This window comes from Papaver somniferum, chromosome 10 (genome assembly GCF_003573695.1).
Source record: "Papaver somniferum cultivar HN1 chromosome 10, ASM357369v1, whole genome shotgun sequence".
Lineage (NCBI taxonomy): Eukaryota > Viridiplantae > Streptophyta > Magnoliopsida > Ranunculales > Papaveraceae > Papaver > Papaver somniferum.
In genome coordinates, this window is record NC_039367.1 from 71,640,305 (window position 1) to 71,712,393 (window position 72,089).

A 72,089-nucleotide genomic window follows, 5' to 3' on the forward strand; every position below is an offset into this window, starting at 1 on the left:
CACAGGTATCTACTCCCAGTTCAAAACCAATAAAGATCAACAAGAATGGTTGGGAAAAATCTTAAACAGATATTAAAAAAAAAAGACACCAACGAGTACAGATATGTAAAATTAAATTCCCAAATAAATCACACAATTGACGAGTTATTTGATCACCCCTTCTACATCTATGAGAGACTAAGAAAACCGAATAAACTTGCCTTATCTTTCCGCAAGCAATCTAATCGATCCTTTAGCCAGAAGTTTCCTCAATGATCAAGTCCTAGATGATAATACAACAACAAACAGAGTAATAATATACTACTGTAAGTGCAAGTCAAGAACATCACGAAAGGGATTATCAAAATTAAATTTAAATCCTTACCACTGGTATTCCTTTCTCTCTTCTTTTTTCCTCTAACTCTTCTCTGAGAATTTCGGCGCACTCTTAAGTAGTATATCCCTAATCCAGTATAAAGAATATATATATAAGTTCCAGTAACCCTACAGGTTAATACTAAGTCAAATATCTATGGTCGACTAAGCGAAATACAACTTATTGATACGGGGCACCTAAAATTTAAAGTGACAAACAAATCCGTTCACACAAAAAACAGATTTGATGAGTATTACTACACTCATTTTAGACCGATACCTTTACATCTCTTTATTTATGTTCTACACTCCCTACCACTATGTAACCACTATACAAATAGTGTAATAACTTAGGTTTATTACCTATAATAATGAGAACGCATTTTGTTACTTCTCAGATGTAAATAATATTTTATTAACGTGCTCTCTTATATTAACTTATAAACTGAGGCTCATTCCAGTTGTGAGTGTTAACATATTTTCCTCTATGGATACCATATGACTTGGTAACAAACATATGTTAATTTACATGAAGTGGGAAGATCTGGTAACATGGTTATTCTCAAATCATTTCACAATTCCGACGCAGTTTTTTTTTTTTACGAAACTCGAATAATATTGAATTTGAAGCTATTTTTTTGGTAATATGTTCCACTTATAATGATCTACATTCATATAAAAAAAATTATTTCGAAATAGCAAACGTCACCGTCTAAGAATTTTAATTCCAATCGTTGATTTCTCAACGAATGATTTTCAAAGTGGTTGATAGTGGTGTTATATGCCATGGATTGTGTTCATTTTTTGTAGCAATATATAGCACTAAAAGAAGAACGTATTACAAAAAAAATTAGCCTCTACTTCATTATCATTTGTGAATGACGAGGGTACCAAGTACACCAAAATCTTTTCGTATCAACCTACTACCGACACACCTTGTGTAATCTTACAGAACCAATAACTGCTAAAGATTACTTCAACATGATGTTAGCTTGGTATATGGTATATGTTAGAAAGCAAACCTACTATGGGATCGTATAGAAAGTGGATTAACGTATGAGTGTGTTTACTTTAATTATAAAAATAAACAATAATGCAGAAATAAATTAAATAACACGACACAAAATATTTTATTAATGAATAAAACTGCAAAGCAGAAAAGCCTCGAGACCATTTTGAATATTCTTATAATTAATGTGCTACACAAATTGACTACCGCAACTTCGTATAGTTGAGACCAATTAAACTACTCTTAATTAGTATATTTCTTATCCCTACGCTTACGTCCATTCTGGTCTATGCAGGTGAATCCCTAGATATATCCATTATCTCAAGTCGCTTCACTTGTTGCGAAGACTTATGGATCTCAACTCCTTTGGATCGTAACCTTAAACATTAAAGAACTAACATGTTCCAGTAACCACATCACTGTATACCTCCCAAACCTGACAATGGTCATAGATTAAGATGAGTATTAAGGATCTCCTCTTTATTCAATATAAAATTCCTAGGTCAAAGATCATACTAGGATAAGGATAACCAATCTGAGTTAGCAATATCTATTCAATCAATTATACGAGGAATATCAGTTAACCATTTTCCCTGATCTTTTCACAAGTCTAACATTTATAGAATAAACTTATTATTAGATTCCAGAGAATCTAATGTGCGCGAAGTATCACAAAAATCAGATTACCAAAAAAAAAAGTCTTATAGTCTTCAATCTTCTATTTTTAAAGTATTACCTGCACAAAAATTTGATTCCTATACTAATGATCGATCACACAAAAAAAATAAGTTTGTTAACATTGGATGGTCACTAGTTCTATCTTTAGATTTCAAATCACTGGATCTGAAATAGTTCATCCTCAAACAAACTTGTGTGGCCTTATATCAGAAGAGAAGGACCATTGAATAATCAAGTTTGATAGATCAAAGATTATTATATGTTAGTCAATCAACCGAAAATAAAATAACAATACGATTTAGTTTCCCACCAAAGGTAATATTAAAAGTTTCTTGATCCCAAAGAAGACTTTAAAGTAACAGAACGGATTTTACCTAATTAGATTACCCTCCTCTACAAGACGGTTTCCCATAAAAAAAGTTAGGAAGTGTGTCAACGGATGATTTTATAATAATACAAGTTTCACTACTTATAATGTAATGATTAACCTCCTCTACCAACTGTATTCCAACTCATAAAACGATGTCACTCTTAGTTGACAACTAATATTAGATAGCATACATACATATATGTATATGTATATATATACTTTACTAATACAATAATTAGAGATATGCAAACCTCTGGGATATGGTAAGCATATATTTTCGAATATCTAAAACATATTTGGATTTCAGTTTCAGTTTCAGGATCTCTCCTTGAGTTTCAAAACAAAATACTTGAACATTAAGGAATTAGAGTTTAACACATGTTTAAATCATTATGCCAACATTATGTAAACATTCCAAGTTCAACCTGTTACATCTTGATCGATGTTTATACAAAACCAAAGATTACCAAACATATCGAAAATACGATAACAAATTAAATTCTAATCAGGATCGGGCAGGGATTTGTCCTGCACCTGGGATCGATCCTTGCCACAAAGGACCGGTCCTATAATTGCGATCATTCCTATGATCGGTTTGAACTCTCTTTAGACTATGAAACGTAGTCTACTTCCTTAGATTATGTTTATGATATTCCTTAGTATATAATCACAGTGGTTGAATTCATTCCGGAAGTTCAAATATACTAAATAATAAAAAGTTACCAATTAGTAAAGCGTCGATTTACGAAGCCTGTAGATAAGCCATACATCGTAAATCCATATACCAAAGTTGTATAAAACACCTAGTATACCTTTCCTTGATACTTTGATCATAGTGTAATGACCAAGTCACTGATACTAGAGACAAGTAAACAAACTATACTGCATATCTTATGTTTTCAATAAATACTAACTTGAAAGAACACGATAGAAATGGAACAAGTCAAGTTTGTTGTTACCAACCTCGAACTGAAGGATGATGCTTTCGTCGATGCCGATACGTCTTCGGGTTCTTTATGAGTAACAATAGCGAGGCTCAATATTCCTATGTTCCCAGTCTAACCTAACGAAGTTGACTCTAGTAATCAAATCACGCAGCTTTGAGTTTTGGAATTAAAATGTGATAACCAACTTGGCATACCAATGCTTGGTGAGTTCGACTCTAACAATTTGATTTTTATATTAAAAAAAATTATGGTTGAATTATGAGATAATGTGACAATAATCATGCCAACAAAGTTTTACCTAGGTAAATATGGTTTCAATGAGAAACAATCTGATTTTGTGTACACTCTTCAAATATTGTTAATATAACATCTTCATTACGCCATTTGATTATATGTTGATGGTTATTTAACGAGAGATGAAGTTATTAGTACCCATGATGATGAGTCCAGTTAATACTTAACTAACTAAATAGGAATGTTAATTGATACTCCTTGAAGAATTGTACACGAAATCGAGTTCTTGGTATAAATGCTTTAGATATTTAATATACAACGTCCTAGAGGATTATAAATCTGCCTCAACAATTGTCAAACTGGAAGACAAGATCATAACATAAAGTTGCTTCTCATTTTTCTCAAAAAATCCATGAAGGAGGAGGATCTCCTCCAACCATGAAAGGATCGTAAAAATAATTACCTAGAAAAATTGTTTGTTTACCCCCTACCACGTTATCAGAGCTCTACAGAGAAAGTAAACCTTAAATTGATGGGCTCAAATGCGCTGCAAGTGCACATACCATGGCATTTGTCAAGTGGGGTTTTTGGACTTATCTTGTTTAAAGTTCAAACATCAATCCGAGAAGCAAATGGTGCATCAGATATATTATTAGTCAATGTAATATGTAGTTGTGCTGACTTATGCCGATATGGGTTTAGAGGTTTCACTCGTTTTGCTAAAGACATCAGAGATTGTAAGAAGTCTCTGGTAAAAAACTAAGTTTTACAGAGAGTCGCCAGCCCGTGCATTTATTAGTAAAATGCTAGAGTTATCGACAAAAAATTCCGTCATACTGCTAGGATCTTGCTAGTTAACCCTAACCTAAACTACCACTAAACTACAATCTAAATATACAACATCTTATTTCTTTATTAGTTTCATTACACAATGAGGAACTCGTTATATATAGGTCCCTGGTTACAATTGCAACCATCCAAGTTAATCTCTTGGACTGTTTTAATACAATAACTGATCAACTATATAATCGCATGATACTATTCACACGTACAATCTACTGTGGGTTTGTAACATTTTAGTCCCCTCCAGTTGCAACTGGTCCTCAAGGCGCTAATTCAAGAATATGGAGCCATGAAATCAACAAACAACTCCCAAGTAGCATGGTCGATGACTTCCTGTCCCACTGGATAAGAAGCTTAGTGACAGCTTGGTTGTTCTTCTCACAAAGTGTTAAAGTAGCTTGTCCTGTACTTGGTCGTGTGACTCCATTACTGCAGATTTTCTGAATTAGCTTCTCAATTTGATTCCTGTGATTAGGACGCACAATTATTGGTGCACTACTCGTTAAGATTGGTGGCATAGCTGTAGGAGGGTTGAGCACATCTGAATACTCCTCAAAAAGTGATGCTACAGATGGAACTATTTGAAATTTTTTATTCACATAAGTGTGGGATGGATACTTGTATAGCCTTTTACCTTTTGTCATGAATAGATGTTGAAAGTCACTCATATCTCGTACAGGAAAAATACAAGTGTTAGTTCTTTCCAAAACAATTGATTGTGCATCCACAATAGAGGCCATAGTTAAATTCTTAAAATCTCAATTAACGACTTCCAAGCTTTGAAGCTATTATGTTTCCAAAACTACTTCATACCCACAAAGAGGAAGAAAATAAAAGTTTAAAATAAAAGTATGACCTTGGATAGACAAGTGCACCTTAGAACAACGACCACGAGAGTGTAATTTGCTCCCATTTGCTAAGGGAACATTTATAGATTCAGAATCAGTGACAACCAACCCACATATCTCTTCGACTCGAGGATGAAGAAAATTATGAGTGGATCCAGAGTCCATTAATATTGTTACCGGATGGTTATAAACACTTCCAGAGAGTTTCATGATTCCAGATCGGTGGGTTCCCGTCATTGCATTAAATGTTATTTCGATTGGAGATTGATCATCAAACTCTTCTTCATTAGTTGTAATACAATTTCCAGCAGTTAATCTATCTCTAACATTAATAGTTGAGGTTTCTTTCATCGATGACCCGGTTAGATTTTTCATCACAATTGAAACATAAATTTTTCGCTCTTCTCTCAAGTTGCTCAGCCGAACTCAAGTGGCGGGTTCCCGAGGGTGGTGATTTAGGAATTTTCGAATGGTTAGGAGGTGATGCAGGCAATGCAAGGGTGGCCTGTGTAGGTAATGATGGGTTTGATTTGATAAGTGATGAAGGATTATTGCATTTTTTGGAAATTGCAGATATCAATGTTCCAAGAGCATCTTCTTGTCTCTCTGCCGTAACATATGTTTGATTTAGTGATCGACGAGTTAACAAATTTACACCTGCTTTGATATCTTCCTGTAGACCAAAAATAAAACAACGGATTAGAAATTTTTCTAGTAAGGTGCAGCAACGATTAACAAGTCGCTCAAATATGGTTTTATATTCGCGGACAGTTTCGGTTTGATATAACTTCACTAATTCACCCTCCAGATCATCATCTTCCTTGGAACCAAACCTAGATGAGTATGAATTACAAAATTCTTTCCAAGTTGGAAAGCCAATGATTTTGATTAACCATTAAACCATGGAACGACGTCCCCTAAGTGACCAGAAGTTAAGTGTACCATATTCTCATTTGGAATTTCATTCATAATTTTGTATTGATCAGCCTTAAACACCCAACCTCGAGGGTCGGTACCATCACAATCCGGAAAATTATGCCGAATTGAACGATCTCGAAAACTAGTAAAGTTGGGTTGATCAAATTGAAACTGTGCTGGTGGCAGTGGTTGATATGGTGCATATAATGGTTGTTGTGGTGGTAGATAATTATGTGGTTGATTTGGTGGATTAAGCGGCAGCTGTGGTGGTGGATTAATTGGTGGTTGTTGAGGAGAATAAAGGGGCAGTTTTGGTGATGAATTAATTGGCGATTGTTGCGGATGATAGAGCGGCAGTTGTGGTGATGAATTAGGAGGCAGTTGTTATGGAGAGTAATATTGCAGTTCTGGTTGATAAGGTGTTTGAGGTTGTGGTGAGGAATAAGGTGGTGCTTGGGGTTGTGGTGAAATATAAGGTGATGGTTGTGGGATAAGTAACTGATCCGATTTTGTCTGTATAGACTGAACAACCGCTTCCAGAGAAGCCATATGAGATTGAGGATGCTCTTCATCGTCATCTTGCTTGTTTTCTGTTGTGGACGTTGATGTCTCCAAAAAACCAAATTATACAGAGTTCATGGTTGTGCCAAGAAAGTGCTCCGCGATACCAAATGTTAGGATCTTACTAGTTAACCCTAAACTAAACTACCACTAAACTACAATCTAAATACACAACGTCTTATTTCTTCGTTAGTTTCATTACACAAGGAGGAACTCTTTATATATAGGTCCCTGGTTAGGGTTACAACCATCCAAGTTAATTTATTGGACAGTTTCAATATAATAACTGATCAACTATTAACTGATAATCGCATGATACTATTCACACGTACAATCTATTGTTTGTTCATAACACAAACATCCGATTGAAACAATGGGCAAAAGATTTTTTTGAAGAAAAAAAGTGAACTTTAGATTAATAATCTGTAAACAATTCGTACATCCAATTCAAACAAAAAATAGTACAAGTAATGATGAAAATTCCTATTAAGGAACTATAATACACCATACATACATGTTATTCCAAGAGGAAATCCATGCTTTACGACATATGTTTTTTGAAATTAAATTCAACCATTTTGATTTTGATTTGTGAGTCTTCAAACTCTGATTCTTCATTAAAAAGAAGAAAATCGTCCATGATTTGTGAGTCTTCAAACTCTGATTCTCCGTTAAGAAGAAGAAAACTGCCCATAAAATTGTAGTTACAACCAGCAACCACTGATCTTGTATAAAAGGATTCACACCATGTTTGAATGAAGTATCTCCTAGAATATACTCCCTTCGTTTATTATTTTGAAACGGAGGGAGTACTTGAATATATGACCACACTTGAACAAATTGTTGCAGAATATATCAAAGATCGTTGTTAATACAGATAGGAAAACAACTAAATGGCCAATATAAGCCATTAACAATGAGAAAACATCTAAATGGCAAGAACTATATGTCATCGATGATTGATTATTGAAACAAACTAAAACCTAAATAGCTTAAGAGAGCGATGATTTATTTATTTATTTATAATCTTACTATAATAAAGAAAATGGGTCTTTTTGTACCGTGGCCCCCCTCTTTTACTAAAATATCCTTAACTTCACAAGATATTTGCAAAACAACTTCGTATTGATCTTCGTTTTCTCTCTCGGTTCACTTCTTTCTTCTTTAATTCCTTTTAGTCCCTCTTTCTTCTTCGTACAGACAGATTTCCTATACTCCAAATCCGAACTCCCTCTTTTGATTTAGTCTTCTGCCATATTTAATTTGTTTCATTCCTCTTTTTCAAGTTACTTAACCTGAGTTTATGCTCCGATTTAGGTTTAAACAAGTTAATTCACCCGATTTATGGGTTGTTCTTCAAAATTCACTTGATTAAACCATTAAGTTTGTGGCAAAACCTTAATTCATCCATATTCATCTATAGCGGTCGTGAATGGGTACGTTTTCATCCTTTTTTACTTTTTATGCTATTTGTCGATGATCATCTCTTGATTGTCAGGTTTCGGATAATAGTGAGTTTGTTTGGTACATGATTACATCCATTGAACATGAAGGAATTTATTAGGGATATACCGATCAAAACTGGGGGGATTTCGTTTTGGATGTGTAAATTGTTAAGGTTTTTCTCAGAATTTATATGCTTTGAATTACTGGGTTTGTATGTTTTTCCATATGCTAAGTCAGTGGGAAAACAAGTATAAATGGTTGGCTTTTATACTCCTACAAAAATGAAGTGGGTGGGTTTATCTGATATACGTATTTTAGCTTCAACATATGGCAGCACAATGCAATATTGGCTATTTGTAGGTTTCGCCTTAGCATGGGCAAGTTATGCTTTAATTAATACAAAAATAGGATGGAACTTGCGTTTCCATAAATACAAAGTTGGGACAGATATCTTTGGTTTATAATGCGCACGTTGCTGAAACCGAAAGAATCATCTCATAAATTGGTCATATAATGTGCACAAAAGACACATAAAGCTAATTTAGAGAATGACGATGATGTAGAGGTAGTGTGAGCGTGGATGATGGTTAAATTTGAAATGATTGCCAAGATGGAGTAGTGTGAACGTTGAGAAGAGAATGAGAGTAGTTTGAACGTCGTGAAGAGAATGAGTCAACTTCTAAGTCGTGGCATACATGTGTTTGAGAATTATGCACTTGCAATCTGTTACTCCCAATCAATACCTTCATTTCTTTTTCAAAAAGCCAAAAATGATTGTGTTTCTTTCTTATATGAACATTACTGGCTATATTCGTATCAGGTAGAAACTAGAATCACTATTTAGCTTGATGCAATTTGATTTTCTGTGTGGTAATCTTATTATGTGCATCCTACTGGTGTAGGACATCTATTATCTTACACTTTTGTTATGTCAAGTAGAAATAATATATTCTTTAACAACAATGTCATATTGTTTCCTGTAGATGTTGAACTCTCTTACTGTGAGATGAAACTTATTTTTGCTTAACTGTGTTACAGGTTGAAATTGAGGAGAAAGCTGAAGTCATGTTTGGTGAACGAGGTCTAATGCTGGAAAATATAATATTTTCTAGCAAATGTTTCTTTTGAAGTAAACTGAAGAATGAATTTCATATGCTATGGTTGGTGCTATAAAGATGGATATTGTCAGTTAGAATCTACAAAATCAGTTTCTTGGGGAGTCAGAAGGCTTGATTTATTCCGGTAAATTCGGTTGAAGAGGTGATTTTGATTAACTGGGTGCTCGAGAAGAACTGTTAAATTGTTGCATAATAGCAAGATACTATATGATCCTTAATTTCAGTCATTTTTTCTGTCCATTTTTTGATAGGGGAAAACCGTTTATTAATTCCAGAAAGTTTTTGTGTTCTGATGTGATGGGTGATATTGTTGTTCAACATGTGTGTTTGAAAAAAAACCCAAATATTTCCGTCTTAGAAGTTATTTTGTCTTGGAAAAACTACAGTATGAAGTGCATCAAAAATAAATTGTGTGTAAATGGATGTCATAGACCGAAAATTATTGAACGAGGAATTTGATTTCTTTTAATCGGAACGGTAGGCGCATCGTGCTCGCTTCTATACTAGTTTCCATAAAATCAAGCCTGGCAGATCTGAAATATCAAATCAAGAAGAATCGTGAAGAAATTGGGGAATCAAGCACTGTTTTGGGCAAAAATGAGGCCATGCTATTTGTTTCTATCCAAAGATTCCAAACGCTGGAGGGCCACCTAGATACCGTCTGATCACCTCTCGGCAACTTTGACGGGATTATCTGCCGTAGGTGTAGCATTATGACAGTGTGTGACACTGTCCTATCTGTTAAAGATAAATGTCTCTTAATTATTTTCCCTCGAAAACTCAAACCAATAAATAGAAACAAACAAAATTATTTGTTTTGTTGGATGAATTTTTTGGGCTTCTCTTTCCCGAATTTCCTTCTTTCTCTCTTCTAGTTTCACACTAATTTTCGTGTCGACATTAGGGATTTCATTTTGGGGGAGAAAACACACTAAATTTTCTTCCATGGCGAGTCGTACATCTGATCTTTTAGTTCAATTTCAACCGGACGGCGAGTTGAATCTTAATTCTTTAGGTGAATACGCTAAAGAACATGTTCATGGATTTCCTTCTTCTCCAGTTAAAATCGGTCTAAAACAAGTCAGTAGTTCTCTAATTCTTGTTAATTTTTGATGATTAATTGATAGAATTTGATATAGAATTGGTTTTATTTTACTGAGTTAATGACTTTTGTTGTTGATTTTGTGGGTGAATTTGATTGATGAAGTTTGGATATGGTCAATCGAATCCAACTTATCTAATGGAAGTTAGTTCAACAGAAGGAGGAACAGAAGTTGTTAAAAAGAAATATGTTGTGCGAAAGAAACCTCCTGGGAAATTGCTTCAATCTGCTCATGCTGTAGAAAGAGAATTTCAGGTCATTTTTTTGTGATTTTTTATTTAATTTGAAGCAGATGATGAAATTAGGTAGTTAATAGTTAGTATTTCAGTCCCTTAGAGAAAATATTCATGTTATGGAGGACAATTCTGTTGTTTTCCCGCCTGTTTGCACGGACACACTCAGCAAATGAAGGAATCATGAGATCCCAAACACGCAGTTTGGACTATATCATCCGTATAGTAGCCACCGAAGGTTGATAATGATGGTTCATAGGGCTACAGATAGTGTGTGCTTTTATTTTTATTTACATTTTATGGAATCAATGAAGGTGAATGGTTTTGATTATTGGAATGACGATTGGGTTAGTGCGGAAGTGTTGTATCGAAGACAGGGAAAGGGAAATGGTACTTTGGTAAACTAAAATGTTCAAATTTTTTGAAGTGTCTCAGGTTCTGGAGGCATTAGGTGTTCATACACAAGTTCCTGTTCCGAAGGTGTTTTGTTTGTGTACAGATTCGAGTGTAATAGGAACTCCCTTCTATATTATGGAGTATTTGGAAGGACGGATTTACTTGAATCCCAAGCTACCAGTAAGTGAATTGTTGTTTACTTTAGACGTTTGAAAGTGTTGGGGGACGTTGGCCATGACTGATCTGTACGTTTTAACTGCTAACTTATTTTCGATCAGGGAGTAACCCCGGAGAAGAGAAATGCTATTTATCATGCAACTGCCAAAGCCTTAGCTTCTTTACACAGTGTTAATGTGGACTTGATTGGGTTAGGAAAGTTTGGCCGGAGGAATGACTATTGTAAGCGGCAGGTACGGCATTTATCCTAGCTACTAAAATAATCCTGAAAAGGTTTGTTACTTCTGCATATTATTGTATAGTTTCGTCTCAACATGAAGAACTTGAGGTCCATTTTGGTTTGGTTTTTGAAACCAAAGGAGCTAGAACATGGTAAATCATATATTTTCACATACTAAGGTCATATACCTATGAGTTGAAGTACCTAATGAATGTTTTTTATTCAGGTAGAGAGATGGGGAAAACAGTATATGATTTCAACTAGTGAAGGTAAACCTCCACGTGACCCAAAGATGCTAGAATTGGCTAGCTGGTTACAGCAACATATTCCTCTTGAAGACTCTACTGGAAGTCTAGTTCACGGTGACTTTCGTATTGATAATTTAGTGTTCCATCCTGTTGAGGTATGGCGTTACAGTTTTCTTTCTTTAACCATCTGCAAGATGAAAACTAATACATGCCAACCACTTGTCAATCAGGAGTAGACCCGACTCATGTTTTTGTTGTCCAACCGGAGCTTTAAGTTATTTTATATACATTGAGCTGTAGCAACTCTTAAGCTGCTTTGGATGGTATAAAAAATTTGAGACATGCTGCAGTGCCATATATTCATACAGTGACTATTTTTGTAAGCTTGTAATTGGAATACGTCAGGACTAGAAAGTTCTGTAAGAAAGACAGGAATCCAAATCACAAAAGTTTTAAGGTGTGCATCCTGGTGCAGGATAAAGTGATAGGCATACTTGATTGGGAGTTATCAACTCTTGGGAACCAAATGTGTGATGTTGCATACAGCACTATGGTATGTATTTGAAAACCTCAATTAAAAGACTGGTACAACTCTCACTATTTCTCAATTCGATCTCCTTGCAAGTGTGTTTCTTACTTCTACATTTGTCTGTCCATATTATTAGAGAACAAAATATGAACTGACTAGTGTTTTCCTTCCTGGCAGCCTTACGTTATGGATGTAACAGATGATAACTCAGAATCACCTGGTGGATTCGAGACCACTGGGATTCCTGATGGGATCCCTTCATTAGCAGAATTCCTGGCAGAGTACTGCTCTTTGACTGTAAGTGGCACTACCAACTTGATGTTTCTGAATGGATGGATAGTCACTATTTATTTGTTCAATGGTTTTCGTGTGAGTTGCTGAATTTTCCAAGCAAAATTAAGCACAGTCATTATGATTAATCAATATGGTGCACATGCAAGTAAAGATTAAGATAGCTATTATTTGAGGTTCCACCAAGGTAATGGCAACTCCGAAACATTCACCAATCATGATTGCTGCTTTTTGATACAAGTAAAATAGATTCTGGAGCTGGATCGTTGTGATTGTGAAGAAGTTACATTTTTCTGCTATTGGTTGTACATGAAATTGTTTGGTACCTTTCCCTGCATGCGCGCAATGGAACATACATTTGTTGTTGCTGGCATTCCTTATTGTTTATCGTCCACACTACTTCTTATTCATTTTTATTTCTCAACTCTAAGAGGATCTTAAATTTTTACTATAAATTTGAATTTAGGGAAAGCCATGGCCAGCTGTGGACTGGAAGTTTTATGTCGCCTTGTCCCTGTTCCGTGGTGCATCTATCTATGCTGGGGTGTACAACAGATGGATTCTGGTACTTGTTATCCTTTGCATTTTCAGTATTAGTGTATAACCATGTATGTGCAATTATCCTGAAGTTGTTATCTACTTAATTGTAGGGTAATGCTTCAGGAGGCAAGCGTGCCCAGGTTGCTGGGAAATTAGGAACTATTGTTATAGATTGTGCTTACACATATATCCGCCGAAAATCTGTGCTTCCAGATCACCCTCCTCCTGGTAATTTGATAATTAAATATCATATCTGGTATCTTACTGGTTTAGATACTTTGCTCAGTTAGTTAAAGCAGTGCCGTTAAAGAATATGCAAGTCATCACATTCTCAGTGTACTTTGCTCAGTTAGTTGATTACTTGATTTAAAATCTGAAATTGCACTGTCTTTAAAAATATATGTTCTCCTCTCTGCTTCCGTCCTATCCATTAATCCGGAAGAATGTACAGGTGTTATGGTTGTTTTTAGCACACATGAATTACCAACAGTGGTGTTAATTCTCTTTCCCACTATCCAGGTCGTTTATTTGCAGCAACTAATCCGAAACAATTTGCAACTGAGAGTGAAGGCCTTTCAAAAGACAGTGGGAAATTTGTTCCCAGCCGAAAGATTCTTGAATTGAGAAACAAATTACTGAAGTTCATGGAAAATCGCATATATCCCATGGAAAGTAAATTCAGTGAACTTGCTCAGTCGAACATGCGCTGGACTGTCCATCCAGAGGAGGAGAACTTGAAAGAGCTGGCGAAAAGAGAAGGTCTATGGAACTTGTGGATACCTGTATGTAACTTGGCAGTTAGTTCCTGTAAGATCTATGTTTTAATCCAATGATTATTAAGATGATCTTCAAATCATATTCTTTTGATTAATATGCAGTTGGACAGTGCCGCTAGAGCAAAAAAACTGCTTTTTGATAACGCAGAACGCACCCCTGGGAATGGAAACAATCTTTTTGGTGCCGGGCTTTCTAACCTCGAGTATGGTTACCTTTGTGAGATCATGGGACGTTCTGTTTGGGCCCCGCAGGTGTTTAACTGTGGTGCACCCGATACTGGAAACATGGAGGTAAATATTTCTACGAGGTTGTTAGGTCTTCGTGCTTTCTACTTTTTTTTTTTTTTTTGTAATAATTCATATGTATATACACAAGATGTTGTAGAAAACCTTAGCAGCAAAGGTATTAATAAGCTAAAGAACGTGGAATTGTCTTGGTGTATTTCTTTTGTCCATGGAGTGTTTTTTACTTTTTTGTATTGGTACTTCTTCTTGAGAATCTCTTGTCCTATCTGTCTTTATGATGATTTAGCTGGTAACTGTTTCCCCCCTCCTTCTAGGTATTGCTGCGTTATGGAACTAAAGAACAACAACAAGAGTGGCTTATTCCTTTGCTGGAGGGTAAAATCCGCTCCGCATTTGCGATGACGGAACCACAAGTAGCATCTTCTGATGCCACCAACATTGAGTGCTCAATTTCAAGGTAAGTCTATAAAGTACTTGGGTTCAGAAGAAGTTATCTTACTGCGTCTGAATTCATTTAAGTTAGGTTGTTGCAAATTTTCTGCAGAGTCAAGTTACTGCTGATTCCAAAATAACTTAGTTTATTTGGTTGTGGAGTTCTTGAATTTGAAATTATTCTGCAGGCAAGGAGACTCGTACATCATAAACGGTACCAAGTGGTGGACAAGTGGAGCAATGGATCCTAGGTGCAGATTACTAATAGTTATGGTCAGTCGTACTTCTGTGAAGATCCATTAATTTATAGTGACTCTGTCTCCATTTTGTTCCCCGTTTTTTAACTTGAAAAGCTTTGAACATGTGCAGGGAAAAACAGATTTCAATGCAGCTAAACATAAACAACAGTCCATGATCTTAGTAGATATGAAAACTCCAGGAGTTCATGTGAAGAGACCACTGATGGTATTTGGTTTTGATGATGCCCCTCACGGACATGCGGAGTTAGTATTTGAAAATGTCCGAGTTCCAGCCAACAATATTCTGCTAGGGGAAGGTCGTGGATTTGAAATTGCTCAGGTAAAGGCTAATAGATTCTACTTTGTGAAGATTTATTTTATTGCGTTGCAGCAACTAGATATGTACCACATTTTTCTGGATCTCATGTATGTAAGCATTACAGGGTAGGTTGGGACCAGGAAGGCTTCACCATTGTATGAGGCTGATAGGTGCCGCAGAACGAGGAATGCAGATAATGGCCCAAAGGGCTCTTCAAAGGAGAGTGTTCGGGAAATTGATTGCAGAACAAGGTTCCTTCTTGTCTGATATGGCTAAGGTAAAACTTGATAAGTTACTGATACAAAAAAGACAAATTCTGGATTAATTGCATATCAGCACATTCGACGTGCAGCTATGATGAAAAATGTTGTGATATGTAACAATTTAATTTTCTCTATTAAAATGGCTCTGCAGTGTCGAGTGGAGCTGGAGAAGACAAGATTATTAGTTTTGGAAGCAGCAGACCAGCTCGACCGGCTTGGAAATAAAAAAGCCCGTGGAATCCTTGCAATGGCCAAGGTAGTCTCTTTCTAAAAGTCACATTGTTGGAGACCTTTCATGTAGTTATTTTAGGTTGTCCATAAATTTTAAGCCACGGTTATCTTATTGTTGGAACCGAGTAGGTTGCAGCTCCCAATATGGCCCTCGAAGTACTTGATAGGGCAATACAAGTTCATGGTGGTGCTGGTGTATCATCTGACACTGTTCTTGCTCACCTTTGGGTAACAGCTAGGACGTTGAGAATTGCTGATGGACCAGATGAAGTTCACTTAGGCACCATCGCCAAGTTAGAACTCCAACGGGCTAAGCTATAGATAAGTAGTCTCAAAATTCTCGAAAATGTAATAAAACGCATGACGAAATAGAGAAATAACCCATGCAGAATAAAAAAATCATGTACACATTAAACCCCTAGTATGTATAAGAGACGCATGTGCAACTGCTCTCTGGTAAGGGGAATAAATATGAGCCGCAATTTCTTACTTAAAATAAGTTGGATAACAGTATTATGTCCCAGTTGATCATCATCAACGCTAGTTTTCTTTTCTTTTGGAAAACACTATTATTAGATGTCCAGCGTAGGTGCCTTTGAGTGGGTCTCTTTAAAGGGCAAAGTGCCATTTTTTACAATGGATAAGATTGTTCCCTTTAAACCCTTATAAGTAATAATGATCGAGAACTAGTTGGTGTTTTAAAAATTGGGAAAATGCAGTCTTTTTAACAACTTCTCTTCAAGTAAAGCACATCTTCATGAGTGATAAAACTCCTAGCCGTCATCAACATAAAAATATCTAGAAAGGTTCTACGAATGCATCTTATGGGGAACAATGCAATCCCAGGCAGCCGCACCACCGGCAGTATTCAAGCCTATCAAGAAACCAGGTACCCCATGTTCAAGCTAGCTCACGAGAACAAAGGTCCCTCAACCACCACCACTACCCGAGAATGAAAGATGTGAAATAAGAATGTCTTGTTGTCCCTAGAATTCCTTTGTCTTCCTTCCCATGTTATGCCTCTCCCTTTCTCTCTCAAAAATGACAATCAATCTTTTTCATTTCTGCTTCTTCTCAGTCTTTAGTTTACTTGCAACCAACTACCCTATCTACTACTTTATTATCTAGCTAGCTAGTTTTGTTTACTTAGGCTTTCTTTTTCTTACCGACTCTACATCCTGACACATCTCAGAGCTTTGACCCTAGCTCGCAAGCAAGCATGTCCTTCTCACTCCCCATGTGTTGCGTTCCCATCTCATTATCCATCCGTCAGAATATTAAACTCAAACAAGTTACCTACTTTAATTAGTACTTGCGTACTAGTTTTCACTAGTAACTAAAATTACTAAAAACAAAAACAATTGCTTTAATAACACTTTGTTTCGGGTGCCTTGGGCAGTGTTATTAAACCCTAGAATCTTACGACAAAACCCATTTTCTAATGGAAACGAGTAGATTCAGATTTGAACTACTCAAGCCAAAATCACAACTTCCAACACCTTCTAGTTCTACTGCTACAAGTGGACGCAAAGAAGAACACAATGCAATCATAATTTCATCGTTATATTAAATAACAAGACAAGAAGCTGCAAATTACACATGAAATCCATTCCCGGCAACGGCAAAGAGAAGTACATAAAGATTGTTTTCTAGAGCTATATAAACCTTGGGTTTTAGGCCCTTTAGGAAACCATTAAACAACACTATTTTTTGTCATAATAAAATAAAACTCCCTAATTAACAACCCATAATAACAGCTAGCTTAGTTTAATGATTTGACATTACTATTTTATAAGATTATAGTAACACTCATGAGGGTTTAGGGTAATTTCTTTTTGACCCTTTTTCTTCTACTGCTTCTGACTAGAGTTGACCAAAAGAGTGAGCCAGATAAGCTAAAGAACCAACCAAAGGAGCATTCATGTAAGTGGATGGTTCAGATTGTTCGTAATCAGTCCTAATATCTGGGAATTGATCGCGCAAATCAGGTCCACCAACAATAGCACCAACATGGACATTAGGGTTGGGCGAGTTTGTGTTTAAGAAACTGAATCCTGCTGAGCATTGGATCTTCTCTGGATGTGATGATTTAGACGGTATAGATGCCCCTCTGTGATGAATTCTTTGTGGGTATTTGTTTCCATATCCCACCATATACGACATCTTCAGTGGATTGTTTCCCAAAAGGTAGTCCACCTATACAAGCGCACAGTAGCAAAACATTATAATCCTACGCTAAAATACGCCGAAGAAAAGGATAAAAATCATACACAAGAAAGAATGAAAACAAAAGGATGGCAAACTGAAAACAACTGAAAACTTACTTGTTTCTTGGCAAGGGTTCTGATTTTCCTGGGTGAAAATGTGGTACCACCGCAGGTAACAACTTTGTGTGATTTTGTCAAGTACTTGGCGTATGTTAGCAGGAGGAATGAAGTAGATGTAACATACTGCATGTTGCTATCACTCAATTTGTATAGTAAACCACCTAAAAAAACATGAAAACTAGCCGTTAAAATCAAACCAAAAAAAAAAGAAAAACATAGATACCCCTGTAAAGGAAGAGAGATGGGAAAAATCCAGAGAGTGAGAGAGCATAGAGGGAGAGGGGGGACCTGGGGTGTATTTTGAGGAACCAGGCATGAGAGAACATATGAAACTATCTGCATGACCTTTGAAATCAGCTAGAGATTGAACTTTTGAAACCAGAAATGCCTGAAAATCAAAATTATTTGCATTTTGTTAACTAATTGGTGAAGAAATTAGTGAGGAAAAAAAAAGTCAAGATTGAGTTGAAAATAAGGACCTTGGAAAGAAGAATCCTAGCACCAACATGTTTATTATCCCAACCAAATACATTATCATAATCATCAGCACCAAGATTGACACCATTTGTGTGAATGTAATTCAAATATGTTGGTTTCTTTGTTGCTTTCTGTAACCAAGCTGCTCCCCACAACAATTCATCCTGATTAATTTACAAAACCAAAAATTAGATTCAAAACATCAACAGATTTTTAAGAACAAAAAAATTGCAAATGTTACTTACATGATAGCCAGAAAAGGAACAGTAAAAAGGGCAAACATCTTTATGAAGACCAGTACTGTAAGTTCCTCTGTATTTATCAGCAAATGCAAACACCATTTGAGCTCTTTTGAGAAGAACTTTTGAGTAATTAGGATCACATTTCCTAAACACTAGAGAAGCAGCAGCAAGAGCAGCAGCAGTTTCACCAGCAACATCAGAACCAGGGTTGTTTTTGTCAACTTTGTAAACAGATCTTGCTGTGTCCATATCTTCTGGTCTTTCCCAACAAGCATGATCTTTGTTTGCATCACCAACCTGCATTATTACATGGAACCGTTAATTAGAACCTAAAACACTTGCATATTTCAACTAATCAAATCATTTCAAAAGGGTTGTCAAGAAATGAAACCTGAACATAAATGGTGCCGGGATGAGCAGTAGCTTTAAGAAGATAATCAGAACCCCATTTAATGGCGTTTCTTGAATTTTGTAACTCACTCTTCATCAACCCACCAAATTCAAGAACACTCCATGAGAGCATAGTAGTTGTGAAAGCCATTGGTAAACCAAACTTCACATTGTCCCCTGCATCATAATATCCTCCAACTAAATCAACCTGCAACAAAAAGAAAAAGGAAGAAAAAAGTTAGTTCTTACTGAACCAAAATGTAGTGAGTAAATGATGAAAAGTTAAGGAGTTTCATGAGTTGTAGTTTACATTCAAGGCTGACCCATCAGAGAGACCAGAGTCTTTTCTCCATGGAACTCTGTGATTAGCAGGGAGCTTTCCTGATCTTTGTCCTTCAAAGAACAGGATTGATTTAGTGAGTGCATCTCTGTAGTTGTGAGAAGCAACACGTTTCTTGTGGTATGTAGCATCACAGAGTGAGAAACAGATGAAGAAACATAGCATGATCATAACACAAGAAGAAAAAACAGAGGAACCCATTTTCAGCTACTCTATTCTCTCCTCTCTCTCTCTCTCCTTGGGTGTGAACTGTGGAATCTGTGATAGAGAGAAGGTTCATTTATAAGCACTACTCCTCTCTTAAAAGATCCCTGCTTTGCTACTAATTAACCTCGAGTTTTTAGGGTCACTCGAAAGGATTTAGAGGCCAATAATAAAACAAAAAAGGTCATTCAAAGGGAAAATGTAGCCAGCCCTTATCTCGCGTAATTCGTAATGGCGAAATTACCCTTATATATTCGGAGGATATGATAACATTGTTATCCTCCGATTTCAATCGGAAGCCAAAATATTTCCCAGACTTCCGATTGTGGTCGGTGCAGTATTAGAATGATTTTTGTTTCATTTTTTCATTTCTTTTGCATTTGTGAGTTATTAGAGTTATAGAGAAGAGGTTGAAGGAAAAAAGGGAAAAACCATTTTTTTCACTATAAAAATGGATGGATATGAAGAAGAAGGTGAGAATCATGACGAAGAACAAAATGTTGAGGGTTCACGACCGTTTAGAGAAGACGATTTGGGGTATATGTTGAATGATCCAAACTTTTGTGGAGAGGAAAACCTAGACGACCCTTTCATGGAAGAAAATGGAGAATCGCATGATATTGAAGCTAACGATGCATGTAAAACACAGGTATTGTGTTAAGAAACTAAAATACTCGATTTGCATGGTTTGTGTGCTTTTGTAAACAAGAAAAACCGATTATTGCATGCATTGAATGCCATGAACTACCCAGATTCGGTAGATAATTTGTAGATTAAACTTACGAATATAACACACTGAGTACCAAATATGTATATTCGGTAGTTCCAAGATACTAGTTTACTGCCGAATATGAGAAAAACCCCAAACTGGTTTTCCAAAAATATCTACATTCGGTAGTTATGTAGAGTTATTTACCTCTGAATGGCCCCAAAAACGAATTCCTTGGAAAATTTCAAAACTCAGTATTCTTATCCTTTACAATCGGTAATAGTTTAACATTATTTGACTGCCGAATATAACAGTGGCCTCAAAATAAAATTTCCGAAAACTTGAAAATCGGATGTTTATCGATTAAAGTTATCTCCCGGTTATTTATATTCGGCTGGTTTACTATATATTTTAGCTTCCGATTATATCATTTTTTGCACTCAGTAAACTGTGTACATTCATTTGCATAAATCGGGTGTTTTGGGTAACCGATAGGATTCTGAATATAAAGTATTCGAAAGTTTGACTTATTTAATGACCTCCGATTATATCATTTTTTTCACTCAGTAAACTGTGTACATTCATTTGCATAGATCGGGTGTTTTGGGTAACCGATAGGATTCCGAATATAGAATATTCGGAAGTTTGACTTATTTAATAACCTCTGATTATTGTATAATAATTTGTTGCTTTCATATGCAGGCCGTTGAAGAGTTTGTTGATGACTTTTATTTGAGGCCCGACACTTCCCTATACTATGCAAACGATTTGGTATACTCATTACTACTTTTTTCTTTTTTTCAAAATTTATATGTTAAATGGTTATGCTTATTAGATTTGTTTTTTTTATGCACGTTTATACATTTGGAAGTAAGAAGGAGGCAAAGGAATGGCTTATGAACAAGGCAAAAGATAACATGTGCGTGGTATTTCAAAATAATCATGTTAGTGACACTCGATTTGAAATGATTTGTGAGCGAGGTGGGACGCGAAAGAGTCACGAGGGAAAGAATAGTAAGTACATACGGAAGACGAATAGGAAATACCGAAGCAATACCAAGAAGATAGAATGTATAAAGGTAAAGAGTATAAAATGTATAAAGTTGATAACGGTTGTCACAACCATGATGATCCGTTGGATTTAATTGGACATGTAATGGTTGCCAAGTTAAAACCACATCAAATGCAGACGGTGAGGTCTATGCGGATCCAAAAAGCGAGTGCGATCTTAAGTAAAATAAAGGCGGACGATCCCGACAACTTGTCTTCTTTGTCTACAATTAAGTCGGCCCTAGCTACGATCAAAAGGACTGATTGGGATGGTAGAACGGTCATGCAACAATCGGAGTGGTTAGCGGAGTTACACAGCTACACCTTGAGAAGGGAAGAAAATGATGGTATAGTGGTTCGTATTTTCTTGGCACATCCCGAAATGATCCAATTGGCTCAATGCTTTCATCAAATTTTGTTGATAGATGCTACTTATAAGACAAACAAGTATAATATGCCGTTGTTGAACATTGCTTGCCATACTTCGGACAAAAACACGTTTACGATTGCATGGGGTTTAATGGATCATGAGAACAATGTGAGTTTCATTTGGATGTTGGAGACGTTGAGGTCCATTTATAACGGTGATAATTTTCCAAGGGTTATTGTAACGGATAACGATCAAGGCTTAATGCATGCAATAGCGGTAGTGTTTCCGGAAGCCCAAAACTTGCAATGTACGTGGCACATTCAATGCAATCTCAAAACCAATTGCCATCATCATTTCCAAGCTAAAAGACCAAGGAAGGGTACCAAGAGGTCAAAGGAAGAGGATGAGCGCATTAGGAAATTAACCTTGGAAGAACGTAAGGAAGAGGATAGGCTATTTGAAGAAAAGTGGAAGGAGGATGGAATAATTTGGAAAATGTTCATGAAAGCATGGGACAAAATCGTTTGGTCGATGACCGAGGAAATTTACCAATGTAACTTGAAGAAATTTGAGGATGAATACGGCACGGATTACCCAAAACCGGTTGAGTATTGTAAAACACAATGGTTAACGATTAAGGAGAGGTTTGTGTTTGCATGGACATATGAATATCGTAACTTCAAGAACGAGGCGACAAGCATTGCGGAGGGGTCTCATGGTCGACTAAAGAAAATACTAATTGGTAGTCAAAATGGAGTTGTGTCGATCCAAGAAGCAATCCATGAATTCACCAATCGTGATCTCGTAAAGATTAGGAAATGTATGCAATTTAGTGTACACCAATTCCCGATGGAACATATTAAGGAAAAATTGCTTCTAAGGCGAGTTGTTCATAAAGTTTCAAGATGGGGAATAAATCGCATGATGAAACAATTGAAGTTATATAAAACTTATGATGACGAGAATACGGTTTGTGTTTGCAAGGATATGATAGGTATTGGACTCCCATGTCGTCATAAGTTGGGTAGGTATGTTGAAGTGATTGACATCGATGATATTCACCCATTTTGGAAGCAATTAAGTTTCACTCCGAACACCCCGGTAGTTGATGGTCCGTCTTTCTTCGAGTCGGAATTGTATGCACGAATAGCCGAGCGTTACGCTACATCAAACGGCACCAAAAAGCAATATTGATGCATAATTTGGAGGAAGCCCTTCACCCTTGTTTAAGGGAGGTTGATGAACCTATTAAGCAAAAGAACACTGGTAGGCCGAACACCGAAGTGTCGAGGACCATCCAAAGAAAAGAGTTGAAGGAGTATTTGTCTAATAAAAGAATATTGTCTAGGCACGAGTGTTCGGAAGCCGAATTTGAAGATGAGCCGGAACCTAAGAAAAGAGGTCGTCCAAGAAATGATCAAAGTGGACCAACCACCGGACAAGTAAGGCCAAAGATCTCTACAGATCCTTCTCAAGTAAGTCAACCCAATGTTGTCGAAGAAGTTGTTGAGCAAATGAACGCCTCGCAACAAACCCAACCAATGGAAATTCTTACTATAAAAGAGGACAAAGGTACTCTTCGTTGCCCTAGAGATCTTAATGGAAGACCAAATCGATCCACATATACAATATACAAAGAGTATTTGGAACAACTCCCTCCACTTATCATTCCATTTGTTTTGTCGACCGACGAGGTTGATGGGGATGGAAATTGTGGGTTTCACGTTGCTACGGAACAAATGGGTTACTTTAGAGAGGCGGATATCGAAGATGTCACCCAATGCCAATATTTAAGAAATAAGATGGCGGTACAACTAGTGAAGGACAAGGGTTTTTATATGGAGATGATGAGGCGAGGAGATAGATACGACAAAGAACAAGAGTTCAAAGACTTAGTTGCGCGTGTGAAGTGTCGAAAGGGATTGAAGACAATCGGATCCAAGTATTGGATGACAATGCCTAAATTTGGATATCTCCTAGCGGACGTTTTGAATTGCGTGGTACATTTCTTCGTTCCTCCTATGTATGGACTTAGCATGACGTTTGCACCCACAAGAACGGCTTGCGACGAGTCGGTTAAAGATAGAAGAATCGTAATGGCATTTGTGAATGAAATGCATTTTATCGGTTTAAGAGTAAAGAAAGATTGTCCGTTACCTCCGTTGAGTAAGTGGCACGATTACTTCCCGATGAACCATTGCAAGGATTGGGTGAAACAATATGAGTCCAACATGGTTGATTGGGATCGTGTTATGGACAACAACTTTCCCGCTGAGTTACTCGAATTGATCCCCTCGGATGATGACGATGTTTGATCGTTTTTTTTCGAGGCACGATTATAATTTTTTTTGAAACTATGTAATCGGAACAACAGTATTATAACACTTCAATACGATTAATCATATTCGGGAATTCCATATTTTATCAAACCGCCGATTAATATTAAAAATTTGAATTTACAGCACTCAAACATCACATGTTATTCTTTTTTCCCAGTCCGAGATGCAACAATCAACGCGGCTTCGAAATGTAGAAACGACTCTCCTCTCCACTTGGAATAAGCATCTTGTGCCGCAAACCTGTCGTCTCTGTGCCTAGCAAGAATACGGTTGTACTCGGTGCACAATTTTATAACATGGTGCACCCTTGAAGAAACATGGGATGGTTCATAATTGTGGCGTGGCTTCTTGTACTTACCAACAAAAGGACCCAATGAAACGTTAATCCAAAATATACGATCGTCCTGCTGTTCTTTGGGTAGATCTTTCACAATGTAATAATTTTTTATCCATTCGGTCTCTTCCTCAACTTGTTTTAATCTTTCTCTATGATGGAATTGTTCTTGACCTCGCTTCTTAGCCTTGATTTCCTCTTCCTCCTCCTCCGTTGCCACTAACGATGGTTTAATTTTTTTGGGTTGTTTGTTCCTTTTTTGTATTTCTTCTTCCCTTGCTGCAATTGATGTAGTTGTTCGCTTGCATCTTCGAAGTATGTTGTCGATTGATGATGGACTTGCCATTGAAAAGGTTTTTCATTCAGATTTGTTACTCAATAATAACTGAGAGGGGTTACCCTCCTTATATAGATTAGAGTTCCAACGGATCTAATTTTTGAAAATATGGCCGTTGAGGTGATATCGTTGAGGTTTCTGAAAATATGGCCGTTGAGGTTTCCTGAATATGGCCGTTGAGGTTTCGTATCATTGGTGCACTACAATCGGTTGTTAAGATACACGTATTCCCTCCGAATAAGACATTCGGTGGCAACTTAAATTCTTATCTACCGATTAAGTTGGTATTTCTAACACGACTATATTATTCGGAGGATAATTGTTTTGTAAAGTCCCGAATGTACGATGGCCCAAAAATCAGAATTTGGGAAAACTTATACTTTTCAAATTTTGAAATTGAAATAATCGGAAGTATAATTAGTTACCCAAACATCCGAATATGGGTGTCTAACATTCTATATTGGCCCTTGGAACCACCTAGAGCCAAGGCGTGGTTTGTTTTGAACTTGCTATATTAGGAGGATAATTGTTTTGTAAAGTCCCGAATGTACGATGACCCAAAAATCAGAATTTGGGAAAAACTTATACTTTTCAAATTTTGAAATTGAAATAATCGGAAGTATAATTAGTTACCCAAACTTCCGAATATGGGCTGTCTAACATTCTATATTGGCCCTTGGAACCACCTAGAGCCAAGGCGTGGTTTGTTTTTGAACTTGCTATATTCGGAGGATAATTGTTTTGTAAAGTCCCGAATGTACGATGGCCCAAAAATCAGAATTTGGAAAACTTATACTTTTCGAATTTTGAAATTGAAATAATCGGAAGTATAATTAGTTACCCAAACTTCCGAATATGGGCTGTCTAACATTCTATATTGGCCCTTGGAACCACCTAGATCCAAGGCGTGGTTTGTTTTGAACTTGCTATATTCGGAGGATAATTGTTTTGTAAAGTCCCGAATGTACGATGACCCAAAAATCAGAATTTGGAAAAACTTAACTTTTCAAATTTTGAAATTGAAATAATCGGAAGTATAATTAGTTACCCAAACTTCCGAATATGGGCTGTCTAACATTCTATATTGGCCCTTGGAACCACCTAGAGCCAAGGCGTGGTTTGTTTTGAACTTGCTATATTCGGAGGATAATTGTTTTGTAAAGTCCCGAATGTACGATGGCCCAAAAATCAGAATTTGGGAAAAACTTATACTTTTCAAATTTTGAAATTGAAATAATCGGAAGTATAATTAGTTACCCAAACTTCCGAATATGGGATGTCTAACATTCTATATTGGCCCTTGGAACCACCTAGAGCCAAGGCGTGGTTTGTTTTGAACTTGCTATATTCGGAGGATAAATGTTTTGTAAAGTCCCGAATGTACGATGGCCCAAAAATCAGAATTTGGGAAAAACTTATACTTTTCAAATTTTGAAATTGAAATAATCGGAAGTATAATTAGTTACCCAAACTTCCGAATATGGGTTGTCTAACATTCTATATTGGCCCTTGGAACCACCTAGAGCCAAGGCGTGGTTTGTTTTGAACTTGCTATATTCGGAGGATAATTGTTTTGTAAAGTCCCGAATGTACGATGTCCCAAAAATCAGAATTTGGGAAAAACTTATACTTTTCAAATTTTGAAATTGAAATAATCGGAAGTATATAACATTATATTGTCTTCCGAATAAATACTGGCCCAAAAATGGGATTTTTCCTATATCAGAAATTTTGAGATTTTTTCAATATATATATATATATATATTCGGTAGTGAGTGTACTTCCGAATACTGTGTGTCTACTTAAATATATTCGGGAGCCAAAAAATTCATTAAACTACCGATTATTACCAGTTTGTATCCAGGAAGATATGACCAACAATATTCGGCCGATAACCATCAAATATTTCTCCCGAATACTGTCGATGTTCTTGAGAAATGAAGAACACGACTACATTCGGAAGTAAAGGAGCATGAATATCCCCCGAATCTGGATAAATAACCGAAAACCCTAGAATTATTTTTTCTCGATTCGTCGAATTAAAGCGAAATAAACCCCAAATATGATAGATTCTTACCTAATTTGGGCCATTTGACTTTGGAGTGGAAATTTTTTTTTTCTTCCACAATCGGAAGATAATAGGAAACTGGAAGAAAAAGAGTTGAAATGAGTAGAATTGTTTTTGATTTGGTTTTTATACAGTTTTACCATAAGGGCATTTATGTAACTTCAATATCATATAGGGTACCCCTTAACTAGAGTCTTTGGCTGGGTATAAATTGATGGCCCCTAAATCCTTTGGGGTGGCCCCTAAAAACGCCATGCTAATTAACACCCCCTCAAAAGTCTCGAAAGCTCTAGTCAAGAGTCAAGACCGAAAGGGTCAAGGGGGTTTATGGATTAATTGTATTTATTGTATTTTTCCTTTGTGTACGAAATTTGTCAATCTAAGATCTAAGCATTTGTTGTTATCTAATAAGGTACCTATTAAAGACAAAGTAATAGCCCGTAATAAGAATATATTCACGTGTCAGGAAAGATGTTTAAATTTGGGATTAAGAGAAGATTAAGCAGTTTAGGATTTTGATTATGAGGGACAAATGCATGTTATAGTTTGATTAAGAGCATGTTAGAGGGTTTGATTGTGATAAAATGAAAGCATGTTAAGAATAATTGTGGTTGCATGATACCTTAAAAGCTTGTCATTGGCCAGCTCTAGATATGGGTAAGTGAGCAAATAGGTACCAAAAAAATATGCGAAACAACTTTAGTTACTGTGAGCTGTTTGAATAAAAGGTGATAGATTGAGAAAGAATTTCAAACAGACAAAAGTATGAGAATTATTGAGAATTATGAGACATTAACCATGTTGATGATGAGAGAAAAAGCCATTAGCGCTTAACTGGAGACTGATTATTGGGGTCTAAAGCAATACGACATAGTTAGGGCATGTGTATGAACCCTTTGTGGGGCCTTTAGCAATGGTAGGTTCCTACCTCATACATGAGCTTCTTGTCTGGTATTGATTGAGCTCCTTTTGATATTAATTTTGTTTCTGAGTTTCGGTTTCAAACTGATTGATTGGCAATGGCATTCAACTAGAGAAGAGAAGAACCAAGAAAGGGTTATCAAAGACCCATACAAGTTCTGGAATGAGCTCTTAAATCAAAGAGATAAGGAGGAAGAGAGGAATGAAATGGAAACTATGTACAAACCCCACTGCAGAAAGTACCAATTCATTGCCATACAAATATTTAAACTTTTATGGGTACATATCCATATGGGTCGTAAAATTATGGTGATGGCCTTAAAAAGCTACTATGCTGCACTTTGACTGTTATCTTCTCTCAACACTATGCAACAATCAAGCTTGTGACATTTTATGTCACTGGCGCCGCACAGACTCTATACTGTACACATTTATTTCACAACATTTTTGGCACAATCATTATCAGTAATCAGTCTATCTATCGCCCAATAAGAATAGTTGAGATTACAGGTATACGTGCTTTTTCTTTTTCTTTATAGTCAAAGCCTTTTTGGCCTATTCCTATGCACATGCCAAAATCTGATGTTTGGCATATATGCATTCATAATGGGTATGCCAAACTGCCAAACGTGTATGTCTATATGTCAGAAATAACATATAGGCATACACGATGGAGTTTCCAGCGAGTGATCGAGTTTCGACCGCTCGTTGGCACAACATCGCTCGCTAATTTGATTATCGCTCAGTAGTTCCTCATCCAACGGCTACTATTTTTCCCTACTATAAATACCAATTTCAAACCAATTTTAACTCACACCAGAATTTCTAAATCTCTCTAAAATTTCTCAATCAGTCTCTCAATCTTATTCAAATCTAAAACAATTCAGTCCTTCTTTACGATTATTTATTTCTTGTAATATGGATTCCCAATCTCAAAGTCAAGGCAAAGGTAAAAAAACCAGAGTTCGTGGTGCAAAATACAACATGATAGAAGATGAATGTATTTGTCGTAATTATGTTTTTTTTACCCAAGATTGTATTGATGGTGCACAACAACATGGTAACACCATGTGGGAAAATATATTTCGTAAATATGAAGAACAAACCATGAACATCAATTCTCGTGATCCAAAAGGATTGGCAGAACACTTCATTGTAATCAACAGGGAAGTAGCCGCTTATGTTGCATTGATAATGCAAGCCAATAGAGGAGGCAAGGAGAGTGGTCAGGTGGATGTTGATTTTGAAAGACAGGTTCGTACAGATTGGCAGCGAAAACATGGTAAACAGTTCTCTTACGAAAGTTGTTATCATATTTGAAGGTGTTGAACAAATATAATCCATATTTCTTAGCAAGTAATCAACAAGTACCTGAAAGGTCACCATATAATTATTCTCCCTCAACACCAAATTCTTCACCATTTTCACCAGGTCCATCAAATTCTTCACCATATACCCCAAGAAACCCAAATGCCAACTTAGTTTTCAATAATTATGATGATGGTAAGAGAAAACTTCCAGGGAGGAACAATGCAAGACTGGCTAGAAAATTAGCTCAAGAAGGAGAGAGTTCTAGTGGATTTAACATGGCAGAGTTTATGGAACATCAAAAGACCGTCGAGAAGCAAAGAGCAGGTGAGAGGAAATTTCAGAACAGGGAGAGTAAGAAGAGTCGTATTTTTCAAGAAAAATTTGGGTTTGACTATGACAAGCATAACATCCTTCAAGCTAACACTTCAATTATGAACGTCCAGCAAAAACATTTGTGGCAAATCGAATTTGACAGGATTCAAGCGCAGATTGAACAACAAGCTGGATTTACCAACAACCAACCCAATGGTGACGATGATGAGGATGAAACTCATGATGAGTTTGATGTAATAATTCCTCTAGATGATTGATGTATTAGTTTAATTTGAATTTTAATACTAGTTAATATTAATATGGGTGAATTTGATATGTTGTTATTGCATTCCACTTAATATTAGTTTGAAATAAAAAGTTGAAGTTGATTAATTTGAAATGTCTATTTTAATAAATTTTGCTCATTAACTTAAAATAAAATATATAACTTAAAAAAATAAATAACCTAAAGATAAAAATAAATAAAAATACATAACTTAAACATTGTCTTCCATGCTTTACCCAAAGATTCAATCTCGAATCATCTCTTAAACTGTCATACAAATTTCGGTTCTGAATGTAATTAGTCATTTGAGCATAAATCCTTGCAGGGACGCCTCTTTATGGGTGAATCTCCGGCCTCAAATGTTCATCTTTATAGTTAGTCCAATCCAAACCACGACGGGTTTCCTGAATTACCATGTTATGAAGAATTATGCAAGTGAGCATAGTCTTGTGCATTTCACGAGGACTCAACCCACGATATGGGCCACAAATGATAGCGAACTTCCTCTTCAAAATTCCAAAAGCGCATTCCACATCCTTCTTCAATGCCATTCGGGTATCGTTAAAATGTTGGTATGAACGGCCCAATGCACCGACAGGAGGCTGACGGCAGCATTGAACCAAGGTGGACCATTTTGGTTAGATACCATCCGCAAGATAATATCCATGAGTGTGCTGATGGTCGTTGATCGTGAAACAGACTTAGGGAGAAATTCCATACTTCAGATCTTCAAACATATGCGACTTGTGCAAAACATTAATATCATATTGTGAACCCGGAAGACCAAAAAAAGCGTGTTATATCCAACAATCATAAGAAGCAGCAGCTTCAAGGATAACTGTTGGTTTTGGATAATGATCCTTATATTACCGGCCCAATAAACAGGGCATCCTTTCCATTCCCAATACATACAATCGAGACTACCTAGCATTCCTGGGAATCCCTTTTCCTCATTCTCCCTCAATATTTGTCTAACATCTTCCTCGGTTAGTTTTCCTAAATATGTTGGACCAAAATGATTAATCATTACTTCACAAAACAATGAAAGGTAAGTGAATGAAGTTGTTTAGCCATACGAAAGTACTCATCGTTCACATCCGCCGGAATGCCATAACCTAGAATCCTTAAAGCCGAAGTAAATTTTTGTTCAGGTTTATGACTTCTAATATTCAGTGCATCAAACTGATAATTAAATTGAGGTTATACTCGACAAAGCTCTTCAATAATCTTTTTCACCAGATGACGAGGCATGCGGAATCGACCTTGGAAATTTTGATCAGAGACACAAAATTTGGAAGAAAATAATCGTGCTTCAGCTTTTGGTGGTAAAATTCCCTCCCTCGATACGTATATCTTCTTGATAATACTTCTTTGGGCTCTGGAAATATAGGTATTTGGCCCGTATGTACAAGTATCAAAGTGTCGATTAGTTTATTTATCTTCAGATTCCTCATCATCAAGTTCTTGCAACCTCCTACGATACATTTCTTGTTGTAATCTGAACCGGTTCATAATAACATTCCTCTCTTCATTGGATCTCGCCATTGATGATTATGAAATTTAAAATTGAGAATATAGAAAAATAAATTGGTGAAATATATGTAGAAGTATGTGTGAGTAACCTGGAGAAGTACAAGGGCGTATATATAGGAATCATAAGGGGGAAATAGTCGTTGCAGAATACTACTGGTCGATAATCTTAATAAAAACCAGCGATATTATTTATAACGCGTGTTGGGAAGTATGACGCCAACGATATTATGAATATCACTGGAGATATTATGAATAACGCTCGCTATGTCCGTCGCTCAGTGGTTTTCCCATAGTAGCGCAATTGGTTTGCCATGCCACCTGGTATGCCAAACCAGTTTTTTTTGGTATGTGCATAGGAATAGGCCTTTAGAAAGTCTAGGAGTTTTCTTCAACAATTCGTAGCCAAATAGGAGGTCTCGACCAAAATATAGAAATAAAGTTTATTTTGGCCCAATTTGCCAAAGTATGCGCGACATTATTACATATTCTAGGTTGAAAATAGAACATACATGCCACGAGGCTGGAACTAAAAAAAGAAATATCTTTAAAATAGCATTCTTGTGTTGATTGTATTCAAAAGAATTTGCCGAAAACTGATCAACCAACTCCTTAGCATCACTCTCCACAATGAAACGGGTGAGCTGCAACTCCACTGCCTTCTTCAGTAAACCCAAATTGCTTTAGTATCGGGTTCTTCAGGAGAGTATACTTCAAAAGTGATAGAAACACAAAAGGAAACTTTATTTCATGAGTCTTTCATTGCATAGCATGCACTATTAGCCAAAGATACCAAGTTGAAAGCTCCATCAGTGTTACATAATCCATCCGGGAGGGGGAGGTATAAATTTTACAAAGTTAGTGAATCAAAAAGACTATATCAGTATTTCCTAGCCGCAGTATCATTCTTTATTTTTGTTTCAGAAAAAAAAAAAAACTATATCAGGGTTTATGTTTCTAAGGAGAATGCTAAGCTCCTCATTAGCAGATTTCTTCCCTAATTCCCTCGCATTCCAACACAGTATATTAACATTATTGATGGGAAAATAGGTAATGGTGGTAACAGAAGTAGGAGCGATAGTTTCAGGCGGGGAGAATAAGTTGGAAGAAGCATTTACCTGATTAGCAGATCCAACATTGTTATTAACCTTAGAATTTGTCGATCCACCACTAGAGTGATTGCCTTGAGTAGCGCTGAGATCCAGAGAGGCAGCCTCATGAGGAGAATTATAGTAGACATCATGACTAACCGAAGGTTGATAAATGGTTCAGGATCTTGCTCATATGGATTAACACGACGATGTGAGGTTTTGGTTGTTGTTCAATATGGGAGGAAGGTTTCCCAAATGGGTGATTGGCTGGTAAATACTTATATAATCAGGTTCAAACCCATTCTCATTTGAAGTTTGGAACCACAATGACACTTGTTAAAGCATATTTAGCAACCCGTCTACGCTTCCTAGCATATGTTTTTGGATTAATTTTCCTCTTAAGATTATTAGTAAGAGCATCATGTTTAGCATCTAGGGATATGTCCTCTTCTCTAGGCACGGAAGCAGGATGAGTTGGGATAGCAGCTAGTTTGAATTTCTTCACAGAGACTTGTTGAGTACATTGAGTTTCACTTACCGATTCCAAATTAGAGTTAGGAGTTGGAATCAATTTAGATATAACAGGGAGGCCTTTCTTCAAAGCAAGGGACATCAAAAAAATTCATAGAAGGGGATCTACTGGTGAAAGGGCCCATGTTGATTTGTCTGCGTAGAGTATTAAAATCATAAGAAATAGTTGAATCTTCAATTGCTACAACTTTACCTTCGTCGCTATTAACAGATATTGGAGTATCATCCATGGTGTTCATAGTAGCATCTGGGTGCCCCTCGATAGGGTTAGCATATTCTTCAATAGATACCAAGCTTGAAGAAGCAATAAAAAGGTTGTGGAGGTATTCATCTAGCACAGTAGCACGAGGTTGGGGACTTCTTTGAGTAGATTAGTGACTAGAATCTCCCTTCTTGTTGATTTTTTATTATCTTAGCACGAGTGCACAAAGCATCCTTAAGATCACTGATATAACAAGAATGATATAAAGTATCTGCATCCAATGAGAAATGGTCCAATTGTATCCTTGGAAACAAGTGGGATTTCAGTTGGTAGAGGTTTCTGAATAGACATTTTCACACGGACTTTAACATTTTTATTTAGAGGGTGGTTACCAAAAGGATCCTTGGCTTAAACTAACTCTCCAAGTGTGAACTCTTCAAATTATGTACACTCTTTGGGAATATTGATAGTTTACGCCACATAAGTTCTTCAGTGAACACATTTGGGCAGTTGTTCGACTAACCAGAAGGTGGTATAACTATTAAAGCTACAACAAAACTACAAGTGTACCATTGTCTCTATTGATTTACTCTATTGAAATCAACCTCATCCAGAAAACGAATGAGAATCTTGTTTCTCAACCCACTAAAAGTTGTAATTGTTGGAGTTTGCAGTAAAAGCCACTGAGAGCAGATGTAGATTCTCAAAGATGTTGTTGGAACGAGTGTTCCACAACAGACATGACCGATCATACACCTTGTCTAATTGTTATTATTCTCAGCTAAGATAATAGTCTTATCAATTAAAACTAGTTTAGTGAGAGAGGATGGATTGGTAGGAAGAATGCGTTTCTCATCCATTTGAGATGGAAATTTTTGGATATCTTTTTCTGAGAAAATGGTAGATATATGAGTATTACTATGTTCTTATATACGGGAGTGAGTAAATAAATATATTTGAGCTGAGAGAAAGTGAAAGATGAACGAGTAGGAGTTCAGTTTGAATGAACGGTGAGGATGAGGTTATGTAAAATGATTTGGGAGTAACAGAGGTGGGATATGTTTTCACATGTGATACGAAAATTATGGAGCATCCAGTCATGAGGTTATATCTGAGTAGACCAAGTGATTTGTTGCTTAAAAATAGTATTTCCATAAGTGTAGCTTGGGTAAAAGAGTGGCTTGGGATGATGATATTGTGAGTACGACGAAGTTGGGATAAAGCGCGAGTACATACATGTTTGGTTGTTTGGAGAAATATGAAGAACGATATTCCTGAGAGAGACCAATATTTGATCCTATATGAAACCTCAGGTTGGTGAATAGAATGTCTTCATCCATAAATAGGCTTCCACCTCCCTTACCAAACAAGAAATTGTACTTGTATTTGGAAGCTTTACCAAATAGAAGTACAAGTCTTAAGCTCACTTGTAGTTGGTGAGCATTTAAGATAACTGTTTTTCTGCATGACCATAAAAGTATAACACTCTTAATTTGGCAAAACTCATAAATGTAGATGAGGTGTTCATGGGATGGGTTACGGGTGTTGGTCGTATTAATGGTGATTTTTTATGACACGTTTGAATAATGGGTATATGATATGTGAATGAATTTGGGTGTTATTGGAGAGTGGGTAGAGAAATGAGGCTTAATGGCATGATGCATGAACCCGTCATAGGATCTTCTGCTAGTCATAATGCCTCTCAACAGGTGTTGCATTCACATGATCTGCAAAAAATAAATTAAGATAATTAGTACTGCAATAATGACATTCATAGTAGGTGAAAGACACGCTATCCTCTTCATGGTAGTCTTAGGCGTGGTTAAGGGAGAATAAAAATCTGGAGACTTCATGTCAATGTAGAGGATTGAGGTGTAATGATGATTTTAGAGCATTGCTCGGTTGATCCCGCCAAGCATTGGTATATCAAGTTTTTTTTTATCATATTTCAGCTCCAAAACTTGAAGCAGCTTGATTAGATTACTAGAGTCAACTTTGTTAGGTTAGACTAAGAATATTAGAAATATTGAGACTTGATCGTGTTACTATGAAGAACCTGAAGACGTATCGGCATCAACGAACACATCATCCTTCTGTTCGAGGTTAGTAATACAGACTTGACTTGTTCCATTTTTATCTATATTTCTTTCAAGTCCTTTGGATTGAAAGAGTAGCATACGAAGTATATAAATATATCTTTAGTATTAGTGACTTGATCATTCCATTATGATCAAAGTGTCAAGAAAGTATATATTAGTTGTTTTATACAACTTTTGTACATTGGATTACGAAGTATAACGTTTATATTTTGAACTTTAGAATCGACATAACACTACTTTGTAATTCGTTACTAGTTAGTGTGTTGAACTTTCAGGTTGATTTCATACCTAGAAAACTATGTTTGATTACACGATTCCAAGGAAGTAGACTTTTAAAACTTATTTCATGGTTGAAAAGAATCAAATGATCTATTCTACAACCAATCCCTTGAGTAAATACCTACATTAAGACCGATCTCTTCACAAGGATCTCTATGTGGACCGATCCTTAATGATAACCAATAAAACGCTTTTCGGTTCGGCTATAAACTTAAAGTTTGGATAGCTATCAGAAATACAGTTTGGTTAATATGAAAAGTTTATAATATCGACATGATATTTTGAACATGTTTATTACTTAATGTTCAAGTGTTTTCCTTGATACTCAAGGTGACATCCCAAACCGAAAAATTCCAAAATATCTTTTTGATATTCGTAATCTATGTGCCATTCATATTCCAATGGATAAGCATATCTCTGGTCTCTATATTAGTAAAGTATATGCTTTATGCTAGCCAAAATTGATTTGTCATTCAAGAGAGATTTCGGTATATTAGTTGGACTACAGTTGGAATATTACAAAACTGAAAATAAACATTTATTGCATATCTTTTGTATTTTCGTATTTGATTTGATGTCCAAACTACCTTGGTCATTATAAATACTGAAGTTTGTCGTCCTTATAAACTTATCCCGTAACACACGGAATTTTACGTTTGTATGTGGAAGCCCACTAGCAGTATTCTCGTAATACTCACTGGAGAGGAGAGTATCCTAATTAAGTGAAATCTCTTATGTGCGCTTCGTTTAAAATACTTCTTTGGGATCAATAAGCTTCTATTAGTATCGTTGGTAGGAAACTAGATCGTATTGTTTATTTAGTTTTTCGATAATTCATCTGATTAGAGGTATAGTTGAACCTTGATAGGTATAGTATGTTTATTTTGTGATCATTTTCTTTTGATATAAGGTTACTCGAACTAGTTCAAGGATCAACTATTACAGATATGTTTTATTGCATCTAGATCTGAAGATAGGACTTTTGATCATCTAATGTTAACATACTCTGTTATGTGCGTGGCCGATTATTAGTGGAATCAAGTTGTTTGTGCAGGTACTTTGAAGACTAGGAAATTTCTTTTTGGTATTCTATGATTATCTGGGATCCGACAAGCTATTTTATCTCGATAGACCTTTTATAGCTTGTTGTATAGATCGACAATCTAACTTTAGGTATTTGTCTTTGAGATCTACTTTGATAGTTTGTGAACTAAGATTGATTATTTCAGTAACCTTGATCTTATTTTATCTAATTGATACAAAGGAGTTTATATTAATTAAAAAGAAGAGCCTTTGTAACTCAACATCTCTGATTAATTTCCTGAGATTGATAGAGCGGTTACTGAAACAGATTAGTCATTTACTGTTTCAAAATCCGATCCAAAAGTGTTGAGTGATAGAAGTCTTCAAAGCAGGTGAAGCAACTTAAGCGGGCTCTATCTTAGGGATACTGAAGGATTTGCGAACTTGGAGTTAGTTCACTTGGTCTCAACTATATGAAGTTGGTTATAGTCTTTGTATAGCGGCATAATTATGAGAGTATTCAAAACTGAACAAGGTCCCGCATTTTTTCTGCATTTGCGGTTTCCTCGTTAATAAAATCTTATGTTGTGTGATTTACTTTAATTCTGCATTATATTGCTTTGTCATTATAATTAAAGTAAATACACTTGTACATTAATAAAACACTTGGTTTGATCCCATAATTTGGTTCGGTTTCGAACTTACGTTATATACCAAGTGTATATATTGTGGTTGTCATCTTTTTGACGGATCCTGTCTATATTAGATCACCCAAGATGTGTCTTTAATAGGTTTATATCGAAAAGATTTTGGTGTACTTGGTACCCTCGTCATTTCAACCAATTATGGGAAAATCGTGTCCGAATATGAAGAGGCATGGTCTGCCAAGGAACAAGACGTTTAACCAAATGCTTTGAATGAACATTAATGTCTAATCAAACCACTCTATGAATGGAAGAGGAATTGATAATTATGCAATTACTCATAATTAGACCAAAAGAAGAAAGAAATTCTCTTAAATAAATAAAAATAGAAAATAGTTGAAACAGGCAGTGTTGCAAACCATGAGAATACTACAAACAGTCACGCGGATAATAAACTTTCCCCTAAATTTCAAGAAATTGAAGTGTTGCCAATCGTTTTTGGAGCAGGAGATAACCAAAAATAGAAGGCAAAAAAGAGTTGAAATACAGAGAATTGGGAATGAAGATAAGCTCCAATTATGTTATATTTTTTAGCGGATAACCATTATATGCTTCTTCTTTTTTCCCTGGAAATCCCTTACCAAAATTTGATGTCGCTTCACTTTGAAATCCTGCGAATAAGTGTCATTGGTCCAGTATTAACCAAATAACATATTTATACTTTAACCTCAATGATAAAAATCTTTAAAGTCTCTAAAATTATGAGGGAACCAAATGTACTGTAATCTTTCTGATATCAACCTATACAGACAAATTTATTATTATATTTGACAAGATTTTAAAGACACGACAATCAAGTGATATTGGTAATAGTCAAAGTTCAGTTCAAACTAATTATGTGAGCTTTACCAAGATGTGATTCACGTATAAGTATGATTACTTAATTATAATAATGACAATAATAATGGGGAAAGTAAAGCAGTAACACAACAGAGAGAATTTGTTAACGAGAAAAATTGCATAGCAGAAATACCTCGGGACCTAGTCAGTTTTGAATACTCTCAGAATTAAGTCGTTACATAAAAATACTACAAGAAACTTTGAGTACCTGAGACCAAGTAAACTATCCCTAGTTACTCAGTTTCCTCAATATCCCTGAACCTACAACTAATATGGTTCGTATGCGTCAATCCTTAGACAGAGTCCAATGTCTTGTATTGCTTCACCCGCTGTGAAGACTTTTGCACCTAACTCCTTTGGATCGTAATTCGAAACAACAAATGACTAAATCTCTTTCAGTAACCAACTCACTTATCAATCACATATATCATCTGTTTGATCAGTGATAAAACAACATTGTAAATAAAGCTCCCTTTATATCAAAAACTCATTTGGTCAAGAAGTTTAACCAATACAATTGTTATAGAATAATCAGTCTTGATGACCAAGATCTAACCGAACAGATGAATGTCGCCAGACAGTTTGTTTGATCTCAAAAGTCTAATGTTTATCGAAATAAATTCTTGTTAATCTCACGGATCAAGCACACATAAAGTCGCACAAAGATCATAACCTATAAGAAAAATATTCAGTTTTTGATTTAATCTTAAAAAGTATGTAACCGATGCAAACAACTTGATTCCACTATGGATAGGCAACATACGTATGTTAACATTGATTCGATCAATAGTTCTATCACATAGATCCAGAATCACTAAGATATGTGATAGTCAAATCTTCAAACAAACTCGAGTGACCTTATATCAGATGAGAAAGACCACGAAATAAACGAGCTTGATCAATCGAAGATAACTATAATATTAGTTCTTAAACATAAAACTATAAACAAAAAACAAAATTTCTCAAGCAATGTGATTCTTAGTTTCTCTATAATTGTACTTGCTAAAGCATCGCTCGGTTGAACCCACAAGTTTTGATATCTCAAGCTTGTTGTAATGTTAGTTGATCAAAACTATTTATTTATTTATAGTCTACTAAGTTAAGTCTCGGACTAAGTTAGAATTTGTAGTTGAGTATCAGAGATCACCCTTGAAGACTGAATATCGACGAAGACATTTGGAGAACTTCTGTATCAAATTTGTGAAGAAGATGTTTCGAGTCAAGTTTGTCTTGTGAAAACTCTCGAAATATGATTTAGAAAAGATGTTCAACGGTCCTTAACAATATTAGTTTAATGAATTAATTTGTGTTCAATTGAAAATTACCCATGTAAATAAATTTATCACGTAGTAATGTTTCAAACATCATAAGAAAGAAATATGAACTTATGATATTTCTGCTCAGGGATATCCGAGTTTCAGAAATACATAGAGGTTGGTGAACCAGTTCTTTACATCCTAAGAGTTGCTTCATCCTAAGAAGAGTCTTTTTGATATTCTGCTTTCACAAAACACCTGGTTGGTTTCCCTTTAGACTGAATCAAGTTTTGGAAATCTTGTGTTTATTTTGAATAATTACTAGGTAAAAAATAATATTAAAACAAACTTGTCGAATTAGGGTTTATAATCTTCAACACTTGTAGAGATACCTAATTTATTTCAAAACAATAACAAGTAAAATAAATCCAGATACATCTTGTAAAACTTCTGAAGGAATTTATGAGACATATGAAGTTTTCTTTCTAATCTAGATTTCGACCAACTAGTGTCGGTATACGATCTTAATTGAAATCTATCAAATCTAGAGTTTATGATCAGCAATCCTTGAATGACCTTATATCAGAAGAAAAAGATCTTATAAGGATTACCGAATTAACCCATATACAAATTTCATAATACCAACTTGTGCTTTGCGATCCCCAAGTAAAGTTTTATTGTCTCACTCTTGTTCTTGAAGAACATAAGTAGTGAAAAACAACCTTATGAAACACATATAAATTTTCCAATGGATGATTTGTGTAGCTTTCATGAACCCTTTATTTATGGGGAATGATAACTGGAATTCTAAGCTAGTTTGTGAGCTACTTCCTCCGTCCCTAATAAGATGACCTACTTGGTTTTAAACTTTGTCCCATAAATAGATGACCTATTTCACTAATCAAGGGATATTTCTAAAACTACCCTTTTAATCGATTATTTTTCTATAAGAAATATGTATAATTTGATAGTCATGTTTATATTCGTTGCGTAGGTGTTTTAAAATGTTTTTCAACGGTATAAATTTTATAAAAAACCGTGGTATAGTTTAAGAGATAAATCGTTTCTAAATTTTACTAATTATTGCCCATAAGGGTATAATTATAAAAAATAGTTAAATATACTCCACTTTCTTCCTTACTTTAAAATTTGTGCAAACTACAACTAGGTCATCTTATTAGGGACGGAGGGAGTATTTTATTTTTTCAAGACTCTCCTAATTTTGAGAGTCTTTCCTAAGTTACAACTCTAGCATAAATAAATAGGAAGGAGATTAAAACATCACACACACTTTAATATGGCAATAAGTTGTGTGTGGAAGAATAGTCATCTTTCCTAAAAGAGGAAATATCAAAAACTTGACTAAAAAAAACATCCAGTCATGTTTTTGCGATTTAGTACGTGAACCATTACATAAAGTTTGTGGATTGTTTCATATTCATGAAATGCATTAACAACACTTAATAAGTGTTACTTTAATAAATCACTCATAGTTTCTTTGTTATAATCCGGAACTGAGTAATTCTTGGCTCGTTGAATTCGTATTCTCATTTACTACAACATGAGTACCTTTCCAAGGATAAAGGTCATTCTCATTAAATTCTTGGGCTCATATCCTCAATGTATACATATATGTGTACTTACTGTTATAAGAATTGTTCCATAGAGTGAGCACTTCTTTCGATAGATTAGAAATGTATAATTAAACAAGAGTTCCCAACGAAATCAGTTACCAAATCCCTTTGTTGATGAAGTCCTCGTTGATGTCATCGTAGGAATGCAATAGCTGCGATAAATGGAAAGGCTTCAACTATGCCATCATTTTATATTGCATCAATTTACTTTGGAGAACTGAAATTCCATTTTTGTTCCAAGGGAAACAAACAATGTGCTGACTTTCTGGCTAAAGAAGTTTATAGTTATGCTTCTTGTTTATTTAGATTCGATAATTTTCATATAGGTTGCAAGGGTCAACAGAGGAAGACTATGTAAGTTAAGATTTTTGATCAATAAATTTTCTTTCCTAGTAAAATAAATAAATAAAAATAAAATATAAATCCGAACAATGTGGGTTGCAGTTTCTCGTTATGCAAACATTATAAAATGAAGTAATCTTCATTTTTTGATGTTGGCGATAAATTTTTTATTTATAAGAATTAAAAGTAATTTTTCACCATTTTTTTAATTATTATTAGTGGAAATAACCAATTACAGATGATAGTTCATTCTCAACCAAATCTTTGATATTATGATGTTGATTTTCGTAATACTCAAACCCATTCCTTGTTCTTTTGACTCTTTTGGTTAAAAATATGCCACTCAGTTTTCACTCCTATTGGCCTACTTACACGCATAAATATTGAAGTTTTTCTAAAATAAATTTTATATCAAGTAATCTTCATAGTTGGTCCAGGCATTCAACACAAACGTTGCTAGCTGTCACACCCGATAATGCACCTTGCAATTTTTGGCTCGACTGTGACCCGACAATATAGTGGTTTAGTGAAAATTATTCACCCACTCACACTTCATCCTTGTAAGTTTGTACCAATGCAAACAACAACATTCCTACATACGAGATATGCAACTGAAGACTTACTTGATTTTCACTTTACCTTCAATTGTAGCCCATACTACAAACATGGGTTAGTTCCTATGATTGTGCTTCACAGAAATAGGGGGAGTACTTATGAACCAACAAGAACACATAGACAATCTTAAGCTAACGAAATCATTTTCCTTAACTTAGGGGAAGATTACAAAAACTCTGTTCAACCAATGGACGTACAATCTTATCATGTAACGAAGCTTAAACTCACTCTCTACTGCAGTATGGTGCCTCTATATTCGAGGAATTACAATCACATAGGTTTTCTGCCTTATTCATAACACCAAAAACATAGCCAAACTGTGTGCAACCGTTTGCACAACCATCTCCGTAGGCAATTATCCTACCCGCCGCAGTGCTTTACAAATGCTAACTTTTGTGTTATCTTGCAGATTGATTTCGCACCTGTCCTCGGAGGTTGGGCATTGCAAAACACGGTTATAAACCGAGTTTATAACCGTTTTAAGCCAACTCCTTGCTCTGGAATGTGTGTGATGCGCATACAACTCATAACCGTCAGCATGAGCCAATGTGCGGCCATCATGGCGCTATAGTTATCTTGGACTAAGCCAATATACTGTCATCATAGAGCTACAATTATCATGGACATGCACTTAACTCATTCTGATGCCATCATATAAGTAAATTCATACCATTCATGCCTTGGTCTGCTGTCTAGCTCAGCTTTGTATGATAAGTGCATTTCTTGCATTCTTTTTGCCAAGTAATGGACACAATGTCGCGTTTGGCAATGCCTCTGTTGCATATGCATTGTCCTAGCCTTGGCCAATATTTGGGGCAGTGCCCAAACCATTACGTGACTTGCATTCCATCGATAATCCCTTCCTTGAGTTGGGCTAATTTAGGATTGCGGATATGCAACATTATCGCATAATGCTTCACATAGCCTCTATTTGTCTTAGCCATCATGTCACTTTATCCGCTAGGCCACTGAGTGCATGACTGCAATGTTGCGCCATCATGGCGCCTCACTTACCAGTCCAGTAATCCTAGCCCATTACGACTTCCATATTGGCTGGGGGCATATGGAAATGCGGACTCCATAACATATAAAAGATTGACTGATAAATGATAATGTACTGTATTCATTGATAGTTTTAGATTAAGTGTGATGACTTGGACCAATAAGATGGAGAAGATCTTAATAAGAAGATTGAAATTCGTGGTTTGGCGAGATGAAATAAAATACGGAAAATGGGTCATTTGTCCAAAAAAATTTAAAACATGGTTCAAATGGACGAGTAAAAATTAGTATGGGTGAAATGGACAAAAAAAAATAGTAAGAATGAAATTGGATTCATCCGGGCTTAAACTTAAAAAATAGCGAGGATGAAACTGGATGCATCCTGATGTAAATTAAAAATAAGAAAAAGTATTTGAAAATGGGTAGAATGAAACTGGTTACATCCTGGCTATTTTTATATTTTTGTCCATTTAAACAGTATTAAAATCGAGATGTCTTTTTTCATCCAGAAATTGCTAATTTTGATCTTTTTAACCAATTTTGTAAATAAAATACTGGTATATAAAGACCAAACAAGTTTTGCAGAGTGAAGATCCAGTAAGGAACTAGTGTTTTTAGCCTTAAAGAAAGAAAAATTTGGTCTTCTTATGCTGCCATACTACTGCATGCTCTGAGAGAGAGAAAGAAACAAGCAAAAGAAAGAATAAAAAGAGAAAGTTTTTGGGTCGTGTACTTCTGAAATATTGATACCTGAATTCATGAAAATGGGTTTTACAAAATTTTAATGAAATTTTATTTTATATTATAAATAAAGTTAAAAAGAAAAAGAAGTGTTGTTAGCTTAATGTGAAGAAGACTGAGTATGACAGAAAGGATAGGTCAGATTTGACTGCATGCTGTTGATCCTGTTTTTTCCCATGTGCTTTGTACTTGATCCCTCTCACATGGTGTCTTAAAAAGGAAAGCTAATACCAGAATTCCTTCACAAACACAAACAACAGAAAGATAGCTTACAGAGAGGGAAGAAAATACAACCACAAAATGAGAAGAAGTGGAGTATGAAAAGAAGAAGGGAAAGATGGCCTTAACGTACCCCCGCTGTAATAACTACTAACCTTGAATGATAATAACTTTGTGTTTTGCTTGTTCATCTCTCTCACGTGATAACTAGACATGTACTATTAAGACATTCATTTCAGACACGGGGTTTCCTATGACCGGAAGCCTTTAGGTCCGAAAGTATCAATTATAGGGGCAAAGTTTAGGCTACAGTAGTTGGTAAGGGGTTGAAACACCAACCAGAGTAACTCTACTTCCTGCTGCCTTCTTGGGTCAAGAGACATACGGTGGAGACACCTAATATTGTTAACACCAAACTACTTATCGTCTTGAGAATCACCCCAACCTATTTGTCTAGTTCTAACCTGCGCATGTGGTGCTAACCTTACACAGTCATCTTGTTAATTTTTTTTATTAGTATTCAATCTTTGAATATCCGGCCCATCATGACTGTTTCATTTCTCCGTAATTTTCGGTTACATTGAGTGTTTAATGGCGGGAAATCCTCACTCTTTTGCCGCCACATCAAAAGAGTGAATATAAGAGGGACAGTACTAATTTGATTTGAGATTATGTACTTCCAATGTAGACGAGACACCACCACATAAATCAAATGTGAGGTGATTCTTCATCAGGCAGTCCGATCTCTATCAAGCTGCCTGTTATAATAATACGGCCAACAATTATGTAAATCGTGCTTAACTATGCATTGAGTGGTATCACACGGCTTCCAATGGAACTGTTTTTAACGGTTTTGAAATTTTTCTGTCCATCCCTCGGCGTATGCCACGTATAAGTCCTGTCAAATCTTAGTGACATCAAGATTTGAATATTGAGGCTGATCTTTCTGTAGGGTATCAAGATTTGATTTTGCGATATCAAGAAATTAGGATTTTTCTTTATTTTCAGCCTTAACTATACTTTGTACTAGTGTTTTGGAAATGACAAATAGTTGAAGGTTCAACAAGTGACAAAATAAGAAGATTCGTGAAATGATTGTGAAGTAATAATGGGTGAAGATTCTTCTTAATGGTGGTGGGTCTTGGGCCAAAAATTAGGGCTTTAGTAATAGAGGAAAAGGAAAAAGGATCAAATCATGGGAACATATTTTATGCTTTATACTAGTTACAAATTATGCCACATTACTTCATTAATTAGAACAAAGTTTTCTGACACTATAGCTGAGAAAATTTGCAAAATAAATGTCTTCAGGAACTGTCACAAAGATCCTAAGACTGATAAAATTAAATGGTTGCTAGCATTCTCTAGAGAATTCAGAGTCATATTAGTCATATTAGAATTAAACCGGAAACAATTTGAATTTGCCAGATTAATTTTGGAAAGACTTCTGGAAACTGGACATCTCATAAAAAATTAAACTGTTTATCTGGATATGTTTATAAAATGCATCATCCACCGATTTCAAACTATTTGGTATAGTTAAAGATGTATCCCACAGATGCCCCTTTGGATGTGATGTTGATGAAGCAACATGGCATCACTGTCAATTTGCTAAATCGATTTGGGGCTTACCTCCTTATCGTGTGCAATTCCAATTTCATGGATTTATTTAAGTTTCTGAACATCTGAAGACCTGGATGGATAACCCTAGTAACACTATATCTTTAGAACTAGATACGACAAAATATGATGTATCCGAAAAGAAAAATGCATCCGAGTTTTTCAGGAAAAACAAAGAACACAATTACACGCAGCTTTAAAAATACAGAGACATCTACAATTCTGAAATAGGATTGAACACAGAAATCCAAAAAGAACAGAACAAAGTAGCAACATACAATGGAAAGTTGAAAATTGCCAGATAAAAGTCAACACAAAATTAATGTAGATGCAGGTTGGATATCCAAAGATGAACCTTCAGGTTTTGCACTAACTTTAAGAGATGTCACATGGGAGTTTGAAAGTGGAAGAGCTGGACCATCCTTATCAACAGATCCCGAAGAAGTAGAAGCAATAAGAATTATACATACATCACATTGAGATACATAGAAGGATCTCATAACTTTCAGTATTGATGGAGACTATAAGAAGCTTTTTGATAATTTGAAGGAGACTCCAACTCTCATGTCTAAGCAAAGTCAGGCTATTTTGGAGGAAGCAAAGAAGATACTTCATTCTTGTCAATCTTTTTGGGGTTTTTTATTTGTTCCTAGATCTGGCAACTCAATAGCAGATATTCTAGCAAAAAAAATTAAAATGTTTTAGATGTATTTAGGATGACATCCCACCAATTTGTATTCTTCATCAATTACTAATAGATAAATATAATACTAGGAATGGTATCACACCTTCCATATTAGAAGGATCTATTACAAATGTAATCCAGGTTCCGATCTCTTTAAGCTGGTTGTTTAATAAATCACGTATTTACAAAAAACAAAATAATTAATCCATGGTAAAGCTTGTACTCTTATCCTCATAATCAATGTTGATAGATACTAAGACAAGGAAGTGGTTGTAATAGAGTGGTGTGAATGTTAATTATCGTGCTTCATGCCCTTGTACTCTTTCTGCCCAGCATATATAGGCAAAGTTCTAGATTTGGTTGTCCATTTAAGGCTAAATTACAATCTAAGATGTCTATTATACATATATTCTCATTTATGATAGTATATATCACTAAAGTAAATGTAATGCTTCTAACTTGTATAGAAAAATTAAATGGTAGAATAGGGAAAAAGAAAATTATTATGAAACCTAAGTATTTTTTTTAATTTAATTGACTTTTCACCGTCCGCCGATATAACTTGGACTAAAGGAGTATGTAAAAAGAAGAGGGTACGAAATACACGACCAACTTTTTCGTTCGGCAACCGATATGTATAAAACCTAATACAATTGCAAATAGATTTAAACTCAAGATCTTTGAATAATATGTATATAGAGTTTTTCCCTATCTCTACCACAATCAATATGTCTAGACTAATAAGTCTGTGAACCTGATTGTGTAGAAGAGTTCTTGGACGATCTCACAAATCAATATCCAATGTCAATCTAGTTGTATCCAAGTCAATAGGATCCGAATTCTGACAAGTATGAAACTTGTAACCTATCTTTCAAGATACGAATTCAACAAGAACAATTCTCGTTATTGATCACAATTAATAAGGACTTGAACTACTTACACTGATTACGTACAACTTGTGTTATTCCTATATTATAAAGATAAAACAATATAATGCGGAAAAAGAAAAACACAAGACACTAGAAGTTCTGTTAACGAGGAAAACTACACTTGCAGAAAAACCCAGGACCTCGTCTATCTTTGAATACCAAATTATATTAAGTTGTAACATACACTAGCCTACTATCAGTTTCCGAATGGAATGTATTTGGAATTGAAATAACCCTCCAAGAAATTCAGCTGCAGTTGTGCTTTTTGCGTCTCTTGAACCTCGCAAGGCTCTAGAAAATTTATTACCTTAGCTGACGTCCTCTACAGACTAAGAATTTTTTCAACTTAAGTGAATACTTTTGATACCAATCTGCGTCTAGCAGATAAGCATATTTGATTTCCCTTTTGATTTTTATATATAGGTTTAGAAATTTGTTCGCAATAGACACAGTCTAGTAAACCTCACGAATGGAACACTTATACTTAGTTAGCTGAGAAGTCTGGATTACTAACCACCTCTCAAGAACAATCCAAATAAATCAAAGAAGAGTTTATAAATCTATCTCGAGGAGTCACAAAATCTGAGACGAAAAGAACTTTGCACTTTCTATTTATCTCGCTCATGATCTGAGATAATAAGAACCTCGAAGATCAATAAAAATAAGAACTGGATACACGAACTATCAGGTAAAACATAGTCAGATCGGGGTTCACGAATCCCTAAGTGGAGTCTTTAAGTTGTAACCTAATTATGTTTCTTAGAGAAAACCTAGATTTTTAGAGGACGAATCTAGCAAACAACTAGGACACAAAAGTGGAAGGGATTGAGAAATCATGTTGCATGAGTCTCTCTATTTATAGACTTTCAAGGCTTTAGGTAGCTTTGAATTCAAGCTAAGATAACTTTAATCCAAGAAAACACTTTCTCAGTTTAGATGAAATTGTTATTAGAAATTCATGTAAGCATGTGAGAATTCCGCCTTATAATTACATAGAAGAATATACACTATGGTCCAGGGATCTGGAACCATGTATAATGATAGTCCGTATTGGAAAATAAGCTTTTTGGACTTTCAAGCATAAGTTGTGTTCATTAACACTCAGGACTTAAACCATGATTCATAAGCACAGAGCGATTTAGTGAACAAAGTTGTCTTAGAAGTATTTACGGGAGTATTTGTGAAAATATTTTATGAGCATCTTCTTAGTTTTGTACTAGGTAGGTACGTACAGGGGTATGCATACCTATGGACCAGTTCGTGACCTCATGTTATTGGGGAACGCATACCGGGTATGTGTACCCTTAGCAATTCACAAACTAAGATCTCATGAGTACTCGTAGTGGGTATGTGTACTTCTCTCTCATTTAAGAACTCATAACCTCAGGGTATGGATACCCTATTTCGGAACTCAGATCACTAGGGTACGCGTACTTGATACGTGTCGTAAGTGCAATGGTAGGCATTTAAAGATGTATAAAATAAGAGCAAAGACAGCCTACAGTGATAACCTGCAAGTGCACAGGGTCAGTTGTAGCTTGTGTGCAAGAACAGGGTCATTCCACAGGGACTTGGGAGTGTGCAATGAAGTTACACTATGCTGATAATTGATGCAAAACTAAATGCAAGGTCACAAGGCTGCAGTGACAGTGAAACAGAGATGGTAAAACATCTAACCAAGGCTATGAGCCAAGGGCAGGGAAGGCAGTGCACTGATTTCAGTGCACAGCAAGATGTGAAGTGCAAAAGCTAAATAAAACAGCAAGGAAAACTCAACTGAGCAATAAGAATAACAGAATTAGAGTTGCAAGTGACTGTAAAAACAAATTGTGGGCTAAGCTACGGCTTTGAATCCACCCTTGTGACCGAGCCAAATAATGTAGTTCTAGGTTGAATCCCTAATGGAACTAAGTGACAGTTAAGGCCAACTTAAGATCCTAAGCATACAAAAAGGGAATAGCAAGATAATCAGCTTGCTCAACTGATGTGCTCCTAGTATTGACTGTCTTTTGACAGTACAATCAATCACAAGCACTAGTGAGCACTGATTTCTCCCATTGCTCAATCAATTCAGTGAACTAAGGCTTCTAACCTAACATTCTACTACCTAACAGTCCACTAAAGCTTCATCTGAGCCTCAGCTAGTGAGACTTAGCTCATGACTAACATGCTAACACAAACATACATCATACAAGATAATTGAAACATGAATTCAAATATTGAACATAAACAGAGCATTGAACTACAACCCTTGAGACACTGGCTATTCCAGTGCTCTTGGGTGACACACTGGCTAGTCCAGGCATACCCCCTTTCACACACATCACAACTCTATTTATAGTTACACCCAATTCTCAAAAATACCTAATTTACAAAATTAGGGTTTATCCAAAAAAAATCCCAAAACAGTGAATTTAGGGTTTCGATTTCACCTAATTTGATGGGTCAAATCTTACCCACAACGTCGACCCAATCTTCCTCTGACTTCACTGCTTCATTCCCACACCTCAATTTCTTCTTTAGCTTCACCTAATTCATCAATCTCTAACCTAGGGTTTCAGAGATAGGAAAGGTGCGAGATTGATGAAGTAGGCGGCTAGAAAGATGGGGGAAATGATGGGTTTCGCTTTTAGGGTGGAGTAGAGTGGTTTGGTGGTGTCAGGGAATGGTGGTGATGATGGAGAAGGTGGTGACAGTGGAGTAGTTGCAGAGGGAGTGGGAGGAATAAGATGGGTTCGATGGAAAGAAGGAGGGGAGTGTTTGGCGATGGGTATAGGTGTAGGTTGTTACAGTGTGAAGCGGGTGTAGCCAATTCGATGTCCAGCGAAGCTGAGCCGTGGGATGCGGAAATTATAGATAAATCTAACGGCTACAAGTGAAGAGGCTGGTATCGACCGTCGGATACGTGATACAACGAAACTAACGGCTCAAGATGGAGTTAGGTGTTGTAGTGTTAGACAGGAGCTTCAGACTTTGATGTACTGGCGATGCTGCGACCATAGGATGCTGAGATGATCCAATCTGACGGCTAGAAAAGGAAACGGGTATGGATATATGAAATGGATTTGGGTGAGGGTTTTGGGCCTTGGGTATGCCAAGCCCATATCTTCTTTAAGAACAATTCTTCCTCTTCAAGCCCACTTCTAGCCTTTTGGTCTTGTGCACAACATTCTTCGCGGCTTCCTTGTGTAATTCCTCCCGGCTTTTCACTACTTTTCTGCTCTTTTCTCCGCTATTCATCCAAACTTTATTTATTACCTAAAAATGCAAAATTAGTTAATAAAAATATTTATTCTTGAAAACAAAGAAAATACAGAATATGGGATAAAATGTAGAATTAATGCACAAAAGATGAGTTAAATGCCAAGAAAAATATATAGAAATATGCACTTTTAGCACTCATCAAATACCCCCAAACCTGAATTTACTTGTCCTCAAGTAAAACAAAACTAAGGAAATCCTACCTATACCACTGTCGCTGGTCTCTCGAATGCATTTAGCGTATGCACTAAGCCTTTTAAACCACTAAGTGTCCCTAGTGGACGAGTGAAGTCTCGTGAAGGTTTGCTTAGAACGTACCTACAAAGTTCTAGGTCAAATATAAGCTCAGATTCCATCAAATGTGACATGTGCAAGTCAGTTTAAGCTCACAGCAAAATGGAGATGTCAATCTAGCTATCAAAGGTACAATCCTAGCACTGATAACAAATAAAGACATGTGATAAGAGTGTAAAGTGTATCTACACATGTGTAAAGAAAGATCTGAAGTTATGACTACTAATCACCAAGAGATAGTTTTTAGGCTAAGAACCGAATTCTAAGCCAAGCTAGCTGTCCGGCTTTACGAGAATTGTGAATGTTCACCCAATGAGTTGGTGATATTTCAGTTTACCCGCGTTATACATCGATGGCTGCACCCTCCTTGCTTATTACAAGACTATTTACAACAAAAAGATGACTCTTTACATGACTCTTATTTACATTGATTACTCTCTTTTATTTTTGGAACAAGAGAGAATATTGTCTTTAACATGACAAAACATGGAATAAAAAATACTTGATTGAATTTTTTTTTTTTTGTAAGAAATAACTTTGATCTTTACAACATAGTGACACTTTTGATACATGAACAAAAAGAAAAACATAATTACATGACTCTTAGCAAGAGGTGGCCCTTATCGAATGCATCCGGTCAAATTCTATGGTTGCTTTTCTTAACGTATTCTCCAACTTCTATCCCAGCCAACCAAGAACAAGCTAGTCAAGTCTCATTCAGTATTCTAAAGTGATTGGCAATCTAACTTCCTATCAAACACCTTGAAGATCGAGGCTATACATGTATTGGTAGATCGTGCGCGTGCAAGTTTCTTATCACTATGTGAATTGTGCTAGAATCAGGGTGCCTAAATATCTAGGCTAAGACTCCTAATAATTACATATTTGCACAAGAGTCAACATTTCAAGGTAAATGAGCTCCATTTTTATGATTTTTTTTTTTTTTTTTTTTTTTTTTTTTTTTGGAATTTTTAATTTTTTCAAAAAGAAGGAGTTCTTGTTTTCAATTATGGCATGTTATCGTGGTATCTACTCTATACCCCCAAACCTAAACTAAACATTGTCCTCAATGGTTAAAAATGGAAAGAATTAAAATGCAACATATGGAAAGGGACATGCTGAGTAGAGTAAAAGGAAGAGAATACCCGATTTCGGCGAAAGCAGAATTAAAACTCCGTTATCCAAGGCAAAACTCCAACATATTCGGAGTCACAATGGATGAGCACAAAATATATACAAAGGAAATTTAACTAACACATTATCTACAAGAAAATTTGGTTTTTAATGGGATTGGACTTTTTGGGAAAAATTTGGTTTTGTCGGGAGACATTTGGTTTTGGCGGGAGACATTTGGAAACTTTTGGTTTTTTAAAGGGAGCAAAGAGCTTTGTGTTTCTTGGGAATTTTGGAAAAGAAATTTGGTTTTTTATGGGATGAGGAAAAATTTTGGTTTTTATGGGATAAAGGCCAAGCCCACTGTTGGGTTTTGCGAAGCCCAGCTACGCTTTTTTTTTCTTTTTTTTTAAAAACAGGCCCACTGCTGGTGACTGGTGAGTAAAGCTCACTGTTGGTTTTGGAATTTTGAAATTTTGGCCCACTTGAACTTTGGTTCAGGCCCACAGTTCAGAAACACGCCCAGGTAACAATTTGAAATTTGGGCTCTTAAATAGCCAAAGGTCGAGGCCCAACTGGGCTTTTGAAACGTTTTCTGTTTTGGGCAAGCCCACAGTGTAAATGTTTTGTTTTCAAATGGATGTTAAGCCCACAGTCCCAGAAATTTAGTTGGGCTTTGGCTAGCTACTAACTAAAATATGAGGCCCAACTGGGCTTTCAAAAGTTCAGTTTTCTTTAATTCAAACAACAGGCCCAAATCAATCTAAAACCACAAGCCCACAAGAAATTAAACAAACAAGCCCACAAGAAATTAATTACAAACCCAACAGAAAAAATGGAAAAAATTATTACAAGCCCACAAATTAAAAATGGAAGCCCACAGGTTGGGTTCTCTTAATGGGTTTAGGCTTACTTGCTTAAGCACAGCCCAGCTGCTCAGTTTGGTTGCAAAAGCCCAGTTGGGCTTTGGATCATCCTAAGCTTTGGCTTTTCTGAGGCCCAGTTGGGCTTTGGTTCAACTTCTTCACCTTCTGCAGCTTACAGCCCAGTTGGGCTTTATCTTACACCAGCTGTAGCAGCTTCAGTGGCAGCAGAGCACCAGTTCAGGTTCAAAATGGTGAAGCCTATGACAAAGCAAGCAAGCAAGGGCTTTGCAACAGCAGGTAGCAGCTTCACCAGCAATCAAGGCTCAGCAGCTTCACCAGTTCAGGGCTTTGCACCAGCAGCAGGGGCTTAGCAGCAACAACAGGGGCTTAGCAGCAGCAGCAGTACAGTTCAACAACAGCAACAGGCAGCAACAGGGGTAGTTCAGCAGCCACAGAAGCTCATCAGCAGTAGCAGGGGACCAGAAACACAGGCTCAGCTCAACAACAGCAGCTGTAGCAGCTCAAGGCAAGTTGCACAGCACAACAGCCTTTGAACAGCAGCACAGCAAGGTACCTGGACAGCTCAAGGAGAAGATTAGTTTCTTGCTAGAAGCTAAGAAGTTCAGCTGCACTACACAAAAGCTAAGAAGTTCAGCTGCACTACACAACAACTACTAAAACAGCAAGTTACACTAAAATGCAAGAATGCAATGCATGATGAGTATGCTAGAATGAAACAATATGCAAAAGAGTATGCAATGATGCAAATGAACTAACATGCAAAAACAGCCAAGAAAAATTCAACACAACACAACCAAGTCCCCGGCAGCGGCGCCAAAAACTTGGTAGGCATTTAAAGATGTATAAAATAAGAGCAAAGACAGCCTACAGTGATAACCTGCAAGTGCACAGGGTCAGTTGTAGCTTGTGTGCAAGAACAGGGTCATTCCACAGGGACTTGGGAGTGTGCAATGAAGTTACACTATGCTGATAATTGATGCAAAACTAAATGCAAGGTCACAAGGCTGCAGTGACAGTGAAACAGAGATGGTAAAACATCTAACCAAGGCTATGAGCCAAGGGCAGGGAAGGCAGTGCACTGATTTCAGTGCACAAAGATGTGAAGTGCAAAAGCTAAATAAAACAGCAAGGAAAACTCAACTGAGCAATAAGAATAACAGAATTAGAGTTGCAAGTGACTGTAAAAACAAATTGTGGGCTAAGCTACGGCTTTGAATCCACCCTTGTGACCGAGCCAAATAATGTAGTTCTAGGTTGAATCCCTAATGGAACTAAGTGACAGTTAAGGCCAACTTAAGATCCTAAGCATACAAAAAGGGAATAGCAAGATAATCAGCTTGCTCAACTGATGTGCTCCTAGTATTGACTGTCTTTTGACAGTACAATCAATCACAAGCACTAGTGAGCACTGATTTCTCCCATTGCTCAATCAATTCAGTGAACTAAGGCTTCTAACCTAACATTCTACCACCTAACAGTCCACTAAAGCTTCATCTGAGCCTCAGCTAGTGAGACTTAGCTCATGACTAACATGCTAACACAAACATACATCATACAAGATAATTGAAACATGAATTCAAATATTGAACATAAACAGAGCATTGAACTACAACCCTTGAGACACTGGCTATTCCAGTGCTCTTGGGTGACACACTGGCTAGTCCAGGCATACCCCCTTTCACACACATCACAACTCTATTTATAGTTACACCCAATTCTCAAAAATACCTAATTTACAAAATTAGGGTTTATCCAAAAAAAATCCCAAAACAGTGAATTTAGGGTTTCGATTTCACCTAATTTGATGGGTCAAATCTTACCCACAACGTCGACCCAATCTTCCTCTGACTTCACTGCTTCATTCCCACACCTCAATTTCTTCTTTAGCTTCACCTAATTCATCAATCTCTAACCTAGGGTTTCAGAGATAGGAAAGGTGCGAGATTGATGAAGTAGGCGGCTAGAAAGATGGGGGAAATGATGGGTTTCGCTTTTAGGGTGGAGTAGAGTGGTTTGGTGGTGTCAGGGAATGGTGGTGATGATGGAGAAGGTGGTGACAGTGGAGTAGTTGCAGAGGGAGTGGGAGGAATAAGATGGGTTCGATGGAAAGAAGGAGGGGAGTGTTTGGCGATGGGTATAGGTGTAGGTTGTTACAGTGTGAAGCGGGTGTAGCCAATTCGATGTCCAGCGAAGCTGAGCCGTGGGATGCGGAAATTATAGATAAATCTAACGGCTACAAGTGAAGAGGCTGGTATCGACCGTCGGATACGTGATACAACGAAACTAACGGCTCAAGATGGAGTTAGGTGTTGTAGTGTTAGACAGGAGCTTCAGACTTTGATGTACTGGCGATGCTGCGACCATAGGATGCTGAGATGATCCAATCTGACGGCTAGAAAAGGAAACGGGTATGGATATATGAAATGGATTTGGGTGAGGGTTTTGGGCCTTGGGTATGCCAAGCCCATATCTTCTTTAAGAACAATTCTTCCTCTTCAAGCCCACTTCTAGCCTTTTGGTCTTGTGCACAACATTCTTCGCGGCTTCCTTGTGTAATTCCTCCCGGCTTTTCACTACTTTTCTGCTCTTTTCGCTCCGCTATTCATCCAAACTTTATTTATTACCTAAAAATGCAAAATTAGTTAATAAAATATTTATTCTTGAAAACAAAGAAAATACAGAATATGGGATAAAATGTAGAATTAATGCACAAAAGATGAGTTAAATGCCAAGAAAAATATATAGAAATATGCACTTTTAGCACTCATCAAATACCCCCAAACCTGAATTTTACTTGTCCTCAAGTAAAACAAAACTAAGGAAATCCTACCTATACCACTGTCGCTGGTCTCTCGAATGCATTTAGCGTATGCACTAAGCCTTTTAAACCACTAAGTGTCCCTAGTGGACGAGTGAAGTCTCGTGAAGGTTTGCTTAGAACGTACCTACAAAGTTCTAGGTCAAATATAAGCTCAGATTCCATCAAATGTGACATGTGCAAGTCAGTTTAAGCTCACAGCAAAATGGAGATGTCAATCTAGCTATCAAAGGTACAATCCTAGCACTGATAACAAATAAAGACATGTGATAAGAGTGTAAAGTGTATCTACACATGTGTAAAGAAAGATCTGAAGTTATGACTACTAATCACCAAGAGATAGTTTTTAGGCTAAGAACCGAATTCTAAGCCAAGCTAGCTGTCCGGCTTTACGAGAATTGTGAATGTTCACCCAATGAGTTGGTGATATTTCAGTTTACCCGCGTTATACATCGATGGCTGCACCCTCCTTGCTTATTACAAGATTATTTACAACAAAAAGATGACTCTTTACATGACTCTTATTTACATTGATTACTCTCTTTTATTTTTGGAACAAGAGAGAATATTGTCTTTAACATGACAAAACATGGAATAAATAAATACTTGATTGAATATTTTTTTTTTTTTGTAAGAAATAACTTTGATCTTTACAACATAGTGACACTTTTGATACATGAACAAAAAGAAAAACATAATTACATGACTCTTAGCAAGAGGTGGCCCTTATCGAATGCATCCGGTCAAATTCTATGGTTGCTTTTCTTAACGTATTCTCCAACTTCTATCCCAGCCAACCATAGAACAAGCTAGTCAAGTCTCATTCAGTATTCTAAAGTGATTGGCAATCTAACTTCCTATCAAACACCTTGAAGATCGAGGCTATACATGTATTGGTAGATCGTGCGCGTGCAAGTTTCTTATCACTATGTGAATTGTGCTAGAATCAGGGTGCCTAAATATCTAGGCTAAGACTCCTAATAATTACATATTTGCACAAGAGTCAACATTTCAAGGTAAATGAGCTCCATTTTTATGATTTTTTTTTTTTTTTTTTTTTTTTTTTTGGAATTTTTAATTTTTTCAAAAAGAAGGAGTTCTTGTTTTCAATTATGGCATGTTATCGTGGTATCTACTCTATACCCCCAAACCTAAACTAAACATTGTCCTCAATGGTTAAAAATATGGAAAGAATTAAAATGCAACATATGGAAAGGGACATGCTGAGTAGAGTAAAAGGAGAGAGAATACCCGATTTCGGCGAAAGCAGAATTAAAACTCCGTTATCCAAGGCAAAACTCCAACATATTCGGAGTCACAATGGATGAGCACAAAATATATACAAAAGGAAATTTAACTAACACATTATCTACAAGAAAATTTGGTTTTTAATGGGATTGGACTTTTTGGGAAAAATTTGGTTTTGTCGGGAGACATTTGGTTTTGGCGGGAGACATTTGGAAACTTTTGGTTTTTTTAAAGGGAGCAAAGAGCTTTGTGTTTCTTGGGAATTTTGGAAAAGAAATTTGGTTTTTTATGGGATGAGGAAAAATTTTGGTTTTTATGGGATAAAAGGCCAAGCCCACTGTTGGGTTTTGCGAAGCCCAGCTACGCTTTTTTTTTTCTTTTTTTTAAAAACAGGCCCACTGCTGGTGACTGGTGAGTAAAGCTCACTGTTGGTTTTTGGAATTTTGAAATTTTGGCCCACTTGAACTTTGGTTCAGGCCCACAGTTCAGAAACACGCCCAGGTAACAATTTGAAATTTGGGCTCTTAAATAGCCAAAGGTCGAGGCCCAACTGGGCTTTTGAAAACGTTTTCTGTTTTTGGGCAAGCCCACAGTGTAAATGTTTTGTTTTCAAATGGATGTTAAGCCCACAGTCCCAGAAATTTAGTTGGGCTTTGGCTAGCTACTAACTAAAATATGAGGCCCAACTGGGCTTTCAAAAGTTCAGTTTTCTTTAATTCAAACAACAGGCCCAAATCAATCTAAAACCACAAGCCCACAAGAAATTAAACAAACAAGCCCACAAGAAATTAATTACAAACCCAACAGAAAAAATGGAAAAAATTATTACAAGCCCACAAATTAAAAATGGAAGCCCACAGGTTGGGTTCTCTTAATGGGTTTAGGCTTACTTGCTTAAGCACAGCCCAGCTGCTCAGTTTGGTTGCAAAAGCCCAGTTGGGCTTTGGATCATCCTAAGCTTTGGCTTTTCTGAGGCCCAGTTGGGCTTTGGTTCAACTTCTTCACCTTCTGCAGCTTACAGCCCAGTTGGGCTTTATCTTACACCAGCTGTAGCAGCTTCAGTGGCAGCAGGAGCACCAGTTCAGGTTCAAAATGGTGAAGCCTATGACAAAGCAAGCAAGCAAGGGCTTTGCAACAGCAGGTAGCAGCTTCACCAGCAATCAAGGCTCAGCAGCTTCACCAGTTCAGGGCTTTGCACCAGCAGCAGGGGCTTAGCAGCAACAACAGGGGCTTAGCAGCAGCAGCAGTACAGTTCAACAACAGCAACAGGCAGCAACAGGGGTAGTTCAGCAGCCACAGAAGCTCATCAGCAGTAGCAGGGGACCAGAAACACAGGCTCAGCTCAACAACAGCAGCTGTAGCAGCTCAAGGCAAGTTGCACAGCACAACAGCCTTTGAACAGCAGCACAGCAAGGTACCTGGACAGCTCAAGGAGAAGATTAGTTTCTTGCTAGAAGCTAAGAAGTTCAGCTGCACTACACAGCAGCTACTAAAACAGCAAGTTACACTAAAATGCAAGAATGCAATGCATGATGAGTATGCTAGAATGAAACAATATGCAAAAGAGTATGCAATGATGCAAATGAACTAACATGCAAAAACAGCCAAGAAAAATTCAACACAACACAACCAAGTCCCCGGCAGCGGCGCCAAAAACTTGGTAGGCATTTAAAGATGTATAAAATAAGAGCAAAGACAGCCTACAGTGATAACCTGCAAGTGCACAGGGTCAGTTGTAGCTTGTGTGCAAGAACAGGGTCATTCCACAGGGACTTGGGAGTGTGCAATGAAGTTACACTATGCTGATAATTGATGCAAAACTAAATGCAAGGTCACAAGGCTGCAGTGACAGTGAAACAGAGATGGTAAAACATCTAACCAAGGCTATGAGCCAAGGGCAGGGAAGGCAGTGCACTGATTTCAGTGCACAACAAGATGTGAAGTGCAAAAGCTAAATAAAACAGCAAGGAAAACTCAACTGAGCAATAAGAATAACAGAATTAGAGTTGCAAGTGACTGTAAAAACAAATTGTGGGCTAAGCTACGGCTTTGAATCCACCCTTGTGACCGAGCCAAATAATGTAGTTCTAGGTTGAATCCCTAATGGAACTAAGTGACAGTTAAGGCCAACTTAAGATCCTAAGCATACAAAAAGGGAATAGCAAGATAATCAGCTTGCTCAACTGATGTGCTCCTAGTATTGACTGTCTTTTGACAGTACAATCAATCACAAGCACTAGTGAGCACTGATTTCTCCCATTGCTCAATCAATTCAGTGAACTAAGGCTTCTAACCTAACATTCTACCACCTAACAGTCCACTAAAGCTTCATCTGAGCCTCAGCTAGTGAGACTTAGCTCATGACTAACATGCTAACACAAACATACATCATACAAGATAATTGAAACATGAATTCAAATATTGAACATAAACAGAGCATTGAACTACAACCCTTGAGACACTGGCTATTCCAGTGCTCTTGGGTGACACACTGGCTAGTCCAGGCATACCCCCTTTCACACACATCACAACTCTATTTATAGTTACACCCAATTCTCAAAAATACCTAATTTACAAAATTAGGGTTTATCCAAAAAAAATCCCAAAACAGTGAATTTAGGGTTTCGATTTCACCTAATTTGATGGGTCAAATCTTACCCACAACGTCGACCCAATCTTCCTCTGACTTCATTGCTTCATTCCCACACCTCAATTTCTTCTTTAGCTTCACCTAATTCATCAATCTCTAACCTAGGGTTTCAGAGATAGGAAAGGTGCGAGATTGATGAAGTAGGCGGCTAGAAAGATGGGGGAAATGATGGGTTTCGCTTTTAGGGTGGAGTAGAGTGGTTTGGTGGTGTCAGGGAATGGTGGTGATGATGGAGAAGGTGGTGACAATGGAGTAGTTGCAGAGGGAGTGGGAGGAATAAGATGGGTTCGATGGAAAGAAGGAGGGGAGTGTTTGGCGATGGGTATAGGTGTAGGTTGTTACAGTGTGAAGCGGGTGTAGCCAATTCGATGTCCAGCGAAGCTGAGCCGTGGGATGCGGAAATTATAGATAAATCTAACGGCCACAAGTGAAGAGGCTGGTATCGACCGTCGGATGCGTGATACAACGAAACTAACGGCTCAAGATGGAGTTAGGTGTTGTAGTGTTAGACAGGAGCTTCAGACTTTGATGTACTGGCGATGCTGCGACCATAGGATGCTGAGATGATCCAATCTGACGGCTAGAAAAGGAAACGGGTATGGATATATGAAATGGATTTGGGTGAGGGTTTTGGGCCTTGGGTATGCCAAGCCCATATCTTCTTTAAGAACAATTCTTCCTCTTCAAGCCCACTTCTAGCCTTTTGGTCTTGTGCACAACATTCTTCGCGGCTTCCTTGTGTAATTCCTCCCGGCTTTTCACTACTTTTCTGCTCTTTTCGCTCCGCTATTCATCCAAACTTTATTTATTACCTAAAAATGCAAAATTAGTTAATAAAAATATTTATTCTTGAAAACAAAGAAAATACAGAATATGGGATAAAATGTAGAATTAATGCACAAAAGATGAGTTAAATGCCAAGAAAAATATATAGAAATATGCACTTTTTAGCACTCATCATGCAACAAATTATTCAAGATATTTCCCACTAATTAGCTAGTACTATAGCAATAGTAAGGATCGTTTCCATAGAGAGCTGTGTAATTGATAGGTTATTTGATCAGTAAAACTATAATAAAAGGAAAACACAAAGGGGGGGATTGTTTGATTAAAGTAAAATAAAAAAAGACAATTAAGAAAAAAAAAAGATGATTAAGGAGTCATTCGCCGTTACCAAACGTTAACTCTCATAGAATACTTATCTATCTTTCGTCAGAATCATTCATCACCAACCGTAGAATAGCATCTAGCTCAGTGATATCCCCAAAACTCCTTTTACCACGGATATGGAAGCTCTCCAATATCAGATTCTATTCAACCGAACCACCAAGTAGTATCTCACTCAAGGTGTAATCCAATCGCACTCTTTAGGCTTTGTGAATTAGGTTGATCCCGTAGTTGAGGTCTTATCTCAAGGTCCACTTTCTTATGTTATATTCCCTCGCAATTACTCCACAACATCCCTCTGCAAGGTCTCGCGATTTCTACTTGTGTAGAGAGTTATTCGACTACTACTTATCTCCTAACTTCTACTAGCTTTAGAATAATCAATAAATCAATCTAGCGTGCACTACAAATCAATCTAACAATCACTCATAAATATTAGATATGGTAAAGACAAACGACGATGATAAGACTCCGAACAAAATTGTATAACTAATAAAAATTACGTCTAGAACATTGAATTCATTTTTAACCAACAAAGGTTTAGCTAATCATAATTACAAATAGCTACTCATAATTACAAAGAGAATGGGTTCCCCCTAAAGGTGTAAACCATAGATTTTGATGTAAGAAGATGTAATATGGGAGGTAAAGATTGCGTTTCCAAGGTGTGAAAGATGTGTTCCTATTGTATTGAGGGTCTTCTTTTATAGTTCTCATGAGGTCTAGGGTTTAAAATTCTTCGGGGTCTGCGTATTCCTTGATTTATAAGCCCAAACTCGCGCCAAACTCCCTAGTTATGGTTGGCTTCAAACCATCCATAACTCTGACAAGAACATAGTATTAAAACTACCAGAGTTACAGTTGGTATCGACTCCTCCAAAGCTGTCCGTAACTCCTCATGTACACTTTTGTTCTTTCGACATTTCGGTCCTAACTTCTTCATCCGACGTCCGATTGACCTCATTTTTTTTAGGATGTATTCGTGTCGTCGTTCTCTACAAGATGATAATTACCAAATTATTATATATCTTCATCTTTATTTACGATTGGATTGGAATCAACCGTAACTCCTCATGTACTTTTAGTGGAAATCAACTTGTTTCTACGGTTGGCTTTGGGGTACTTCTTACCAACCGTAAATCTTCATGGAACTTGTACAAGAGTTGTTTTTGCACCTTACAACTTCTTTTTTTATATGGGAATGAACTCATTTCATCGTCTTAGCTCCTTTTAACTCTATTTCCATTAATTTTGGATGATTCATCTAAGAAACAAATAAAATAGAAAAGAAGAGTTATACAAGGATAAAATGTAAGAATTGAAAAAGCAGGGGTCTAACAACCATACCCAATATTTCGTTTAGGAAATCTGTATGGACTAATTCCAATATAATTCCAAGAGAATCAACTAGACGGTCAGACTCAATCACGAAAATATATCTAAGAGTTATATCTCGGTTTCTCAATGTAATCAACAAATCAAACAGATATAATCCGTGAGCCTGATTATTATGAGAAACAACTTGAACGGTACCAAAGACCAATGTTCAAGTGTCAATCAATTTCAATCAACAACCAAAGGTTGGATTTACAAATTGATTGAACTACGCACAACCTGTGATATTTCAATTATATAAACAAATATAATGCGGAAAAGAAATAATACAGACACCAGAAGTTTTGTTAACGAGGAAATCGCAAACGCAGAAAAACCCCGGGACCTAGTCCAGATTTGAACACCACACTGTTTAAGTCGCTTCAGACTCTAGCATACTACAAGTTGACTTCGGACTGGAATGTAGTTAATCCCTAATCAATCTCACATTGATTAAGGTACAGTCGAGTTCCTTACGTCTCTGAATCCCAGCAGGACTCTACGCACTTGATTCCCTTAACTGATCTCACCCACAACTAAGAGTTGCTACGACTCAAAGTCGAAGACTTGATAAACAAATCTGTCTCCCACAGAAAAGTCTATTCTGATAGATAAATCCGTCTCCCACAGAAATACCTACGAAGTTTTTGTTCAGTCTTTTGATAAATCAAGCTGAACAGGAACCAATTGATAATCCGGTCTTATATTCCCGAAGAGCATCCTAGAAAATATCAATCACCTAAGAATAACTTAACTATATGGTAGTAGAAAAAGTTATTGTGGAATCACAAAGAATGAGACGAAGAGCTTTGTGATTACTTTTTATATCTTACCTATCGGAGATAAATCTCGAACAAATCTTAGAGAAAATAATACTCAATACGATAGAAAAAGTAAGATCAGGACATGCAACTACAGAGAAAATAGTTGGGTATGGCTTCAGAATCCCAATGAAGTCTTCAAGTCGTTAACTGATCGGAGCCTAAAATACATCTTTTGAATATCGATTTTCTATGCTTTTCTTAACTATTTCTCTTGTATTTTTTGTATATTATGCTTTGTTTTCATTTTGTAGGTGTTTTGGAGTCATGTGACGTGAAAGAAGGCGAATAAGAGCTTAATTCATTATTTGGCGAACGTGGAATTGACAGAGTCGAAGCGTGCTTGGACAGGCTCTAATTTGCCAAGAAAGCAATTTGTTGAAGCACCATATAGTGATTACTCAGGGCCACCTCTCTTCTTATTTAAACTAGCAACTAGGTCGATTACTTCACCAGCCCTTCACAGTTCAAGACAAGTTTGTTGCTGCAAGTTCCCCACGTTGGAAACTTCAGGTCAGATGGGTTTGTGCTCCATGGGTCCGATAGCTGAGTACCAAGGGAATAGAGAGGATTTTGAGTTAAAGACAAGAAAAGGAATGTTGGTACGAGTCTGTGATGGTTTTGGGCTTGTGTTGTGGCCGGAAAGATAGAGAATAAATGAAGTTGATTACTGTTGATTCACGGTGATGAATAGAGGGATGTTTTAAGTGGATTTTGCTTGCTGACTCGAAGCTAAGAGATTCAGGGACATTGAATATGAAATTGTTAGAGTTCTGGGTCCTATTGCCGTCGAGAAAACAGGGAAGACGACAACTTTCTGTCGTTCATTGCAGCTGAATAAAGGTGATGAACGAAGAAGATTCAGAGCTATTGTCTGTGAATGATTTATGAACATTGGGTTTGTCTCAATTGCAGGGAAGGAGCTTGTGCAATATCCAATATACGGGAAGTATACAGCCTTCACCAGTTGGCTAAACGCTCACAAGGTGTTTGTCAAAAGATCTGAGTGGCTTGTTTGCAACCAGGTTACGAAAGCAGCTAGCCAATAGGTCTGATTAGTCGTTTCCAAGGGTTCAGGTTAAGTCCAGTTGAGAAGAAACAAGGTTTAGAAGCAGCTGTTGCTAGTGCGGGTTAGGACTGCCTTAGACTCGAGTTTGGGGCTTATCTGAGTTGTATCTTGAGCTAAAATTCAGCTGAAAACTTGTTGTCGTTGTGACTAATTCTGATGATTGTTCGCAATGGGGTTTCAAGAGATAAGAGACTGAGCAAGACATATGACTTCGGAAACAGATTACTTGACACAAAGGAATTAAGCAGCGAGAAAGTGGCCAGTTTGCCTTGGTTGTATGCAGCTACGAGCCATGGCTCTGTGGGAAGTGAATATTGTGTGTTTGGTGGTGGCTGGGACTTACTTTAGGAGTTGAGATAAACAAGGAAACAGTTGCGACAAGTCAGGGAAAGAAGTGTACAGAGTTTGAGAAGTATTCGACAAGTTTCTGACCATAAAAACAGCCAACAAGGGATCAGAAATTATAAAAAGGAGGAGAGGAAAGTTACAGATATCAATCTTATACCCGCCGCTCGCAACTGCTTCCACCTCCACGGAGAGGAGCTTTTCTCAAAACCCTCCATCCAGTTCATCATCTCTTGCATCACCATCTGCGTAATCATCTCCATCCACCTGCATCTCCACCAGCATATCTCCACCAGCATATCCAGTCCACCACCAGTTCACAGTACTACCAACTCAGCAGCTGCCATTGCTCCGCCGCCCATCAGCATCAGCATCACCAGTCCACTTATCATCCCCAGTCACCATACAACCATCCCCAGCTGCTCGAGGAAGTTTACTGCCATACCACTAGCAGCAAGCCTTGGTTTCTGACATTGCAGCAAACAAGGAGTACCAGCACAGCAAGCAAGCAGACATCTCCCTGGAACCATCAAGCACAGCACCAGCAACCTGGTTTGCTGAATTGAATTTGAATTTGAGTTGTTTAATTGCTTGATGTCTTTGCTTCTTTATAATATTATTGTCATGAACTCCAATAGCTAAGCATCTTGATTAGGGACGATTTCGATGTCCGAACATGATTCATAATTGATATTTAAAGTGCCTATTTTCTTGCAAATCATCTTGTTATTGTTCATTCTTTACCGTGCTAATATTGTTTATGTGAAGGGGAAATTAGGCTCAGGCCCAACCCATGGATAACCCATAATATGAGGCCCTTAATTAAAAAAAGTTTAAATCTAGGCCCGAGTTTTTAAAAGACCTTGATACCCTTATGTATATTGTCAAGCTCATAATTAAATAAAATTTAAATCTAGGCCCAAAATTATTAAATCTAGGCCCGAAATTATTAAAATACAGTGCGAAGGTGTAAACAGAAGTTACACATGCATATGGGATGTGTAACCAGAAGTTACACATCCTTATGATATGTGTAATGCAAAGTTACACTTGTATATATATGCAAATAAATAGACATCAAAAAAAAAACACAAAAAAAAAGTTATTACTTTAATATTCATTTACAATAATTTCTTAGCATGTGTAACTAGAAGTTACACACGCATCTGTTTAGTGTAATTGAGAGTTACATATGTGTCTATCTAGTGTAACTGAGAGTTACACATGCATCTGACTTGTGTATTCAGCGTCAACTCCAGTTCCAGCGAGACCATTACCACGTTTAAGCAATTAGCTTTTATGAAGTTATCTAAAACCTGAAATATAACAACAAGCAATCAGTATTTATACGATTAAAATGAACAGTACATAAAACAATGTATATTTCAGTTTCACAAGCATCTGACTAGTGTAGCTAGCGGTTACACATGCATCTGAATTGTGTAACTGAGAGTTACACATGCATATAACATGTGTAACTAGGAGATACACATTCATCTGGCTAGTGTAGCTAGCAGTTACACATGCATATGACTAGTGTAACTAGGAGTTACACATACATATTGATATGTGTACCCAAAATCAGTATGTGTAAGTAAAAGTTACACATCTAATTAACATGTGTAACTTGCAGATACACATGCATCTGAATTATGTAACTAGGAGTTACACATGCATCTGACTTAGATATGTCAATATAAAATCAACAAATCCATCTCTAAATGAATAACACTAGCAAAAACGAGAGGTGACTATCAAGCAATTACCAGTCATAAAATAATACAGTTAACCTTGCAAGTGAATGAGAAGCTCTTAATTAAGATATCACTGCTTCAGCCGAAAGACGTTGTTAGCACTGTATTAACAGAAAGACGTTTTACAGCGCTAGTCTAGATGTACCTAAGCCATTTTCATATTATCGATGACGAAGGACGTTTTAAGCAACAGAAAGTAAAGCTTCAGCAGAATAATACAAACACCTGGGAACCATGTGCTAGCACATTAGTATCGCAAAAAATGATCACACAACTGATTCAGCAGGGTATAGATATGAACCCAGGAAAACAAAATGCATGTGTAATCAGTAGTTACACATGCATATTAGCATAAGTTACACATACAATTGATAGACGCATTTATGTGTCTATTTTGTTCTCAATATTCTGTATTGTTAGACTCGATTAAGTACTTATTGTGTTATTTTGTGTTTTTGTAGATGTTTTTAGAGAAATAAGCCTTTGCGGCGAAATGAGCTCAAAAAAGTGATGATTTACACCCCGGAGAAAAGTACTAAAGGCACCCCAGAAATGCACCGGAAGCGTCCCAGAAATGTACCGGAGGAACCCAGAAAAATTACTATTTCCACCCCAAAATTACTATTTCCACCCCAATTGCTAAAGGGACACCCGTACAGGATTAGGGGGAGGACACTTTTCTTCTCATAATTCAAATTTCATTTTTGGCGGGAAAATATATTCTCTCTCTGGCAGATTTTCAATCAACAAAATGAAGGTGTTGTGGTGCGATTCAATGGCTAAAAATTGGTAGTAAGATGTGATATAGCTTAAGGAATACAGTATGTGTGTCAGAATCGATCGAATTTGGCTAGAATCGGCTAAACAAGTCATCATCAGAGAACATGGCAGTCACGGGTTTGAGAGGATTTTTTGAGGGATTCGGACGTGTTATGATGATGCATGGAGGACTCTAGCACACTTTTGGACCGTGTAGAAGCTAAATAAGGGAGTATCAGAGGCTGTTTACGCGTGGAGAATCATTTCAGGGAAGAAAATATTCGGAAAATATTTTCTTTAAACACCGAGTAATGAAGATTATATGGAGTAATTGAGGGAGATTCAACGAGCTGTAGGTGTATAAATATGTTCCCTGGGAGTACTAGAGAGGCTGTAGAGAGTTTGGGGAGGTTTGGAGGCGAGCAGAGAGGCGCAGGAGGAGTTGCAGAGAAGTTACCTGCTGCTGCTGCTGCCATTAACACGCCTGAAGAACACGAAGAACGGACTCGCAGAAGCAGTCGTTCCTCAACAGTGAAATCGACTGTCGATACTGGGTCGTAGTTCTTCAACGACAACAGCACCTCAGATCTGTCGTTGATTCTGGACGCCTTCTGTGGGTCGCAGAGTTCTGTTTTACATCAATTTCTCGTATTTCTCTTCATTGTAAAACACTTTTGAGCATCAATGAAATATTTTGAGAGCATTTTTACTATGATGAGTTAAACCCCAACACTGGGGCGACGGAGGAGGCCGAGATTCATAAATGGGTAATTTTATTAATTCTTTTTAAGACTTTTGCATTAAAAATTAAGTGAAATATGATTTGATTAAATTGGGTGTTATTTGATTAGATGGGTCATGCTTAGCTTAGGTGATTTGATGTTCCATGCTTAACATTTACAACCAATGTTTTGAGAATCGACTTTGGCAAAATAAGAGTCCATATATGTTTTGAGCTATTATTGTTGAGAATAAATCATTAAGCCTTATGTTATGAAGATTGGCCGAATCATTAGTCCCAGTACCTCTCTACCAATTTGTCAATATTTGTATATATATTTTTAAATCTAAAAATCCATTACCTTCACAAGTTCGAGTTTGAACGATACCCCTTATCATCATTACTACAACCACGAAAAATATTTAATCATTTTGGCGCCGCCGACGCGGATTTGTGCTTAGGTAGAATTTTTAGGTTTATTTTTTTTTTTTTATTATTTGTTCCTTTTTACTTTGTCTTTTTTCTTTGATTTACAGGTTCGAAGTGGAGCACTAAGGACTTGGAGAGGAAAAAGCTTAAAGCGAAAAGCGAAAAGAGAAGAAAAAAGGACAATTTTAGGATTTAATTTTTAATTTTTAATTTTTTAGAGTGTGTGAGGAAAACTGTAATTTTTTTTTTTTACTTTGGATTTTTTTTGGACTTTATTCTGGACTTTGGACATTATTTTTTAAAACCCTACGGAAGGGTTATATAATTAAAAAAAAAAAAAATTAAATACAAACTGTTTGCAGGAAGGACGACGATTACTATATCGTCTCGGCCCCTCGGGTTCGCACACGGCATAGGAGTCGTGGCCCGAGTCGACGACAACGGTTCATCGCCCGTCTGGTACGGGAGGTAAGTCCAATCGAAACACCCGCGAATCTCCTGCAAGCGGGTTACTGTCTGCCTTAAGGTGATAATTGTTTGAGGACGAACCGGACTGTCTTTATTTTCCTAGTAAAGGGCAAGGCCTGGCCTAAACAAGATAAGGGTTCGGATTTCATCACCGTTCTTCTTGCCCGCCTTAGGAAAACGAAACCGAACGCGAACCTAAGCTTAAAATTTGGAATAGAACGAGACCGATAGGGTAACGAGCTTAATAGGAAACTCGTTCGAAAATATTGGTTGCTCTTTAAGCACACTCCAAAGTTCATGATGGTTTCTGTGAGTTGAATGCGTGACTGCGCCGCCTTGTGATAGCGGTGAGGCCTTGGGTATCAAAGCTCACTACTAGCTTCCCTCGCCTCTATTCAACTTACTTTGACTCAGATTGATTCCAGAGGGGTTTGCTCAAATTGCAACGAATTCCCTTTCGAAAGATAGAAGCTGGTCTAGAAACAATCTAAGTGGAGCCATCATGCTTTTTTTTGCTAGAAATCTTTAGGTTTGTTTTGGTGGAGTCGAGTCGGCCTTGTTTGTGATTGTGTAGAATTCCCTTGCAATAAGAATGTCGAACTGGTATGATAGAAGCCAATACAATGAGTATCGACCTGAATTTGAATATGGACATCATCAGTTTTATGACCATGGTGGGAATAGTAGTTGGGAACGCCAACCTTTTCAAGGTTATGGTTCATACCATAGTGAGCCCAATTACTATCCACACACGAATTGGTCTTACGAGCAAGAAAATCAGGAATATTATAGTACTAGTCATGCGTTTTTGGAAAATTACTTAAAAACTAGTCCTGATTATGACATTTCTAAACCTGTTCAATCTTAGAAGAAACCTACCAACAAATTCGAAGGGAGTATGAACGTGCAGTTAGTTCAAGAGAAGAGAGTACACAACGGTCTAAGATATTCAATGAGACTTGTGAAAGTATAAGTGTTACACTCAGTGAAATTCAAGCACGTTTAGAGGCAGAAAATGAACAGTTAGCTAATGCTGCTCGAAATAATCTAATTTCCAAAATAGTGTTCCAATTTACCCTTGATGTAAATAGTGAATATTTGCCTAATTTAGAGGACGAGGTTAGAATAAAAGACACTACTTATTTAGATAAGGTTCAATCATTTTCGTACTATGATGATGAGGATAGCAGTATGAAGAATCTGAAATATGTAGGCATAGTGATCAGGAGTCTAGTAATCCAATTGAGTTGTATAATGATTATATTATTTCTAGTTCAAATCCAAATAATTTTTATGATTATTCACCTATTCAAAAGGACGAGGATTTGATTAGGGATACCACCGTTTTAGACGACGTAGTATTTCCTGTTTACGAAGCCGATAGTGGTTTAGAGGAACGGGTTCATTTCGAAAATACTGTTTTAGAGTCTAGCGACTTAGAAACAATAGTCTTGGAAGAAGAAGATAGACCCGTAGATGAGTAAAGATGCACTACCTGATAATAACTTAGAAGAATCTCTTGAATATTTTAAGACTCTGAAGATACGGAAATTCAAGATAATTAGAGGTCTATCTAGAGACACTGAAAACTCTAAGTTTGGGGGTGATTATCACTTCCCTAGTGCCTTACCTTTAACTCTCAGAAAGTCCCCACACTTAGGACTTGATATCTGTGCCTCGACCATTTTACAAGATTACCTTCATACACGTTTTCCCGAGCCTAATGATGTCCAAAGGAGTTCAGTCGTTAGAAACCCATCCTCTGGTTGATGTGGTTTTCCCAGGCTATGATCCCAGATTGACTTTGTTTTCCCACCAAATAGTTTTCTTCCAACTGTGGGAACGTTTCAAATGAGTCGAATATTAAGTTGTGAGACTAACCTAAGCTTTAGGTTAATGAATCGACACATTTTCTAAGAATGACCACTACTCTCATGTGGTCAAATTGTAAGTCAAATGATTGACTTAGAGGATCCGCAATTATTTAGGTTATTATTCTTCGTGATTCTAAGTTATTTGAGTTTTTCCAGACTCTAGACCTAATATTCGGATCCATCTATGAAAAACACAGCCAGAAAATATTTTATTTAGACCCTTTCATAGAACCTGAACCTGAACCAATTAGATATTTTCAAAACTAGATAAGGGCATGTATTCTTGTCCTTTCTTGGTTATGTAGTTTCCTTTGGTCAGCTCTTTTTTTTGAAGACCCACAGTTATTTCGACTGTTACTTTATGGTTCGAGTTGACTAATCCTTTCCTAAGTCTGGCTGAAGACTTTAAACTTAGCACTTCTTGGGAGGTAACCCAATATCTGCGACACGGTAATATCCTTCCTTACTCTTTTGCTTCAAGTGGTAACAGTTTCTCCTTGTTCATGCTTTTAGTTTCATCTTTAGAACATTGAGGACAATGTTAGATTTAAGTTTGGGGGTATGGGAGAAACTTTTTAGTTGCAATAAATAAACTCCAGAGCCTAGAAATTTATGCCTATTAAGGATAGCACTAACCAATCTAAGTGGATGGAAACATTTTTGTTTTAGGAGTTGAGGAACCAATCTGACTAGATGGAAACATCTATAGAGTCTATTCATAAAAGCACAGAGCTCAGGTGTTAGAAATAACATGATAGTTTCGCCATATCTTGTCGAGTCCTTTTCACTTTCTATTTTTAGTTTTCTTTTGTTTCAAGTGATTTGGTGGGGCACACGATTCAAGTTGTTACCTTTGCTAGGGTGAAATAGAGTGACTGAGTTACCTTTTCCAAAAAAAAAAAAAAAAAAAAAAAAAAAGACCGGACCAGTTAGACCAATCGGAATAAGTATTAACACTTGGATAGCAATATGTGTGTGTTCTCCCTGTTTCCGTCGCCTAAGCAAGCGTGGAATGCAGGACCCGTGGGAACTATCGTGTAATCTGCTGACAAGAAGCATGCGCTTGGATCAAAAGATCTATTCATGCCGTTAAGTTAAAAAAAAAAAAAAAAGGTTATTGTTATGTGTAGTCAACTGCTGGTTCCCTTGTATTTGCCAGTTTGTTGATCTAGATTTAAGTTATTGACCACTGGTTCCCTTGTATATGCCAGTGTGTTAATATTAGTCAGACCGGTATCTCAGTCATTTAGGTTAGGTTCATCTTGGCAGAGGCCTTCAGACAGATATGGGAAACACCGTTCACTTTTCAACCATCTACATTTTTCTTTTTCCATCTTCTTAATCTTTTCATGTGATTAGTCTGACTCCGAGTATGATGTCCATCGTGAAACTATCTTAGTAGAGCTCTGTCACTTATATGAATTTTAGTATGCTTGAGTGCAAACTCGTGTACACAATTGGAATTTCGCATCAGGGTTCTTCCTCTTAGAGTCAATAATTGTATGCCAACCAAGGAGGTTCTTTAGTGCTTTCCAAGGTTCTGCGTAGATAGCTAGGGTCTGGAGTATTGGTTTTTGTGGGTACACCTCTGATAAACCCACCCGAGATTAACTCGGTCACTTTTCAAGAATAAATTTTGCTCGAGGACTAGCAAATAATAAGTTTGGGGGTATTTGATAGACGCATTTATGTGTCTATTTTGTTCTCAATATTCTGTATTGTTAGACTCGATTAAGTACTTATTGTGTTATTTTGTGTTTTTGTAGATGTTTTTAGAGAAATAAGCCTTTGCGGCGAAATGAGCTCAAAAAAGTGATGATTTACACCCCGGAGAAAAGTACTAAAGGCACCCCAGAAATGCACCGGAAGCGTCCCAGAAATGTACCGGGAGGAACCCAGAAAAATTACTATTTCCACCCCAAAATTACTATTTCCACCCCAATTGCTAAAGGGACACCCGTACAGGATTAGGGGGAGGACACTTTTCTTCTCATAATTCAAATTTCATTTTTGGCGGGAAAATATATTCTCTCTCTGGCAGATTTTCAATCAACAAAATGAAGGTGTTGTGGTGCGATTCAATGGCTAAAAATTGGTAGGAAGATGTGAT

General features: G+C 36.8%; 3 protein-coding genes across 3 annotated transcripts in view; 1 reads left to right on the top strand and 2 right to left on the bottom strand.

Moving 5' to 3' along the window:
- Positions 1-420, bottom strand: part of LOC113317628 — a 3,979-nt gene extending 3,559 nt beyond the window's left edge. Inside the window, exons 1-2 of the mRNA XM_026565782.1 lie at positions 365-420; positions 201-262 (exon numbers count right to left, since the gene is read on the bottom strand). The gene's annotated coding sequence lies outside the window, so the exon portion shown is untranslated. The remainder of the gene's footprint in view (positions 1-200; positions 263-364) is intronic.
- A 9,412-nt stretch (positions 421-9,832) lies between these two features.
- On the top strand, positions 9,833-16,137 carry LOC113318151 (probable acyl-CoA dehydrogenase IBR3). The gene is made up of 17 exons (XM_026566278.1): positions 9,833-10,406; positions 10,534-10,683; positions 11,097-11,237; positions 11,336-11,467; positions 11,681-11,857; positions 12,178-12,255; positions 12,409-12,528; positions 12,989-13,087; positions 13,173-13,290; positions 13,582-13,844; positions 13,941-14,129; positions 14,399-14,541; positions 14,705-14,789; positions 14,886-15,095; positions 15,199-15,351; positions 15,489-15,593; positions 15,698-16,137. Exons 1-17 carry the CDS (start codon positions 10,272-10,274, stop codon positions 15,887-15,889), a joined length of 2,490 nt encoding a protein of 829 aa, XP_026422063.1. The 5' UTR covers positions 9,833-10,271; the 3' UTR covers positions 15,890-16,137.
- Positions 16,138-17,103: 966 nt separating this feature from the next.
- LOC113318292 (endoglucanase 17-like) lies at positions 17,104-19,604 on the bottom strand. The gene is made up of 7 exons (XM_026566439.1): positions 19,315-19,604; positions 19,006-19,212; positions 18,618-18,911; positions 18,375-18,536; positions 18,184-18,283; positions 17,893-18,056; positions 17,104-17,764 (listed from the first exon to the last, which is right to left on the bottom strand). The coding sequence occupies exons 1-7, from the start codon at positions 19,543-19,545 to the stop codon at positions 17,432-17,434; spliced, it is 1,491 nt and encodes a 496-aa protein (XP_026422224.1). The 5' UTR covers positions 19,546-19,604; the 3' UTR covers positions 17,104-17,431.
- Positions 19,605-72,089: the final 52,485 nt, after the last annotated feature.

Coding starts and splice junctions, on each gene's coding strand:
- LOC113318151 (XM_026566278.1), top strand. CDS start 10,272: ATGGCGAGTCGTACATCTGATCTTTTAGTTCAATTTCAACCGGACGGC. Junction 11,468..11,680: donor ATGACTATTGTAAGCGGCAG/GTACGGCATTTA, acceptor TTTTTTATTCAG/GTAGAGAGATGGGGAAAACA. Junction 14,542..14,704: donor ATTGAGTGCTCAATTTCAAG/GTAAGTCTATAA, acceptor ATTATTCTGCAG/GCAAGGAGACTCGTACATCA.
- LOC113318292 (XM_026566439.1), bottom strand. CDS start 19,545: ATGGGTTCCTCTGTTTTTTCTTCTTGTGTTATGATCATGCTATGTTTC. Junction 19,213..19,314: donor CTGATGGGTCAGCCTTGAAT/GTAAACTACAAC, acceptor TTTTTGTTGCAG/GTTGATTTAGTTGGAGGATA. Junction 17,765..17,892: donor GAACCCTTGCCAAGAAACAA/GTAAGTTTTCAG, acceptor GCGCTTGTATAG/GTGGACTACCTTTTGGGAAA.